This window comes from Grampus griseus (genome assembly GCF_964374135.1).
Source record: "Grampus griseus genome assembly, chromosome: X".
Taxonomy (NCBI): domain Eukaryota; kingdom Metazoa; phylum Chordata; class Mammalia; order Artiodactyla; family Delphinidae; genus Grampus; species Grampus griseus.
In genome coordinates, this window is record NC_138999.1 from 130,675,040 (window position 1) to 130,746,729 (window position 71,690).

The following is a 71,690-nucleotide window of genomic DNA, read 5'->3' on the forward strand; positions in this document are numbered from 1 at the left end:
CAAGACCTCTAAAAACACCTCTCTCTCTTTTTTGAGGCTGAACTTTGTTTCTCTTTTGAAGGAGCAAAAGTAAAGTTCAGTTTTTGTTTTCAGATTTGAGTGATTTGATTGTATTTTAACATGTATATTTGAGTACATATAGTAATGGAACATTTTAAATTCTGTAGAAAGATTTGTGATTATCCTTTAAGAATGGTTTACTTTACCCTTTAATGGACAGCAACAAGAACTTTTGGTCAGTCAAATTTCTTAGTAAAATTGTTTTAATGATTTAGATGTAAATATTTCTAAGGAACAGTTTGAGACTGTGACTGTATGTCATTTGTAACTTCAGCCATCTGTTGAGCTTGCACACATGATGCATTCCAGCGAAAGATATTGATACTTTCCATATCATTTAAGATCGCAGTGGTTGTGCCATGGGAATTAAAAGGCAAAATGAAAATATGAAGCCCTTTAGAATACACAGTGAGCAGATAGTTTGGATTAACTAGATACAGAAAATATAGCATTCTTTTCCATAAGAAAGTTGGATAGAGGAAACCATATTTTCCATATTCTTATTTCCGAAAGATTTTCTAATATGATAACAAGTGAAAAGAGAGGTTTTTCTACTGAAAGAGCTGTCCTAACTCTTTTGCTTAGCCACACTTGCATAGGTATTTTCAATTTCTTTGTCTTCAGGACACGTGTGGGTAAATTCTTCACGGGCATAGGCATTGTGGAGATAGCGCCAGACTCCTGAGAATTCTCCTGGAATGTCGAAATCACGGTATTTCTTTGCAGCAACCTAAGGTTTTGGAAAAAAAGAGGAAAAAGCAATTGGTAGGGGCATCAGTAAAATGCCTAGTGTGTAAAAACATATGTCAAAAATTAGGATCATTGAGGACGTGTTACCTACACAAAAAGTACTACAAAATAAACTTAAAGAATCTTGGATTTACTATTTTAATGTTTTGTCTACAAATGTAGACAAAACTCCATGCTTGTAATCATTTTTATTATATTTATGGTGTATTTAATTATGAATGTTTAGAAGAAGGAAGCACAGAAAAAGAGCACAGATCTTTTCACTGTTTAGGGTTCGACAGTGTCTTACTTCTTTATGTATTCTTTGTGTCTGGCATAGGACCTGAGATAAAATAAGGTCTGTTCAATAAAAACTTGTTAAATGAACAATTAGTTAATAATAATATTAATAGCTCACTTTATTATCACTTGTTATGATCCAGACACTTTTCTAATATTCCATATGCCTTAATTTAATTTTCTCAACAGTTCTGTGAAATGGGTACTATTACCCTTGTTTTATAGACAAGACAGTGGAAAACACCTTCTGATTTAGGAAGAAAGAAACAAGAAGTTTTTATGCTTCCCAGAGAAGATCATTATGGATTTTTCCTCTGAGGAGAAAAAGGAGACATACCCTATGCATAATGATGATGACAAAGCCCTCATATAAAAACTCACACTGAATGGTCACTGTGCTTCCTGTTGGCAACTCCCAAACTCCTCTGAATCATTCAGCCTGCCCTAGGAAGACTTACTTTAATAATGTTCAGTTTGGGTAACAAACTGCAGTCAGCCAGTGTCAGCTGATCCCCATCCAAGAACAATCTTCTGGAAACTGTGAGTTCCTCAGCACTGTCTGGATCAATTTCATCTAGAAGTGGGGTGTTCAAGTAGTCATCCAGACGCTTAAATTCTTTGAGCAGAGATTTTTCGAAATCTGAGGCAATGAAGTCAAAGGGTTGCTTATATATAAACGTGCAGTCTCCCAATATGCTTCTCACACATTAACTAGAATGCTCAGCTACCACTGATAAGACAGAATCAGATGTTTAATCAAATGGTGAGTAGACATATTTTTGGACTCTTCTTGAGGAGGTAAATTGGGAGGAGAGTCAAAGAAAAAGAAAGGTAATATATATTATCACTCAAGAAGAGTCAGAAAGTGGAATCAGAGACTAATAGCTCTCATGATTCAGAGAATAGTAAACCTATTCGAGAGTGTTTGTGAGAAATGGTAGGTGCTATGGTTTAAGAAACCTTAAAGGTACACAAGACTGGGAAAGTTGGGGGGGGTTAAGAAATACAGTTCAGCAGTTAGTTCACCCCTGGCATGTCAATGTTCTAATAGAGCTAAGTTGGTGATTCCTATATTGAATATTAGATTCTAAATCCAATAAAACTTCATGCAAGGAATTTCAGAAGAGAGAACAGAGAGTGAGATGAAGAGTATTCCCCAATATATACTATATATTCAGGAAAGTCCTATTTTAGTTGAGTCAGAATATGAGAGTGAGCATGTGAGTGAGAAAAACGAAAAGACTTAAAGAAAGGTATCTTACTCTTATTTGCCTCCTTTTGTGCGTTCTTAATGTATGCAGAAAACTTGGCAAAGAGGTTACAGCCCACATCAAAAGACTCCTTGTTCTTGGGACTCAGGTGAGGATACCTTAAAAAGAAACATCACTGCACATAACATTCACCCATAACAAGACGTAGACCTGGTGTCTTTGTTGCACTCTACAGAGAGAAGTTTTGGAAAATTGTGCTGGAAACTGAAGGTGCTGAGAAACCTTTCACTGGAAATATGTTTTTTTCCCACTCTGAAAATACTTTAGCTTCTAAAGTTCACAGGGAAACCACCTATTTGGAATTCAAAGCTCATTTATCTATAGAAACAATGTTTCAAATGGCTGTTGGGTCCCCATACTTGCTCCTAAAAGCCTGTTTGGCAGAAGATATGGTGGTAATACATTTTCAAAGATAAGTAGTAGGAAAAAACATGGCTTCAAATAACAAAATACATAAAAGAATAAAGAGGATGGAGAGGATGGGGGAAAAGTAGCCAAGATGTCCTCCTCTTAGTAATACAAAGTTAATTTAGCATAATAAATTAAAGTAATGTAATAATGTAATTTACCACATTAACAAATTAAATAAGGAAAATCGTATGGTCATGAATAGATGCCCCAAAAGTGTTCAGTGAAAATCAATTCCTGTTCATAAAACCCCACACTAGCAACTAGAAATGGTTGAGCCAAACACTTAGCCATCTTCTTTGATCCCTCTTTCTCTCCATGCCCACATTTGATCCATTAGCAACTCCAGCCAGACTACCTTTCAAAATGTATCCAGAATCTGTCCACTACTCACCACCTCCACTGCTCCCTGCCTGGTCCAAAGCCTATATTACTGCAACACTTTTTGATTATCCCCCCTCTTCCATGCTTATCCCTCACACTCCCAGGATATTCTCCACCTGCTGCCAGAGCAGTCATGTTAAAACTTAAGTCATATCATTTCTCTTTCCTACTCATTACCTTGCAATGTCTCCATATCATTCACTCAGAGCCCAAGTCTTCACAGTGGTCTACAAGGGCCAGTGTGATCTGACCCAAGCTTACCTTCTGCTCTCATCTCTTCTTGCTCTCTTCCTTACTTCACTTCACACTGACCTCCTTGCTCTTCTTCAAATAGGCCTGACAAGCTCCCACCCCAGGTCCTTTTCACTTGGTCTGCCCCTAAATAAAGTGCTTTCCCTCATTTATGCACATGGCCCTCTCCCCCTCTTCTTTCAGGTATTTTAATCTGATATATCCTCCTAAGTGAGGACTTTCTCTGGCCACCTTATCGGACATTGCAACCTCTCCCCTGGCCCTAACACTCACTACTTCCCTCCCTTGCTTTACTTTTTCTTAGTATTTATCATCATCTAAAATAGTTTATATTTTGCTTTTTATCTTGCTTATTTGCTGTCTTCCTTAACTAAAATGTAAGCTCAGCTAGGGCAGAGAGCTTTTGCCCATTTTATTCACTGATGTGTCCCAAGTGCCTAGAATAGTACCTGACACTTATTAAGTATTCAGTAAATACTTGTTAAATGAATTTATTAATTTCTTTAACTTGGTCAAAAGTATCCATCAAAAATTTTCAGCAAGCATCATTTTAAATGGTGAAATGTTAGCACTATTTCCTTTAAAATCAGTAAATGATGAAGATAATCATGATCACTACTGCACTTCAACATTGTGCTGAATGTACTGATCAGTAAGACAAGAAAAAACATCATTCTAAATGGTGACTCTACAGTTTTTACATTAAGTTTAGGAACAAGACAGAAATGCCTACAATTACTATTATAGTTGACATTTTTTTGAGGATTTAGCAAGTGGAGGAAGACAACAACATAAAGCAATCAGTATAATTATTGTAAGAGAAGTAACAATATAATTGTATACTTAGAAAAACCAAGAAAGTATAGAAAAACAATTACTAGAATTAATGAGCTATTTTGGTAAGATGGCTAAATACAAATCAAACATTAAAGAAATAGCTTTTCTATGTTAGCAATAACCAGAACAAAATGGATATTAGTAGCATATTCCACTTACAATAGTGACAAAAGTATAAAATATTTAGAAATAATTTAATGCAAAAGGTATAGAATCAATATAAAAAAAACACTACAAAATCTCATCAAAGAACATAAAACAGACATTTAGGTTCATAACCTAAGTGTCCATCAGTGGATGAATAGATAAAGAAGATGTGGTTTTACACACACACACACACACACACACACACACACAAAATGGAACATTAGCCATGAGAAAGAAGGAAATCCTGCCATTTGTGCCAACATGAATGGATCTTGAGAGCACTATAGTAAGTGAAGTCGGACAGAGAAAGACAAATACTGTATGAATCACTTATATGTACACTCTAAAAAAGCCAAACTCATAAATATAGAGAGTAGAATGCTGGGGGCTGGAGGAATTGGGGAGATGTTATTTAAGAGTAAAAACTTTCAACTAGTAAATAAATCCAAGAAGTCGAATCCACTGCATAGTGATTATAGTCAACAATACTATATTATAAACTTCAAAGTTGCTAATAGACTAGATCTTAACCATTATCATGACTAAAAATAAATGATAATTATGTGATGGAATAGAGGTGTTAGCTGATGCTATGGTGGTGATCATTTTGCACTATATAAATGTATCGAATCAATTTGTTGTATACCTTAAACTTACACAATGTTATATGACAGTTATACCTCAATTTTTTTTTTTTTTTTGGTACGCGGGCCTCTCACTGATGTGGCCTCTCCCTTCACGGAGCACAGGCTCCGGACGCGCAGGCTCAGCAGCCATGGCTCACGGGCCCAGCCACTCCGTGGCACGTGGGATCTTCCTGGACCGGGGCGCGAACCCGTGTCCCCTGCATCGGCAGGTGGACTCTCAACCACTGTGCCACCAGGGAAGCCCTATACCTCGATTTTTAAAAAAGAACATAAGATGATACCCAAACAAATACTCAAATCATGTCCTCTGATGGGAAGAAGTCACATCATAAAAATGAAATTTGTATAAATAGTAATACAAATTAAATGTGATTTCAATTAAAACCCAATAGTATTTTGTAAATTGAGGTAAAATTCACATAATATGAAACTCACCATTTAAACCATTTTAAAGTGTACAATTCATTGAGATTTTTAGTACATTCACAGTGTTGTGCACCCATCACCCCTATCTAGTTCCAGAACATTTTCATCACTCAAAAAGGAAGCTGTGTTCCCATTAAGCAGTTACTCCCCATTCACTCCTAGAATCACTAATCTTTCTGTCTCTATGGACTTGTTTATACTGGACATTTCATGTAAATGGAATCATAAAATGCATGGCCTTTTGTGTTTGGCTTCTTTCACTTAGTATAATGCTTCAAGGCTCATCCTTATTCTAGTATGTATCAGCACTTCATTCCTTTTTATGGATGAATAATATTTCATTGTATGGATATACCACATTTTGTTTATCTGGTAATCAGTTGATGGACATTTGTGTTGTTTTCAGCTTTTATCTAGTGTAAATACTGTTGCTATGAACATTTGTGCACGTGTTTCTGTTTGAATATGTATTAGAACTAAGAAATGAATACACTAAAGTTGCAGGATACATGATTAATATACAGAAATCTGTTGCTTTTCTATACTCTAATAAAGAACTATTAGAAAGAGAAATTAAGGAAACAATCCAACTTACAAGTATGTCAAAAAGAATAAAATACCTCAGAAAAAATTAACCAAGGAGGTGAAACACCTATACTCTAAAAACTATAAACATTGATGAGGGAATTTGAAAATGATACAAAGAAATGGAAAAACATCTTGTGTTCTTGGATTGGAAGAATTACTATTGTTAAAATGTCCACACTACCCAAGCAATCTACAGTTTTAATGCAATCCCTATCAAAATACCCTGACATTTTCCACAGAACTAAGAACAAATAATCCTAAAATTTACATGGAACCACAAAAGACCCCCAAATGCCAAAATAATCTTGAGAAAGAAAAGAACAAAGCTGGAGGTATCACAGTCTCTGACATCAGACTATACTACAAAGCTACAGTAAACAAAACAGTGTGGTACTGGAACAAAAACAGACATAAATCAGCGGAATAGAATAGAGAACCAAGAAATAAACCCACACACATATGGTCAAATAATCTACAACAAAGGAGACAAAAATATACAATAGAGAAAAGACAGTGTCTTCAATAAGTGGTCACAAAGAAAGAAAACTACAGGCCAATGTCACTGATGAACATAGATGCAAAAATCCTCAATAAAATACTAGCAAACAGAATCCAACAGCACATTAAAAGGCTCATACACCATGATCAAGTGGGGTTTATCCCAGGAATGCAAGGATTCTTCAATACACACAAATCAATCAATGTGATACACCATATTAACAAATTGAAGAAGAAAAACCATATGCTCACCTCAATAGATGCAGAGAAAGCTTTTGACAAAATTCAATACCCATTTATGATAAAAAACCCTCCAGAAAGTAGACATAGAAGGAAATTATCTCAACATGATAAAGGCCATATATGACAAACTTACAGCTAACATCATCCTCAATGGTGAAAAACTGAAACCATTTCCACTAAGATCAGGAACAAGACAAGGTTGCCCACTCTCACCACTATTATTCAACATAGTTTTGGAAGTCTTAGCCACAGCAATCAGAGAAGAAAAAGAAATAAAAGGAATCCAAATCAGAAAAGAAGAAGTAAAGCTGTCACTGTTTGCAGATGACAAGATACTATACATAGAGAATCCTAAAGATGCTACCAGAAAACTACTAGAGCTAATCAACAAATTTGGTAAAGTAGCAGGATACAAAATTAATGCACAGAAATCTCTGGCATTCCTATTCACTAATGTTGAAAAATCTGAAAGTGAAATCAAGAAAACACTCCCATTTACCATTGCAACAAAAAGAATAAAATACCTAGGAATAAACCTACCTAAGGAGACAAAAGACCTGTATGCAGAAAATTATAAGACACTGATGAAAGAAATTAAAGATGATACAAATAGATGCAGAGATATACCATGTTCTTGGATTGGAAGAATCAATATTGTGAAAATGACTATACTACCCAAAGCAATCTACAGATTCAATGCAATCCCTATCAAATTACCAATGGCATTTTTTTACAGCACTAGAACAAATCATCTTAAAATTTGTATGGAGACACAAAAGACTCCGAAAAGCCAAAGCAGTCTTAAGGGAAAAAAACGGAGCTGGAGTAATCAGACTCCCTGACTTCAGACTATACTACAAAGCTACAGTAATCAAGCAATATGGTACTGGCATAAAAACAGAAACATAGATAATGGAACAAGATAGAAAGCCCAGAGGTAAACCCACGCACCTATGGTCAACTAATCTATGACAAAGGATGCAAAGATACACAATGGAGAAAAGACAGTCTCTTCAATAAGTGGTGCTGGGAAACCGGACAGCTATATGTAAAAGAATGAAATTAGAACACTCCCTGAGAGCATACACAACAATAAACTCAAAATGGATTAGAGACCTAAATGTAAGACCAGACACTATAAAACTCTTAGAGGAAAATATAGGAAGAACACTCTTCGACATAAATCACAGCAAGATCTTTTTGGATCCACCTCCTAGAGTAATGGAAATAAAAACAAAAATAAACAAATGGGACCTAAGGAAACTTCAAAGCTTTTGCACAGCAAATGAAACCATAAACAAGACGAAAAGACAACCCTCAGAATGGGAGAAAATATTTGCAAATGGATCAATGGACAAAGGATTAATCTCCAAAATATATAAACAGCTCATGCAGCTCAATATTAAAGAAACAAACAACCCAATCCAAAAATGGGCAGAAGATCTAAATAGACATTTCTCCAAAGAAGACATACAGATGGCCAAGAAGCACATGAAAAGCTGCTCAACATCACTAATTATTAGAGAAATGCAAATCAAAACTACAATGAGGTATCACCTCACACCAGTTAGAATGGGCATCATCAGAAAATCTAGAAACAACAAATGCTGGAGAGGGTGTGGACAAAAGGGAACCCTCTTGCACTTGTTGGTTGGGATGTAAATTGATACAGCCACTATGGAGAACAGTATGGAGCTTCCTTAAAAAACTAAAAATAGATTTACCATATGATCCAGCAATCCAACTACTGGGCATCTACCCAGAGAAAACCATAATTCCAAAAGATACATGCACCCCAATGTTCATTGCAGCACTACTTACAATAGCCAGGTCATGGAAGCAACCTAAATGCCCATCAACAGATGAATGGATAAAGAAGTTGTGGTACATATATACAATGGAATATTAGCCATAAAAAGGAACAAAACTGAGTCATCTGTTGAGACGTGGATGGATCTAGAGACTGTCATACAGAGTGAAGTAAGTCAGAAAGAGAAAAAGAAATATCGTATAGTAATGCATGTATGTGGAACCTAGAAAAATGGTACAGATGAACCAGTTTGCAGGGCAGAAGTTGAGACACAGATGTAGAGAACAAACATATGGACACCAAGGGGGGAAAACCGCGGTGGGGTGGGGATGGTGGTGTGCTGAATTGGGCAATTGGGATTGACATGTATACACTGATGTGTATAAAATTGATGGCTGATAAGAACCTGCAGTACAAAAAATAACGAACAAACAAACAAAACAACTAATACTAAACTTCCTTTGGGTTATTTGTATGGAAATATGTTAATATAAATATTTTAGACATTTCATGAAATTTCTAAAAATCTTATATGTTCTGGTATAATGTTATAAGTCATAATTCTAGTTATGACTTTAAAATGTATATCTCAGAAATAATTAAATGTCCTTGTCAATTGAATTATTGTGAACTTTCATCAAATCTTTTTTTTTTTTTTTTTGTGGTATGTGGGCCTCTCACTGTTGTGGCCTCTCCCGTTGCGGAGCACAGGCTCTGGATGTGCAGGCTCAGCGGCCATGGCTCATGGGCCCAGCCGCTCCGTGGCATGTGGGATCTTTCCAGACCGGTGCACGAACCCGTGTCCCCTGCATCAGGAGGCAGACTCTCAACCACTGCGCCACCAGGGAAGTCCATCATCAAATCTTTAACTGTGGTCATTTTTAAGTCTTTTGTCATTTGCAGACAGTTCTGGGTGTACTCTCTGTAAATGCAGAAATGTTCCTATAAAAGGGTTTCATCTTCAAGGCATTCATGGAAAAGACTCTGACAAGTACAGATTTCTGGTAACTGACTATACTGCTGAACTGAATGAATAAGCATTTTCAGAACTCTAATGGAAAACTAATGAATTCATAAAAGTGCTAACAAAAGATCAAGATGAAAAAAAATTAATTACATGGGACTGAGTGAACTGATGAGGATGATTATAATTTTTGTGACTTTCTGTTTGAATTTAAAAAAATCCCACAAGGGCTCAGAGGCAAAAAATATAACAATCAATTTTCACTGCAAAGTAAAGGAGTTGTTACAGTGGAGGATTACTGGACTGAATGTCAATATTATGACATAGTATGAGTGTGTTTTGTGTTTGGTAATTGCAATCATTGCTGTGGTCATCCATTTACAATGCTTGGTGTCAGTTTATTTATCTCTTGTAAAAATAAAATACAGTGTGTGTGTGAAAAAATGGGCATTGTGGTTTTGATTTTCATTTCTATAATGACTAATGACATTAAGTATCTTTGCAAGTACTTATTAGCCACTTGTATATATTCTCTGGAGAATTGTCTACTCAAATCCTCTTTCCATTTTAAAATTAGGTTGTTTGCTTTCTGTTAGTGAGTTGTAAGCGTTCTTTTATATATTTTGGATACTAGTCACATACAAGGGAACTGCCATAAGGCTATCAGCTTATTTTTCTGCAGAAACTTTGCAGGCCAGAAGGGAGTGACATGATATATTTAAAGTTCTGAAAGGGAAAACCTACAACCTAGGATACTCTACCCAGCAAAGTTATCATTCAGAATTGAAGGAGAGGTAAAGAACTTCTCAGACAAGAAAAAACTAAAAAAGCTCATCAATACTAAACCAACCCTAAAAGAAGTGTTAAAGCGTCTTCTCTAAGTGGAAAAAAAATATTCTTTTTCTCTTGCTGCCTTTAGAATTCTCTCTTTATCTTTAAATTTTGTCATTTTAACTATGATATGTGTTGGTGTGGGTCTCTTTGGGTTTATCTTGTTTGGGAGTCTCTGTGCTTCCTGTACCTGGAAATCTTTTTCCTTCATCAGCTTTAGGAAATTTTCAGCCATGATTTCATCAAATACCTTTCTATCCCTTTCTCTCTTTTCTCCTTTGGGGATCCCTATAATGTGAATATTAGTACACTTGATGTTGTCTCAGAGGTCTCTTAAACGTTCCTCATTAAAAAAAAATTTCTTTCTACTGTTCTGATTGGGTTATTTCCATTATTCTATCTTCCAGATCATCTAACTTTTCTATTTTCTATTTTCTTCTTTTGCTGTATGTGCTTTTGGTGTTATATCTAAGAATCCATTGCCGAATACAAGGTCTTGAAGAGTTACCTCTATATTTTCTTCTAAATGTTTTATAGTTTTAATCCACACATTAGGTCTGATATATTTTAAGTTGATTTTGGTATATGATGTGAGGTAAGGGTATAACTTTATTCTTTGGCATGCCAATGTGAATATCTAGCTGTCCCAGCACCACTTGTTGGAGAGACTATTCTTTCACCCTGGAATGGTTTTGGCACTCTTGAAAATCAATTGACCACCGATGTATGGGTTTATTTTTGGACTTTCAATTCTATTCCAATGGTATATTATTATGCAAGTACTGATTGTTTTGATTACTGTAGCTGTGTAGTAAGTTTTGAAATCAGGAAGCATGAGTCCTCCAATTTTTTGTCTTTATCAAAGACTATTTTAGCTATTTGTGATCTCTTGCAATTCCATATGGATTTGAGGATTGGCTTTTTCATTTCTGTAAAAACACCATTGGAATTTTGGTTGGTATTGCATTGAATTAATAGATCACTTTGGGGAATATTTCTACATTAATATATTAGGTCTTCTAATCCATGAACATGGGATATTTGTATAGGTTGAATTGTGTCCCCCCAAAAAGGTATGTTGAAGTCATAAACTCCAATACTTCATAATGTAACCTTATTTTGAAATAGGATTGTTACAGCTGTAATAGTTAAGATGAGGCCATATGGAGTAAGGTGGGCCCATTAATCCAATATGACTGGTGTCCTTAAAAAAGAACACTTTATGAAGAGACAGAGACACAGGGAGAATGCTATGTGAAGATGGAAGGTTGGAGTTATGTATATATAAGGTAATGATTGCTGGAAAACCATGAGAAGCTAGGATGTTATTTTAGCAATTGTTTGTAGTCTTCATGTACAAGTCTTTCTCTTCCTTGGTTAAATTTATTTCTAAGTAGTTTATTATTTTTGATGCTACTGAAAATGGAATTGTTTTCCTAATTTACTTTTTGGATGATTCATTGACAGTATATAGAAATAAAATTATTTATTGTATTTTGATCTGTATCTTGCAACTGTGCTGAATTTTTATTAGTTCTAATAGTATTTCAGTGGACTTTAAAGGATTTTCTACATAAAAGATCATATCTGCCAATATCATTTTACTTTTTCCTTTCCAATTTGGATGACTTTTATTTCTTTTTCTTGCATAATTGCTCTGGCTAGAACTTTCAGTACAATGTTGAATAGAAGTGGCAAAAATGGCATATTTGTCTTGTTTCTGACCTTAGGGAGAAAGTTTTCAATCCTTCACTTTTAAGTATGATATTATCCATGGGTTTTTCATAGATTCCCTTTATCAGGTTAAGGACGCTCCCTTTTAGTACTAGTTTGTTGAGTATTATCATAACATGGTATTGGATTTTGTCAAATGCTTTTTCTGTGTCAACTGAGATGATCATGTGTGTTATTTTTCCTTTACTGGTGCTCTTTTATTTCTTATATGACTTTGAATTACTTTCTAATGGCCTCTCATTTCTGCCTGAAGGACTTCTGATAGCATTTCTTGCAGAGCAGGCCTACTAGCAACAAAATCCCTCAGTTTTCGTTCATGTGGAATGTCTTAAGTTCTCTTTCATTTTTGAAGGATATTTTTGCCAGATATTGAATTCTTGGTTGATATTTTCTCTCTCAGCACTTTAAATATATCATCTCTCTGCCTTCTGGCCTCTATGATTTCTGATGAAACTTATCTGTTAATCTTATTGAGAATCCCCTCTACATGATGAGTCATTTATTTCTTGATGCTTTCAAGATTATGTCTTTGGCTTTGGCTTTAGATAATTTTATAATAATGTATCTTGGTGTTGATCTCTTTGAGTTTATTCCACTTGGAGTTTGTTGACCTTCTTGGATTAATAGGTTTGTATCTTTCATTAAACTTGGGAAGTCTTCAGCCATTGTTTCCTCAGATATTCTTTCTGCCTCTTTCTCTCTGCCATCTCTTCCCTATCATGTGTATCTTTGTACATTTTATGGTATCCAACAGGTCTGTTAAGCTCTGTTAATTTTCTTCCTTTTCCTTAGACTGGATACTCTCAATTAACTTATGCTCAGTTTTGCAGATTCTTTCTTCTGTCTGTTCAAATCTGATGTTGAACCCTCTAGTGAATTGTTCATTTTAGTTATTGTACTTTTCAACTCCAGAATGTCTATTTGATTCCTTTTTATTATTTATATTTTTTATTGATATTCTCTCTTTATTGAGACATTGTTTTCTTGATTTCCTTTAATTCTTTGTCCATGGTTTTCTTTAGCTATCTAAACATATTTAAGACAATTGATTTAAAGTCTTTGTCTATTAAATCAGGGTCTGGGTTTCCTCAGGGACAATTTCTATTAATTACTTTTTTTCTGTGAATGGGCCACACATTCTTGTTTTTTTTTTTTAAGAAGATGTTGGGGGTAGGAGTTTATCAATTAATTAATTTATTTTTGCTGTGTTGGGTCTTCGTTTCTGTGCGAGGGCTATCTCTAGTTGTGGCAAGCGGGGGCCACTCTTCATCGTGGTGTGTGGGCCTCTCACTATCACGGCCTCTCTTGTTGCAGAGCACAGGCTCCAGACGCACAGGCTCTGTAGTTGTGGCTCATGGGCCTAGTTGATCCGCGGCATGTAGGATCCTCCCAGACCAGGGCTCGAACCCGTGTCCCCTGAATTAGCAGGCAGATTCTCAACCACTGTGCCCCCAGGGAAGCCCCTTGTTTTTTTTTGACATACCTTATATATATATTTTGAAAATAGGACACTTTAATATTATAATGTGGAAACTCTGGAAAACAGATTCTTCCCTTCCCTTCCAACAAATAGGGTTTGTTGTTGCTTTTTTTGGGTGTTGTTGTTTATTTGTTTAGTGAATTTTCTGAAGTATTTTTGTAAAGTCTATTCTTTCTTGTGTGTGGCCACTGAAATCTTTTTCTCATTATCTTTGGTCAGTTATTGATTTGACAGAAATTTCCTTAAACTCCTGGAAGCAAAACAAACAAAGATACAAACACACAAACAACAAACCAAGGGATAAAAAGCTCTCCTGGTGTTTGTGAGCTGGCTCTGTGTTTGGGTACTCCTTCAATGCTTAGGTATGCAGTTTATAATTCTGCCTTAGCCTTCACTTTCTACTTGTGTGGTGCCTGAATTTAGCCAGAAGTGAAAGCTTAAAGTCTTCTCAGGTTGTTTTTTCTGCGCATAGGTCGAGACTTGGGCATGTGCTTGGACTTCTAGATTCCCTGGAATACATTAATTTAAAGCCCTTATTCCACTATCTCCCAAGTGTCTCAGCCTCTTTATTTTTTAAAAAATAAATTTATTTATTTATTTTTGGCTGCGTTGGGTCTTCATTTCTGCACGCAGGCTTTCTCTAGTTGCAGCGAGCGGGGGCTACTCTTCATTGCGGTGCATGGGGTTCTCATTGTAGTGGCTTCTCTTGTTGCGGAGCATGGGCTCTAGGTGCGTGGACTTCAGTAGTTGTGGCTCGCGAGCTCAGTAGTTTTGGCACGTGGGCTCAGTAGTTGTGGCACATGGGCTTAGTTGCTCCATGGCATGTGGGATCTTCCTGGACCAGGGCTTGAACCTGTGGCCCCTACATTGGCAGGCAGATTCTTAACCACTGCACCACCAGGGAAGTCCCATCTCAGCCTCTTTTATTTGCAGACTTTTCAGTTTGTCTATTGCTTTCTCCAAGTTTTATTCCTTGTCCCATGTGGCAGTGGCTAATACATTTGCTTCTAAACGCCTTGCATGAGTGCCAACAGGGAAGCTGCCTCAGCCCTGAGGAAGCTCCAAAGTAGGTGAAAAAAAAGGCAAACCCTTGAGTCAATCCCTCGAGGTGCCACCAGGTCAAACCACACAACCACAGTTATTTGAGAATAAGGTCCATATCCTGTCCTCTGGTACGAGCAACCTGTTTCTGCAATGTGGACTGCTCTCTTTAAGGCTTCTAAAGAACTGAGTAGTTGAGGATGGTAACAGGGTAAGCTAAAATGCCACAGGGCTCTCTTACTGAAATTTTGCTTCTTTATTCTTCATTAAGAAACCCCAGGCTGCTTGTAAACTTTTGGTTAGATTCCAGAGTTCTGGCAAAGTTGATTCTGACAGCTTTTGCTGGGCTATTAATTGTTATTATGGAGGGATGACATTTTGGAGTTCCCTACTCCACCATTTTCATTGATGTGGGTATCTAACAGGTTTTAAAATTTTAGATGAAACAAAGATTATATGGAAGAGCTCTGGTATTCAGCAATGTGGCAGACTAAATAACCACTCTGGAGGACCTTGTCAAAAGAAAGTTCATTTTAGCATTGTTTGTAACACCAAAACTTGGAATATATCTTCCAGCTGTTTTCTCCAACAATGGTAACTATTATGAACCAGGGATGTGTTATCCTATATTTCCTTTTAAAAATGGAAAATTTTATTCCAGTTATACAATTCCTGCTCCACCACTGACTATTGCATGTGTCAAGCAGAAGGTGGAAAGAACTTGTCTTTTAATTTATTTGACTGTTCGACCATTAATATCTAAGAGAGATGTTGCGCATCACTCAAAGATCCTGGACTTTGAACTGGATGCAGTAACTGTAGGGGACTTGGGAGTTATCTCTCTTGGGAGTAAGTGTGTTCCATGTATGGGAATAAGGATACACACATTTATTTGGATGGTCAGAGGGGCAGAATATGGAAGATAACACAGTTATGTACCACTTTCTCCCTCTCTCTCTCTCCCTCTCTCTCTGTCTCTCATTAACTGAATCTTATTTTATTAGGGATGGCAATAAACATGGATGAAAACTATGTTTCCTAGCTTCCCTTTGTATTTAGGTATGACTATGTGAATTACTTCTGAATAATGAGATGTTAATGGAAATTGTTGAATGTGGCTTCTGTGAAAGCTCCTTAAAGCTGACTTGCATCTTTTGCCCTTTGCCCTTCTCCTTCTTCCTGTGTGGGAGTTAGATCTGTTGCCTGGAATTCCAGCAGACATATTGTCACCGTGAATTAAACTTAAGACTGGAAAACTCACCTGAAGAATGGCAGAAAAGAAATATTAGATAGAGCCTGGGTCGCCAGTGAAATTATGGAGCTGTCATTCTACCCCTACAATGCCTCATTCTTGGTGTCTTATTATGTAAGAAAAATAAAACCCATATTTATCTAAACCACTACTTTTTGGGCCTCTAGTTAGAGTTGAATGCAATCCCTAAATGATACATAAGCTAAGAGAAAATCAGAAGAATTTGACAAGGTAATTCACAGAACAAAACCAAATGCTCAACCAACATGTGTAAAGATGTTCTAATTCACCTATTATTCAGGGAAATGCAAACTAAAGTATCAGTGAGATATCACTACACCCGTCAGGTTGCCATGAATTTTAAAAGAGTGATAACGCATAGTACTACAGATATGTGGGAAAAGTGTATACTTATACACTGATGGATAAAGCAGTAAAAATTTTAAAAGATATGTACCATTTGAATTTTACTCCTGGAAATCTATTCCACGGGAATAAATACACCAGTACATAAGGACATATGAGCAAGGATGTTATTTATAGCACTGTTTGTAGTGGTAAAAAACTGGAAGGAAAGGGAATTTGTTATTGTGCTTATATGAACATAAAAACGGGTATGGAAAGATAACACAATAGATTTTTTCACTAGTTAACCTTTGGGAGCAAGAAAAGTTTGGAGAGATAGTTTGAGGGGAGGCAGTAGTAGAGGAGGATGGATGAGGAGAAAAGAACAAAATAAGACTCAACACTTGGAGCCGGTGCTTAAAATATAAGAAGCCACCAATAATGGATGAAAGAGACATAGTATAGGTACACAGAAAAGAATCTAAAATAGTATCCCTAATTTCTTAGGTAGGAAGAATTTTGGACCGATAGAACCTTTTATTTATCATATGTATGTGTAATGATTAAGACATTATTTTTTAGAGCAGTTTTAAGTTTACAGCCAGACTTCTGACCAGTGAAAACTGTGGGATAATAAGTGAGTGACGTTTTAAGATACTGAGTTTGTTGCACAGAAATAAAAAATGAATACAGTAGGCTTATTGTTTCCAGATACTATCCTGGGTGGGCAGAGACATACAGCTGTCATTCAAGTGTAGACAGTGGAGTTATGGCCTCTGGCTAACTGTGAGAGACCTGTTTCTTGGTTTTCTTGTGTTGGGTATGTTCTATCTTCATGCCATCAGTGGTATAATGGACTAGTCCTGACCAGTCCTCATGGACTATACAGTGCTATTACCCCATGCCCTCGCTCCTAACCCACCATAGGTTTCTTCTCTATTTCTAGACTACAGAGAATTTACTTTCTTATTTTAAGCAAGCTATGCATTTTAAAAATAATTTGAAATATTATATTGACTGTCTTTGTGTATTTGAAGTTGAAGGGGGGAAGTTTATGTGTGATAGACATAATATTTCTCAACCTGTAGAGCTAAGAGATCAGACTGAATTAAAGGCTATTTCAAAATTGTAGATCTTCTGAGGGCTCTACAATAAAATAAGTCTGACTTCTGTCAGTATAAATGTCCCCAAACTTCATTATGGATCAGATAACATGGATAAAATTAAATGTGGCCTAAATGTACTTGTCCTCCCTCAATTTCCAAGTCTATCCTTTGCCCATTCCTAATATACTACTTGCATCACATAAAGTTTTAATAGCTTTACATATGTTAAATAAATAATTATGTAGTAAAGTTTTCTAATCATACATGGAGTGATCGGGGGATCTTTGCAAACTTTTCTAGAAAGATAGCAAAAGAGAAGTCTGAAATTGAAAAAGAGTTAGATGTTTAGAAGAATCCTCAATCTGCAATAAATAAGCCAATAAAATAGATTATCTCAAGAACAATAATATCCTGTAAAAATGTTGTACCTTGGAGGAGCCAGTGTGTGCTCTAGGAACTCCTCAATTTTAATGAAGTCTGTTTTCAACTCCTTGTTATATATCAGGAAGGGAGGATTTGTGCCTGGGGCTAAGTCCTTCAGCTCTTCAGGCTTTCTATGATTATTGAAAATAAGCAGAGTTAGGCCTCTAGATAAAGTACACATTATGCAAACACCAACATTGTATTGGTGTCTACTGATTTTAATCCCCAGAATGAAACATGTCCTGATTTGTCTTACCTGGTCATGTCAACGGTAGTCACATTGAATTTAACTCCTTTAAGCCAGAGGATCATAAAAAGGCGTTGGCAAAAGGGACAGTTTCCAATACTCTCCCCATCACTTCCAGCCTATTAAGATAAAGAAAGGCTTCATTCATTCATTTGCTCAATAAGTATGTATTGAGTGCCTGCTGGGAAATAAGCTAGTTGCTAGAGACAAAGTTGGTAGTCCTTAATCTCATGAATTCTACCATCTGTGGGCAGAGAGAGATAATGAAGCAAATAATTTCATTGTATGTAAAATTACCAGAGTGATGAGTACATAACAACAGAATGCTGACTAAAGACTATGTTCATTTTCCATTTTCATAGATCCTGCCAAATTTCCTTCTTGAAAGGTATATTCAGTATTTTCATTGGAACTTTGATTTCCTTATTCTGTGACTTGTTTGTTCATGACAATTTTATATTTATCTATTAAGGTGATGACCTTTTCCTTATTACTTTGGAAAAATTACTTGTATACTAAAGACACTAACTCTTTTTGATAAAGTTACATGTAATTTTTAAACAATGCCTTATGTAAAATTAAAATTTTACATAAAATCTTATATTGTTTTCCTTTATGAAATCTGGTTTTCCTGATCTGCTTACACAGCTGTTATGTACATCAAGATTGCAAAGAAAAAAATTACTTTCTTATTTTGTTTTACTATAAAGATGTTCCCTCATGTTTTCTTCTAGTAACTTTACGGTTTCATTTTTGCATTTGTTTCACCTATTTAGAATTTATTTTGGCATAAGGAATGTATTGGGACTCCAGATTTATTATTTTTATTTTATTATTTTACAAATAGTTAATAGTTGTCTTAACACCACTCATTTAAAAATTCATCTTTTGCTCAACATAGCAAATTATTAGAGAAAGGCAAATCAAAACTACAATGAGGTACCACCTCATACTGGTCAGAATGGCCATCATTAAAAGTCTACAAATAATAAATGCTGGAGAGGGTGTGGAGAAAAGGGAACCCTCCTACACTGCTGGTGGGAACATAAATTGGTGCAGTCACTATGGAGAACAGTACGGAGGTTCCTTAAAAAATTTAAACAGAGTTACCATATGATACAGCAATCCTACTCCTGGGCATGTATCCAGACAAAACTATAATTTGAAAATGCACCTGTATGCTCATAGCAGCACTATTTAGAATAGCCAAGACATGGAAGCAACTTAAGTGTCCATTGACAGATGAATGGATTAAGAAGATATGATATATATATATCCATTATATATATAATGGAATGGTATATATAATATACATATATAATGGAATGGTATATATATAATATATACCATATATATATATATGATGGAACACTACTCAGCCATAAAAAATGAAATAATGCCATTTGCAGCAACATGGATGTACCTAGAGATTATCATACTGAGGGAAATAAACCACACAGAGAAAGACAAATATAGATGTGGCTTATATGTGGAATCTAAAATATGACACAAATGAACTTATCTATGAAATAGAAACAGACTCATAGACATTGAGAGCAGACTGTGGTTGCCAAGAGGGGCAGGGGATGGGAGAGGCATGGATTGGGAGTTTGGGATTAGTAGATGAAAACTATTATATATAGAATGGATAAACAACAAGGTCCTACTGTATAGCACAGGAAACTATATTCAATATCCTGTGATAAACCATAATGGAAAAGAATATGAAAAAGGATGTGTGTATATATATATGTAATTGAATCACTTTGCTGTACAGCAGAAATTAACACCACATTGTAAATCAGAGACACTTCAGTGAAAAATGAGCACATCTTACTTTATGTAAATTATACCTCAATAAAGTGTATTAAAATGGAAAATTTCAAAAAGAAGAACAAAAAACCCCTCAAATAAATGATATTATGCAGCGATTGCAGACGTTGCAATGACAAAGGTAAGGGTATAACCATGGAAGGGAGTGCCTGAGAGATTATGAAGAACAAGGTCACTGGACGACAGAAAGCCAAGGATGTGAGAGGACAGAGTGTTGGAAGGGTCATTTGTGTAGATATTAAAATCACCAAGAATTATGATAGGCATAGTGTTGAAGAGTGTGACAATGATCCAGGAAATAAAATCCTTAAGAAGTAAGGGAAAGTGACCTGGGATTGGGAAGACTACTATAACAAGGAGGGGTAGTGGTTGGTTTAGTCTGATTTTATGAGACAACCGAGATATTTCTCTGGATGGGAGAGATAGAATGGTCTGGAAACAAGAATGAGGAGCAAGGACATCTAAAGACATCTACCTCATCGCCACCCTCAGTGGTAATAGAAATGAGGAAGAAAGGGGAGCCTCTCCTTGAGAAGGCTATAGCTGATGTTGTCTCCTGAGGGGAGATCCAAGTTATAGACACCTCAATCTCAACATGTCCCAAAGTGAATTCTTTCCCTTTTCTTTACTCCACACACTTACCTACTCTTTAGAGTTCCTAATCCTGTGAAGTGCACTGCTATCTACTTTGGATTTGTGAATTGTGTTCCCCCCAAATTAAAATGTTGAATCCCTGTCCCCCAACGTGATGGTAGTTGGAGGTGAGGTGTTTGGGAAGTGATTGGTTTAGATGAGGTCATGAGGGTAGAACCCTTACGATGGGATTAATGCCCTTATAAGAAGAAACCAGAGCTCTCTCTCTCTCTTTTTCTTTCTCTCTTTCTTCATCTCCCCCAACAACTATGCATATAAGGTCATAGCAAGAAGGCACCTATCTATAATAAACCAGGAAGAGAGTTCTCACCAGAAACTGACCATACTGACACCTTGATCTTGGACATAATTCTTATTTTTTGGTAAATTTTCCTTTTCCTGGCAGTGAGTACAACAGAGGAAATAATGTTTATTGTTGCTCTTTTGTGGCGTCAGGGAGTGAAGAGGTATGGGAAGAGGCAACCACCTTGGCAGCTGAATTTCTTTTGTAACAGAAGTCAGGCTAAAGATCCAATCATAACTGGGGTTAGTGAATGGAAACTTGATTAGGCAGGAAGAAGAATGAAGTCTGATAATAGATACAGCAGGAAGGGTGGGTTGCCTTTGGCAAAAGGAAAGGCAAAACAGTGAGGTGTGGGGGAAATGTAGCACAATTTTACAGGAAAACTGAATTTTTTTCTGTTTATAATAATGCTGATTTAAAGTGCAACTACACAAAATGTATGAATATACAATGGAAAAAAGACAGGCTCTTCCATAAGTGGTGCTGGGAAAACTGGACAGCTACACGTAAAAGAATGAAATTAGAGCACTCCCTAACACCATACACAAAAATAAACTCAAAATGGATTAAAGACTTAAATGTAAGGCCAGACACTATAAAACTCTTAGAGGAAAACATAGGCAGAACACTCTATGACAAAAATCACAGCAAGATCTTTTTGACCCACCTCCTGGAGAAATGGATGTGAAAACTACCACGATGTGGTCATTCACCAAAACAACTTTTTCTCTTTGCGTTTGTGATCTATGTTTCTCAACATGAAAAATAGTAATGGCTGGAACATCTGACATTTATTGAATGTTTGCTATGTTAACAACTACTGTGTCTTAAAAATTTATTTTATTTAATGCTTGTAATGAAGATGATCCTGTGAGGTAGGTTCTGTCATTACTCTTGTTTTACAGATGAGGAAATTGAAGTTCAGAGAAGCTGACTTGCTCAAGTACACTCAGCTAGACAAGAGTTGATGACCCATACACTCTTCTCATGTAGCTAATCCAGGACTGTCTACTCCACAATCCACACTCCTTAAACACTGCTTTATCCCATCTAATAGTTTTATTGGATTTTTTATTAATCAGTCTTTATAATAGTCTTTATGATAGTTCTAAGATAATTTGAAAATAGTCTGAACATTCAGAGAAGAGTATCATCTCTTTTTCTATTTTACATTTATCAATAAAGACAAAAATATTACATTCAGGATTTTGGCCCAAATGTTAGAGTCTATAATGTTATGTACAAATCTATGAAAACTTAATTTTAGACTGGTAGAGAACACAAAAACTCCATCTATCAATGAACAACAAACCAATAAGATAAACTCTGCATTTAGAGAAAACAAAATGTGTTCTTTTAGAAAATCCTTTGTTCTTAGTTCCTGGATATAAATCTTGCCGAAATCATTCAGAGTTGAAAGGCAATGTTTTCACTCACTCCATGGAACACATGGGCGGGTGTGATATAAGTTCTTAATTGTGTCAGGAAAGGACTTACTTTCTTGTAGGGATCCCATCAGTGGCATTGGGAAATTGTGGTAGGGTCCCCAGACATAGCTGGGGAAATTACAGACTCATTTAATCTTTAGAAAGATACCACATTATAAGGGAGATACAACTGGTAAACAGTAGTGCTTTTTAAATTTTCTCATTAACATTTTCACCCCTCTCAGCCCCTATTCCCCCTCTTCTATGAAACTTCTAGAGATCTTTGGAATCCATCTCAAAGCAAAGCAAAACAAAAACCCAGATCAGATGATACTAAAGGTTCTTCCAGAAAATCTGTGGCTTGTATCAATGTCATTAGATAAGCTAACATCTAGAGGATTTCATCTAATGAAATTCTGGGAAATGTTACTAAAAAGTGTGCCAAGTTGAAAACAATGAATCAAAATTATGCACAGCTATTTTAAGGGACTGGAATCTTGACCCTGCCATTTACTAGCTATGTGACCTTATGCAAAGCTACTTAGCTACTTTTTGCTTTAGTTTCTGTAACCATAAAATAGGGTTAATAATAAACCACTTAGCACAGCCCCTGCCATAAGTACTCAATAAATGATTAGGTTTTTAACCTGAAAGTTATTATTTAATTTAACATTTGCTCATCCAACGTGTGATTTCCTAACTTCCCCTGTCTCGATTACCATCCAAATTACGGGAAGTCTATGAAGATAAACACACAGATCAATGCCAACAACTGGTTAGAGGAGTTTGATTGGATTGAATAAGCAAGTTTAGACAAAAGAAACTAGTTACCCTATGAAGAGACTTATTACCTCTGGTTTGGAATTGGTAGTTATAAGAAGTCAGTTAGGAAGTTAAGGCTTACTTATGTTGCGTCTGAGCAGTGACATGTTTTGCTGGAATCCAGAGATAGGAGAAGTAGCTCTTATGCCCCACAGTCAAGCAAACACTTACTTGGATTGTTTTGCTATGCAGGAATTCAAGAGTCTCCTATAATTTTGTAAAGGCTGGTTAATTATGTCCTTGATGTATATATGTGACCAGTTGTCAAATATTTTAAAATTATTGTAAAAGTATTACTTTGGCCAACAGATGTTTAACCTAAAATTTGGTAAGCACACCTTATTTTATGCCTTTGTAGGCCATCAAGAGGCGATGTAGTTTTAGAGGCAAGTTGCTTAAACCTTATTTCCTTAGCTTACTTACCTAGAAATCATGAGGACAATATTACTAAAGTTTTGAGTAACCTATCTTCTAAGTTGTTAGGACTAAATGAGATAATATACATAAAGTGTTACAAAAGGGTTAAGCATGATATAAGAGTTTGTTTTTATTATTACCATCCTCAATACTTCCAATAGTCAATGAAAATATAGAGAAAAATAGTTAATATAAGCAAGGATTTAGGAAACTATGTAATTTCTACTTGGAATAACCCGTGCAAAATTTTTCTTTTTCTTGATGAGCTAATTTAGAAACACATGTTCCTTTCTCCTGCTTTAGGGGTTTTCCAAAGGGCTTTTCTGAAATGTTAAGACATTAAAAAAAAAAAAGCCAAGGCAAAAAACCTCCTACTCATATAACAGGCACACAGACTCCTGGCTTTTTTCTCCTCTAGTGTCCGTTTGACCCTGCTGTGATGTTCATCCATTGTGGGAGAATTTTTGAAAGCTCTATTTGGACCATGTGTGGGAATGAGGCTCTCAGGCCATTCTTGGCCCTCTCCTCCCCACATTCAGGCCTTCCAAAACATATCTCATAAAACACAGATTATGAGAACTGGAAAGCCCTTAAGGATCATTTTGTCAGGCTCCTTTATTGTACAGATGGAAAAACAAAGAAGGAGGGAGGGATTTGTCCAAGGTTACATAGGAAGTCACTAATAATACAATTAACTTGTTCTAACTACCAGCCAGTCTAGTTGTCTTTCTACCATATCTTCTTGCTTTTTTCAGATGGGGTGTTTTTCTATTGTTATATAAGAGCAGCCAAACACCCAGGTATTCTTCTAGGACTCAGAGTAGGTATAAAATTACAAAATTATTTCCTATCTCTAGCTGAAATGTTGACTTAAAAAAAAAAAGCTGAGGTCCAGTGTCAAGGAATAATACATTCTGTATGCTCTCATTATAGCTAGAAAACTTACCTTCACAAAAAGCTCAATTTCAGGGTCTGTTTGACTGCTGGGCCTCGGGTCTGCCATCTTTCTGTTTTTATTGCCAGTTTTCAGCCCCCTGCCTTCTGTGCAGTCCACAGTACTCACAGATTCTTTTCTTCCAGTTTTATCCAAAGGCTTAAATGAAGGTTGTGCTTTAAGAGGAAAGTCCAGCTTGTAATAGTCAGAGCTGGGCTAGTCTCTCTTCAAGAGGTGCAGAAAATTCTAGATGCTTGAGAGTAACTCTTGAATTTGTTCTCTTTCTTCCTCTTGACCTAACATTTGAATCAAGGAGGAGCCGATGGCGTGTGTATAAACTGGCTGGCTAGAAGGGTGGGGGAGTTTCCAAAGACGCTTCAATGCTATGAGTCAGCAGAGAGAAACACATACACACAAACACACACATGCAGTTTCGATATATCAAGCAGACCAGATGTTCTCTAGAGCTTCCCTTTGAATCCTGGGCTCCATGCCCAGAAAATGGCCTCTTATGCTGTTCTTGTAACCTGACAGCAGCAAAAATCTCTTCCAGGGAAAGGCCACAAGTGACTCGGGTTTTAGCATTGAAAAGGATGTTTATTTAATGACACTGTCTAAACGTTGGTTTAAAAAGAAGTGGGCTTCCCTGGTGGCACAGTGGTTAAGAATCCGCCTGCAAATGCAGAGTGAGACACGGGTTCAAGCCCTGGTCCGGGTCCGGGAAGATCCCACATGCCACGGAGCAACTAAGCCCGTGCACCACAACTACTGAGCCACTTTGAAGCCCAACCCATAGGATGGCAGAAACATTTGCAAATCATATATCTGAGAAAGGTCTATTTTCCAGAATGCATAAAGAAACCTTACAAGTCAACAACAAAAAGATAAGCAACCCAGTTAAACAATGGGCAAAGGACTTGAATAGGCATTCCTCCAAAACAGATGTACAAATGCCGAAGAGGCACAGGAAAGGATGCTCAACGTATTTAGTCATTAGAGAAATGCAAATCAAAATCACCATGAGATGCCACTTCACACCCACTAGGATAGCTAATACAAGCAAAACGAAGCAAAACTAAACCCAGAAAATAACAAGTTTTGGAGAAGATGTGGAGAAATTGGGACACACATACACTGCTTGTTGGGAATGAAAAAATGGTAGAGCTGCTGTGGAAATCAGTAGGGTGGTGGTTCCTCAATAAGTTAAACATAGAATTACCATATGACACTGCAATTCCACTCTTAGATATACGAAAAATTACAGACCAATAGCTTTTATGAATATCGATGCAAAAATCCTCGGAAGAATTCTAGCAAGCTGAATCCAGCAGCATATTATAAATATTACATTCCATGTCCAAATAGGAATTATCCCAGGAATGCAAGGATGGCTCAACATAAGAAAACTGATTAATCAAAACCACATTGATAAAATGAAGGGGGAAAACACCCTCATGATCATCTTAGTTGATGCAGAAAAAGCATTCAACAAAATCTAACAACTTTCATGATTAAAAAACAAACAAAAAACACCCAGCAAACTAAGAATAGAAGGGAAATTCCTCAACAAAATAAAAGGCTTTTATGAAATACCCTAGCTAATGTCATACTCAATGGTGGAAGACTGGAAGCATTTTCCCTAACATCAAGAACAAGAGAAGAATCCTTGCTTTCAGTGCTTCTACTCAAGACTGTAACGGAAGTCCTAGTCAGAGCAATGAGGCAAGAAAAAGAAATGAAAAGCATCGAAGTTGGAAAGGAAGTAAACTACTTCTATTCTCAGATGACATGCTCTTCTGTACAGGAAACCCTAAAGAATCCACAAAACACATTAGAGTTAACAAACGAATTCAACCAAGTTGCAGTATACAAGATCAACACACAAAAATCTGCTGTGTTTCCATATCCTAGCAATGAAAAAATAATCCAAAATGAAATCGACAACAGTTCTATTTCACACAACATCAAAAGGAATAAAACACACAGAGATAAATTTAGCCAAGGAGGTGCAAGGCTTGTGCACTGAAAACTACAAAGCACTGCTGAAAGAAATGAATGATGACCTTAAAAAGAAAAGGGGAAAGACAGCAGATTTTGTGGACGGGAAGACTTAATACTTTTAAGATGGCAATCCCACCCAAAGTTGTCTAGAGATTTAATGAAATCCCCGTGGAAATCGCAATGCTCTGTTTTACAGAAATGTAAAAGCCAATCCTAAATGCATACGGAATTTCAAGTGACCTTGAATAGCCAAAATAATCTTGGAAAAGAAGAAAAAAGTTGGAGGACTCACACTTCCCTATTTCAAAACTTAGTCCAAAGCTACAGTTATCAAAACTATGTGGTACTAGCATAAGGATAGACACATAGATCAGTGGAGTCCATAAATAAACCCATAGATCTATCCCATGGGTTGTAAACCCAAATGAGTTGAAAACAGGTGTTCAAACAGAACCCTGCACAGGAATGTTCACCAGAGCACTATGCCCGACGGGCACAAGGTGGAAGTCACCCAAATGTACATCAGCTGCTGAGCGGATACACATGTGTGGTCTAGCCATGCATTGCAATGTTATTCAGCCTGCTGAATATTATTCAGCCAGGAATATTATTCATTTGGAAGCAGATATATAGTCGTGATGGTGGCCCAGCACCGCCAGTGTATACTTGGTGCCCCTGGATGGTCCGCCATTAGCTGCCTTCTCTGTACAAAGTTCCCATCTGGTGGACAGTGAGAGTTCCACCAAAGAGAGGGTCCAGCGAACACAGTGAGCAGGATCCTGCCAGCGCCATTTCTTTGCAGGCCCAGGACCCCGGCGGAGGGGGTGGGGGCGGGGTGAGGTGGGGTGGAGGAGGGGTTATGGGAAAGCAGTGACCTCACAGGGTGCTCCCCGACCAATGAGGGCCCGGCCTATGGTCGCTAGGATACGGAGGAGGGGCCTGAGAACACCGGTTGTCTAGAGATGTTGGGACCAGCAGGCACAACCGACCGACCCTCATTCCGCCGCACCTCATCCCAGCGCACCGCAGAGCGAGGCCGTCGCAGAAAGCGCGCCCAATGGCCAGCATGTCGGGGAAGAGGGGCCGTCGAGGGTCACCCGGTCGCCGCTCCCACACCGCCGGAGCCGAGCTGTCCTTCTCCGTGAGCCACATGGAGCGCCTCCTGCGGGAGGGCCACTACGCCCAGCGCCTGAGCTCGTCCGCACCCGTCTACCTAGTGGCCATCATCCAGTACCTGGCGGCCAGGGTCCTGGAGCTGGCGCGCCATGAGGCCCAGAACAGCAGCAGGAGGCACCTCACTCCGGAGCCGGTGGACGTGGCGGCCCGCAGCAACGCGCTGCTCAGCGACTTGTTCAGGACTATAGCACCATCTCCCAGGTGGCCCTGGCCCAGCCCTAGCTGCCCAACGACACCTGGGTTCCCGGCCCCCGGGGGGCGCGGCCGTCAGGCGCCAGGTCCTCTCACCGACCAACCGCACAGCCCGGGCGGCCCCGGCCTGCCTGCTGCCTTGGGCACAGTCACTGCGAGTCAATAAAGTGTTTCAAGAGACCCCCTGCGCATGCTTCACTCACTTGGAGTGGGAGGTGGTGGTGGTGGGACACCCCTCGTCGGAGGGATGGGGGCGGGGGTCTGGCCGGAGTTGGGGGGTGGGGGGCGTGGAGTCGGGGGTCACAGACAGAGAGGAGCGGTCTCCCACGGTGACAGTGCATGGGGTGGCCCTGGGTGGGAGAGGCTGGCTGCGGCGGGGCTGGGGGCGGACTGGGGCCTGGGGTGAGGCCGGACAAAAGAAGGCTCCCCCGCTGGCTCTGAGCAAGTCGGAGCCAGGCCAAAGTCCCCAGAGGGACGGGGTTCCTTGCGGCGCTCGACACCGCGAGGGCGGTGTCGTGACAGGGTGAGGGTGCCAAGGCGACCGACCGCCCTGGGTGCGGGAGGCAGGGGTGGGTGGACAGAGCGCTTGGCATGGACTCCCATGGGGCAGGGGCTTTGACGGGAAGATTGAGGCTTGATCGGGATTGGGGTGGGCGGGACACAATCAACACATAGGCAAAGTCAGAATTAGGGTCACGTGGGGTCAAGAGTTTTTGGTTGTGTTCCCCTAGAGATGCCAAGAGATGCCCTGCTTGGCAACCTGCGTGAACAAGCTGTAACCTAGCAACAGTGGGCGGGCGCCCGGCCAGGCCCCACCCCAGCACCCCTGGTTTGCATACGAAGCTTGCACCAGGCACAGCCCCTACCCTCAAGATTCCTGCATATGAATCTTGACACTGGAAAGGCTTTTCTCCCAAACCCTCAATTTGCATATGTGACTTTCGCTGGACCGGGCTCTGCCTCCGATCACTCAATTTGCATGTCACCGTGGAAATGGCGGTTTAGCATAGAAAGCTAGAGTAGTAACCACGTGTGAGACACACGTTTTAAAATTAATTCTATATGTTTATGCCTTACGTGTTTTTGATTAGTGAGAAACTTTATGCCTACTGCTTCCCTGATAGGGTACTAGCCTTTTAATGAAATTTAATTTCTTCATTTTTAATAATGAGAGTGTAATACCTGCCCACCATTTCAGAATAGTGGTTAGAAGAGTTAGAGAGAAATTACATATATTCGATATATAAACCTGATATATAATATATAACATAAAATATATTTTTAAAATATATAAAAATATAATTGTGCTAAAAGAAGAATTTACCAAGTAGTGGGGATAGTACTGCATGCAGTCCATGGCACTCTGTTATTTCTTTTTTTTAATATTATGCAATAAAATCACCCTCTTTTGGAGCCCAGTTCTACGAATTTAGCACATGTACATATGTGTGTATCCACCACCACATTCAGGATATGGAACAGCTCCAGCAACCCAGGAAAGTCCCTGGTCTGCTGGCCCCGTTTAAGTGCTTGATTTTTGCTAAAATAACGTTTGTTACATAGAGTCCTGGGTGGGGAGTTGGATGGTGAGCCAAGATTCAACAAAGACCACAAGGGAAAGTGAAGTAGAGAAGTTTATTACTGTACTCACAGGTCCTGGATGAGGTACACAGCACACCTGGAGGGCCACACAGGAGGTCAAGGCAGGGTACAGGCAGAGGGCAAGCAGCAGGACCTGCAGCTTATGCCTTTATTAGGGTCCATAGGTGATGTGTTTCTGAGGTTCCCTGGATAAGGCCAGATTGGCAATTCAAAACCATAAAAAGAGCAGGGTTTTCGTAAGCTCTGTTGGAGTCCTATCTAAGGGACCCACAAGGGGAAGGAGCTGGGAGGCGGAAGAGACTGTTTTATCACCAGGGGCTTTGGGGAACTCATATCAGTTACACTTTCTTGTGACTTAGCTGGCTGCCATCCAGGGCATGCCCTTGAGGTTAGGTTTCAGTCCACCCAAGGCCCCTGCAGGCCCCTTAGCCACACAAAAAGAATGCAGAGGCTGCGATATTATGGAGTAGTTTAAACTCTCAACAGTTGTCAAACTCTTTCTTCAGACCTAACCCTTGACAACCACTGCTCTGTTCTCCATCTCTAAAAACTGCCTTTCCCATATGTCTTGCAAGTGGATTCATAAAGTGTGTCAGCTATTGAGGTTGGCTCCTATCACTAAACATACTGCTTTCGAGGTTCATCTAGATTGTTACGTGTATCAGTAGTTATGTTCTATTGTTGAGTAGTATTCCATTGTGTGCATGTACCACAGTTTGTTTACCCGTTGGCCTATTGTAGGACATTTTGGTTGTTTCCAGGTTTTGCAAATTTTTAATAAAGCTGATATGAACACTCATGGATAAGTTTTTGTATGAACTTAAATTTTCATTTCTCTTAGGTAAATACCCAGGAGCTGGACTGCTGGGTCATATGAAAAGGCTCCTCAGATCTCTTCCCAATTAGCCTCATCCTCATCCCCTAGGGGCAACCACTGTTCTTATTTTTTTCACCACATATTGCTTTTGCCTGTTTTAGAACTTCAAATAATGGAATCATACATGTAAATACTTTCAATGAAGCCTCTTTTGAGATCCACTTACGTTGGACGTGTGCATCAATGATTCATTCCTTTTTATCACCTAGTGTTATTTAGCTATATCGGTAAACTACACATGATTTATGCGTTCGACAGTTGATGGACATCTGGCCTGTTTTCAGTTCTTTATTATTATGAAAGAAGCTGCTATAAGCATCTGTGTTCATGTTACTGTGTACACTTATCTTTTCATTTTCCTGGGTAATTCCTAAAAGTGAAAGTGTTTGTGTAATAGGTTAGGTGTATATCTAGCTTTATGAAAAACTGATAAAGATACTAGAGGGGAAGATGGCGGAAGAGTAAGACACGGAGATCACCTTCCTCCCCACAGATACACCAGAAATACATCTACACGTGGAACAACTCCTACAGAACACCTACTGAAGGCTGGCAGAAGACCTCAGACCTCCCAAAAGGCAAGAAACCCCCCACGTACCTGGGTAGGGCAAAATAAAAAAGAATAAACAGAGACAAAAGAATAGGGACGGCACCTGCGCCACTGGGAGGGAGCCGTGGAGGAAAGGTTTCCTAGAAGCCCCTTCGCGGGCGGAGGCTGCGGGTGGCGGGGAGGGAAGCTTCAGAGCCACGGAGGTGAGCGCAGCCACAGGGGTGTGGAGGGCAAAGCGGAGAGATTCCCGCACAGAGGATCAGTGCCGACCGGCACTCACCAGCGCGAGAGGCTTGTCTGCTCACCCGCCGGGGCGGGCGGGGCTGCGAGCTGAGGCTCGGGCTTCGGTCGGAGCGCCGGGAGAGGACTGGGGTTGGCGGCGTGAACACAGCCTGCAGGGGGTTAGTGCGCCACGGCAGGGAGTCCGGGGAAAAGTCAGGAGCTGCCGAAGAGGCAAGAGACTTTTTCTTCCCTCTCTGTTTCCTGGTGCGCGAGGAGAGGGGATTCAGAGCGCTGCTTAAAGGAGCTCCAGAGACGGGCGCGAGCCGCGGCTAAAAGCGCGGACCCCAGAGACGGGCGGGAAACACTAAGGCTGCTGCTGCCGCCACCAAGGGGCCTGTGTGCGAGCACAGGCCACTCTCCACACCCCCCTTCCGGGGAGCCTGTGCAGCCCGCCACTGCCAGGGTCCCAGGATCCAGGGACAACTCCCCCGGGAGAACGCACAGAGCGGCTCAGGCTGATGCAACGTCACGCCGGCCTCTGCAGCCGCAGGCCCGCCCCGCACTCCGTGATCCTCACTCCCCCCGGCCTGAGTGAGCCAGAGCCCCCGAGTCAGCGGCTCCCTTAACCCCGTCCTGTCTGAGCAAAGAACAGACGCCCTCCGGCGACCTACGCGCAGAGGCGGGGCCAAATCCAAAGCTGAGCCCCGGGAGCTGTGCGAACAAAGAAGAGAACGGGAAATCTCTCCCAGCAGCCCCAGGAGCAGCGGATTAAAGCTCCACAATCAACTTGATGTACCTGCATCTGTGGAATACCTGAATAGACAACGAATCATCCCAAATTGAGGAGGTGGACTTTGAGAGCAAGATTTATGATTTTTCCCCCTTTTCCTCTTTTTGTGAGTGTGTACGTGTATGCTTCTGCGTGAGATTTTGTCTGTATAGCTTTGCTTTCCCCATTTGTCCTAGGGTTCTATCCATCCGTTTTCTGTTTTTGCTTTTCTTTAAAAAATTTTTTTTCTTAATAATCATTTTTTATTTTAATAACTTTAATTTATTTTATCTTACTTTATTTTATTTTATCTTCTTTCTTTCCTTCTTTCTTTCTTTCTTTCCTTCCTACCCTCCTTCCTTCCTTCCTTCCTCCACCCTCCCCCTCCCTCCCTCCCTTCTTTCTTTCTTTCTTTCTTTTTCCTTTCTTTCTTTCTTTCTTTCTTTCTTTCTTTCTTTCTTTCTTTCTTTCTTTCTTTCTTTCTTTCTTTCTTTCTTCCTTCCTTCCTTCCTTCCTTTTTTTCCTTCTTTTTCCTTCCTTCCTTCCGTCCTTTCTTTCTATCTTTCTTTCTGCTTTTTCTCCCTTTTATTCTGAGCCATGTGGATGAAAGGCTCTTGGTGCTGCAGCCAGGAGTCAGTGCTCTGCCTCTGAAGTGGGAGAGCCAACTTCAGGACACTGGTCCACAAGAGACCTCCCAGCTCCACATAATATCAAATGGCAAAAATCTCCCAGAGATCTCCATCTCAACACCAGCAAACAGCTTCACTCAACGACCAGCAAGCTACAGTGCTGGACACACTATGCCAAACAACTAGCAAGACAGGAACACAACCCCACCCATTAGCAGAGAGGCTGCCTAAAATCATAATAAGGCCACAGACATGCCAAAACACACCACCAGACGTGGACCTGCCCACCAGAAAGACAAGATCCAGCCTCATCCACCAGCACACAGGCACTAGTCCCCTCCACCAGGAAGCCTACACAGCCCACTGAACCAACTTTAGCCACTGGGGACAGACACCAAAAACAACGGGAACTACAAACCTGCAGCCTGCAAAAAGGAGACCCCAAACACAGTAAGATAAGCAAAATGAGAAGACAGAAAAACACACAGCAGATGAAGGAGCAAGATAAAAACCCACCAGACCTAACAAATGAAGAGGAAATAGGCAGTCTACCTGAAAAAGAATTCAGAATAATGATAGTAAAGATGATCCAAAATCTTGGAAGTAGAATAGACAAAATGCAAGAAACGTTTAACAAGGACCTAGAATAACTAAAGATGAAACAAGCAACGATGAACAACACAATAAATGAAATTAAAAATACTCTAGATGGGATCAATAGCAGAATAACTGAGGCAGAAGAACAGATAAGTGACCTGGAAGATAAAATAGTGGGAATAACTACTGCAGAGCAGAATACAGAAAAAAGAATGAAAAGAACTGAGAACAGTCTCAGAGACCTCTGGGACAACATTAAACACACCAACATTCGAATTATAGGGGTTCCAGAAGAAGAAGAGAAAAAGAAAGGGGCTGAGAAAATATTTGAAGAGATTATAGTTGAAAACTTCCCTAATATGGGAAAGGAAATAGTTAATCAAGTCCAGGAAGCACAGAGAGTCCCATACAGGATAAGTCCTAGGAGAAATATGCCAAGACATATATTAATCAAACTGTCAAAATGAAATACAAAGAAAACATATTAAAAGCAGCAAGGGAAAACCAACAAATAATACACAAGGGAATCCCCATAAGGTTAACAGCTGATCTTTCAGCAGAAACTCTGCAAACCAGAAGGGAGTAGCAGGACATATTTAAAGTGATGAAGGAGAAAAACCTGCAACCAAGATTACTCTACCCAGTAAGGATCTCATTCAGATTTGATGGAGAAATTAAAACCTTTACAGACAAGCAAAAGCTGAGAGAGTTCAGCAACACCAAACCACCTTTACAACAAATGCTAAAGGAACATCTCTAAGCAAGAAACACAAGAGAAGGAAAAGACCTATAATAACAAACCCAAAACAATTAAGAAAATGGGAATAGGAACATACATATCGATAATTACCTTAAATGTAAATGGACTAAATGCTCCCACCAAAAGACGCAGATTGGCCGAATGGATACAAAAACAAGACCCATATATTTGCTGTCTACAAGAGACCCACTTCAGACCTAGAGACACATACAGACTGAAAGTAAGGGGATGGGAAAAGATATTCCATGCAAATGGAAACCAAAAGAAAGCTGGAGTAGCAATTCTCATATCAGACAAAATAGACTTTAAAATAAAGACTATTAGAAGAGACAAAGAAGGACACTACATAATGATCAAGGGATCGATCCAAGAAGAGGATATAACAATTGTAAATATTTATGCACCCAACATAGGAGCACTTCAATACATAAGGCAAATACTAACAGCCATAAAAGGGGAAATCGACAGTAACACATTCATAGTAGGGGAATTTAACACCCCACTTTCACCAATGGACAGATCATCCAAAATGAAAATAAATAAGGAAACACAAGCTTTAAATGATACATTAAACAAAATAGACTTAATTGATATTTATAGGACATTCCATCTGAAAACAACAATAGACATTTTTCTCAAGTGCTCGTGGAACATTCTCTAGGATAGATCATATCTTGGGTCGAAAATCAAGCCTTGGTAAATTTAAGAAAATTGAAATTGTTTCAAGTATCTTTTCCGACCACAACGCTATGAGACTAGATATCAATTACAGGAAAAGATCTGTAAAAATTACAAACACATGGAGACTAAACAATACACTACTTAATAACGAAGTGATCACTGAAGAAATCAAAGAGGAAATCAAAAAATACCTAGAAACAAATGACAATGGACACACGACAACCCAAAACCTATGGGATGCAGCAAAAGCAGTTCTAAGAGGGAAGTTTATAGCAATACAATCCTACCTTAAGAAACAGGAAACATCTCGAATAAACAACCTAACCTTGCACCTAAAGCAATTAGAGAAAGAAGAACAAAAAACCCCAAAGTTAGCAGAAGGAAAGAAATCATAAAAATCAGATCAGAAATAAATGAAAAAGAAATGAAGGAAACGATAGCAAAGATCAATAAAACTAAAAGCTGGTTCTTTGAGAAGATAAACAAAATTGATAAACCATTAGCCAGATTCATCAAGAAAAAAAGGGAGAAGACTCAAATCAATAGAACTAGAAATGAAAAAGGAGAAGTAACAACTGACACTGCAGAAATACAAAAGATCATGAGAAATTACTACAAGCAACTCTATGCCAATAAAATGGACAACCTGGAAGAAATGGACAAATTCTTAGAAATGCACAGCCTGCCAAGACTGAATCAGGAAGAAATAGAAAATATGAACAGACCAATCACAAGCACTGAAATTGAAACTGTGATTAAAAAATCTTCCAACAAACAAAAGCCCAGGACCAGATGGCTTCACAGGCGAATTCTATCAAACGTTTAGAGAAGAGCTAACACCTATACTTCTCAAACTCTTCCAAAATATAGCAGAGGGAGGAACACTTCCAAACTCATTCTACGAGGCCACAACCACTCTGATACCAAAACCAGACAAAGATGTCACAAAGAAAGAAAACAACAGGCCAATATCACTGATGAACATAGATGCAAAAATCCTCAATAAAATACTAGCAAACAGAATCCAACAGCACATTAAAAGGATCATACACCATGATCAAGTGGGGTTTATTCCAGGAATGCAAGGATTCTTCAATATACGCAAATCAATCAATGTGATACACCATATTAACAAACTGAAGGAGGAAAACCATATGATCATCTCAATAGATGCAGAGAAAGCTTTCGACAAAATTCAACACCCATTTATGATAAAAACCCTCCAGAAAGTAGGCATAGAGGGAACTTTCCTCAACACAATAAAGGCCATATATGACAAACCCACAGCCAACATCGTCCTCAATACTGAAAAACTGAAAGCATTTCCACTAAGATAAGGAACAAGACAAGGTTGCCCACTCTCACCACTCTTATTCAACATAGTTTTGGAAGTTTTAGCCACAGCAATCAGAGAAGAAAAGGAAATAAAAGGAATCTAAATCAGAAAAGAAGAAGTAAAGCTGTCACTGTTTGCAGATGACATGACACTATACATAGAGAATCCTAAAGATGCTACCAGAAAACGACTAGAGCTAATCAATGAATTTGGTAAAGTAGCAGGATACAAAATTAATGCACAGAAATCTCTGGCATTCCTATACACTAATGATGAAAAATTTGAAATTGAAATCAAGAAAACACTCTCATTTACCACTGCAACAAAAAGAATAATATATCTAGGAATAAACCTACCTAAGGAGACAAAAGACCTGTATGCAGAAAATTATCACACTGATGAAAGAAATTAAAGATGATACAAATAGATGGAGGGAAATACCATGTTCTTGGATTGGAAGAATCAACATTGTGAAAATGACTCTACTACCCAAAGCAATCTACAGATTCAATGCAATCCCTATGAAACTACCAATGGCATTTTTCATAGAACTAGAACAAAAAATTTCACAATTTGTATGGAAACACAAAAGACCCTGAATAGCCAAAGCAATCTTGAGAACGAAAAATGAAGCTGGAGGAATCAGGCTCCCTGACTTCAGACTATACTACAAAGATACAGTAATCAAGACAGTATGGTACTGGCACAAAAATAGAAATATAGATCAATGGAAGAGGATAGAAAGCCCAGAGATAAATCCATGCACATATGGTCACCTTATCTTTGATAAAGGAGGCAGGAATGTACACTGGAGAAAGGACAGCCTCTTCAATAAGTAGTGCTGGGAAAACTGGACAGGTACATGTAAAAGTATGAGATTAGATCACTTCCTAACACCACACATAAAAATAAGCTCAAAATGGATTAAAGATCTAAATGTAAGGCCAGAAACGATCAAACTCTTAGAGTAAAACATAGGCAGAACACTCTATGATATAAATCAGCAAGATCCTTTTTGACCCACCCCCCAGAGAATTGGAAATAAAAACAAAAATAAACAAATGGGACCTAATGAAACTTCAAGCTTTTGCACAGCAAAGGAAACCATAAACAAGACCAAAAGACAACCCTCAGAATTGGAGAAAATGTTTTCAAATGAAGCAACTGACAAAGGATTAATCTACAAAATTTACAAGCAGCTCATGCAGCTCAATAACAAAAAAACAAGCAACCCAATCCAAAAATGGGTAGAAGACCTAAATAGACATTTCTCCAAAGAAGATATACAGATTGCCAACAAACACATGAAAGAATGCTCGACATCATTAATCATTAGAGAAATGCAAATCAAAACTACAATGAGGTATCATCTCACACCAGTCAGAATGGCCATCATCAAAAAATCTAGAAACAATAAATGCTGGAGAGGGTGTGGAGAAAAGGGAACCCTCTTGCACTGCTGGTGGGAATGTGAATTGGTACGGCCACTATGGAGAACAGTATGGAGGTTCCTTAAAAAACTACAAATAGAACTACCATATGACCCAGCAATCCCACTACTGGGCATATACCCTGAGAAAACCATAATTCAAAAAGAGTCATGTACCAAAATGTTCATTGCAGCTCTATTTACAATAGCCCAGAGGTGGAAACAACCTAAGTGTCCATCATCGGATGAATGGATAAAGAAGATGTGGCACATATATACAATGGAATATTACTCAGCCATAAAAAGAAACGAAATTGAGCTATTTGTAATGAGGTTAATGGACCTAGAGTCTGTCATACAGAGTGAAGTAAGTCAGAAAGAGAAAGACAAGTACCATATGCTAACACATATATATGGAATTTAAGGGAAAAAATGTCATGAAGAACCTAGGGGCAAGACGGGAATAAAAACACAGACCTACTAGAGAACGGACTTGAGGATATGGGGAGGGGGAAGGGGAAGCTGTGACAAAGCGAGAGAGTGGCATGGACATATATACACTATCAAACGTAAAACAGATAGCTAGTGGGAAGCAGCCGCATAGCATAGGGAGATCAGCTCGGTGCTTTGTGACCAGCTAGAAGGGTGGGATAGGGAGGGTGGGAGGGAGGGAGACGCGAGAGGGAAGAGATATGGGAACATATGTATAGCTGATTCACTTTGTTATAGAGCAGAAACTAACACACCATTGTAAAGCAATTATACTCCAATAAAGATGTAAAAAAAAAGCCTGATAAGCTATTTTCCAAAGTGTTTGTACCATTTTACACTCTCACTATGTATGAGGGTTCTGGTCATTCATTTATTCTTGCCAAAATTTGATGTTGTCAGCTGGTTAGTTTCAGCCATTCTGGTGGATGTACAGTGATATCTCATGGTGGCTTTAATTTGCAATTACCTAACGACTAACGATGTTGAGCATATTTTCAATTTGCCAATAGAGAGATATTAAAATCTCCAACATAATTGTAATTTTTCTCATATCTAAATAACCATCCCAGTTTTCTTAGGCCTTCTGTTTGTATGGTACATATTTATACTTTTACTTTCAGTCTTTCTTTGTCCTCATATTTAGAAAGCGTCTCTTTTTAAATTTTTATTTTATTGTGATAACCCTTAAAATGAGATCTATCCTCAATACATTTTTACTGTACAATATATTATCATTGATTATAGATACAATGTTATACAGCAGATCTTGAACTAATTCATCTTGCTTATCTGAAACAATGCCCATTGATTAGTAACTCTCCATATCCCCCTCCCCTTAGTACTTGGCAACTACCATTGCACTCTGATTCTACAAATTTGACTACGTTAGATACCTTGTATAAGTGTAATCATGCCATATTTGTCTTTCTGACTGTCTTATTTCACTTAGCATAATGTCCTCAAGCTTCATCTGTATTGTTAAGGAGCATTTCTTATAGCCAGCATATAGTCATGTGTTGCTTTTATACACAGTATGATCATCATATTAGTCTGCTATGTTGCCAGAGCTGAAAGTAAGTCCTATCAATATTTTGAAGATGTTGGAACCATGTTTTAGTTGGAATTCAGTTTCAAAATACTCTTTGCTCCTCTTTCCTTGGTGGCCTTTGCATAATAGGTTTCCACATGCTCATATATTGGGAATGAGAACTCAGCATCTAATTCCCCATTCCACTTCTTGCTCCAGATATATTTCTTTTATATGTACAATGATTTATGGAATTTAAAAATCTTAATTAAACTCTTTAATGTTTAAAAAAATTAACAGTGTTTCTCCAGGCCTACCTAGGATTCCAGAGCCAAAGATAGAGATGAGGGTTCTTTGTAAAAGGCCAAGAATTTGCTTCCTTTTTTAGCAACTTTCTCAAGGTTTTCAGACCATCAGAGTGGTACTGTCATATGTAGAGGCTTGGACTATCAGTCTTTCTGCTGAATACTCACTGAGTAGGGTAGATGGTCACATCTTATATTTTCCCATCTCTATCTTCTCTGATCATGTTTACTTAACGTTACAGACTATTTTTACTCAGGGATTTTCCTCAGCCCCTAATTTATATTTAACATTTTTAGTTAATACTTTTCTTTATCATCATTTTAGACATTTTATAATGAGGAACTAATAATCTATACACATACAAACAACTTCCTAGTTTCTATTTTATAAAAAAAGATTTTCACACACAGCAATACAAACTCAAGTAATATTTGTATGGGACCCTTGAACTGGAGGTGAGTTCTTGGATATTCTTTGTGTATATGTTCCCTCTACAGGTAATGGTTTGACTTCATCGGCTGCAGTACTACAACATTAGGCTATAGACAAGAATTTTGCATTACATATCAAACCTCCCTTATAGTACATTAAGTGGATGGGATTAAGGCAGGCAGAGAAGTACATTATTTCTCTTTTTTTGTCACTACAATATTAATTCATTTTTAATATAAATTTATTTATTTTTGGCTGCATTGGGTCTTAGTTGCTGTGTGCGGGCTTTCTCTAGTTGCTGCGAGCGGGGGCTACTCTTCGTTGTGGTGGCCTCTCATTGCGGAGCACAGGCTCTAGGCACATGGGCTTCAGTAGTTGTGGCGTGCGGGCTCAGTAGTTGTGGCTCATGGGCTCTAGAGCACAGGCTCAGTAGTTGTGGCGCATGGGCTTAGTTGCTCCATGGCATGTGGGATCTTCCCGGACCAGGGCTCGAACCCGTGGCCCCTGCATTGGCAGGCGGATTCTTAACCAGTGTGCCACCAGGGAAGTCACTACAATATTCTTAACCGACCTCATTTTTCTAGTGAAAGCCAAAACCATAAACTAGTTCAATGCATAATACCTACTTAGGCTCTGTTGGCCCTTCAGATGATCAGTTAAAATGATGCATTTTGCATAACTGTGAGAAATAGTCTTTCTTTTTCTTCTTATCTTTCCTTTTTTCTCTCTGGGTATGGATCTCTCTCTCTCTCTCTCTGTCTCTCTCTCTCTCTCTCTCTCTCTCTCTCTCTCTCTCACACACACACACACACACACACACACACACACACAAGAGACAAAGAGTGGACTCTGTTTATAGACAATGAGGGTCTTTTAGAAGTTTGAGGCTAGTGATTCTGAATCCCAGTGCCATCGTGAGCTAGATGCAGGCAAGTGAGGAAACACGGCACCAAATGGCTATTCTAGGACAATTTCTGAGATGCACAGGCTTGCATTTTCGATCAGTGCTGAGTTGTCTCTATTTGGCAGTTGTGCTGGAAGCAGTCCCAGAATTTTCAGGTGAGTTGATACTTTCTGATGCTCTCTTTTCTTTTGGTACTAGGACAGTCTCCATCCCTACCCACCACACGTTTAGTTATTACTGTTACTAGTTATTACATTTAGTTATTTTGGTATTACTCATTACTGTTGTGGAATGAGTATAGAAAACATCTGTGAGTTGATACATCCTAATATCATCTGAACAGCACCAGTGAAGAGGAAGGGAGCTGCACTGAGCCAAAGTATTCTTAGAGCACAGAGAATGAAGCTGATTTTGGAGTGAAATGTAAGGGAGAATAAGAAAATTGATGTGAGAAGATAGAAGATGAGATTTTCCTCATTATAAACCCAAGAGATGCACTTGAAAAAAACTCCACTTTCCCAAGCATTTCTTGCTGTTCTGCGGACATGAGAGTCTTGTGTTTATATGCAGAAGGAAATTGTATGCTGTCAGGGAACTGCTAAAGCAAGAAAAGGAAGTCAAGAATAACTGGCCTGTGAAGTCTTCTGAGAGAGATACCAAATACCTCTTTTCTGCAGAGGTCTGAATATTATTTGGCTTTTGTGAATGTTTCAGAATTAGGCTTCTTCCTGTTGATACTGAAACTATCCCCAGAGCCCAGGTTATATAAAAATTACTTCAGAGAAAGAAATGGGTTCAAGATTAAATACTTTCCTGGAGAACAGCAAAATGGAGTCTTCACCAGCAGAGCAAGGTAGATCTTAACACAATTACCTTAATGATTTAGGCCAGATGTCTTGTCAGCGGGAGACAGACTGTATCAGATTTGGAGGATTTTATGCCTATGTTAACAAAATTCACTACAAATATATCTTTCCATTTGGTTTATGTAGCCACAGCTCTTGACAGCCCTTCCCTCTGCTTCCCTCCAGAGGACTCTTGGGGACATTACATAAAGTGACACTGGTGAACATCAGCCCTGGCCTAAGTGTCAGGAAAATGTATGCTTTCCTTGCTATATAGATAGGGAAACTGTGGTTGACTCTGGGGACAAGTAAGTGGAAAAGCCAAATCCACTCTTAAACAATATGCTGATTTGTATTATTCACAGCATCACTAGAGCTTGTGAGATAACGAAATTGTTAACTAAATTGTTAACTAAATTGTTAACTAAATTGTTAACGAAATTGTTAACGAAATTGTTAACTAAACTGTTCTTCAGTTTATTCTGAAGCAAGATGGTGGCTCATGATTTAATGTTGGAAACTTATTGTTACTGTTATTTAGTTGAGTCAAGAGTTTAAATGCCACATTTAATGCTACTATCTTTTTAAATTTGTTTCATTTTTGAGGATTGTATTTTTGTTGTCGTTGAAAGTATAATAAGGTTCTTGTTCCAACTCTAGAAAATACGATCATAACTCAAAGCCACTAGGATCCAGAGCCAAACTCATACTCTTATTATTACCTTTTCGTAGAAGAGTAACTTCAGACAGAGAGAGATTAAGTAATTGAGGGAGAAAGGAAAGAGGAGGTCAGTGCTCAAGATCTAGTACCAAGTAGCAGATGTGAGGAGGGGGCATCAGGGTATAAATAAGAGATGAGTTGAGGGTTCTGCACCTGAGAAGTTCAGAAATTGGTCAAGAGGTAGAGAGCACAAAGGATGGAGGGTACCAGTTCACCAAAGAGGATGTGAGGAATTGAAAGCTTCTGTCTCTTCTGACTGGGGAGTTGTTTACATTTTGCAAGGGCAGGATTGTTAGATTCCATGCCTGTGTGGGATTCCACCTTCTCCCCTCAGGCCCTCCCTGTTGGGTAGGTCATAGATGAACTATTTTCCATATTTTCTCAGTAAAAGGCTACATTGTACTCTGGAACAGATTTTAGGTAGGGTATGAGATTCTGTGAACTTGTATACCTTTCCCATTAAGTCATAGGCTGATACCTTTCCTATTAGATCATATATCAGAATTGACTTTAATGACAAGTGATTCTAAGATCCCTACATTACATGATCTGATCCTCATCAGAGTATATATGTTCTGGTCATTTGAATGGGTATAGGTGTGTAGAGTGTAACAGGAAATTAAAATAAGCTAAATGTACCAATAAAAGTTGAAGATGAGTGGTTGTGCATGAATCCAAGAGCAGAAGGCAACAGTGTAAAGTCAAAAGCCTAGATTTGAGTTCTAGCTCCATAACATATTTTTTTATTTCTTATCAATTTCACCTGTTGATTCTCTCTGTATTCTGAAAGTATTTCTTATACTAGTCCTTCTTGTAATATATGTGATTTTCTGTAATGATGACTTATCTTTGCTGCTTATGTTGGTTTAATCTGTAATCATCTTCTTTCCTTACCTTCTCTCCCTAATCCATTTACTTCTTAGTTTCTTAACTTTCTTATTTGCTCCATTTTTAATTTGTGCATTCTCATGTGCATGTCTTTCATCAGCTCAGGAACGTTTTTCTTCCAGCTTTAAATTTGTTTATTTCTTCTGCTTGTTCAATAGTAGGCTATTCCTCAAAAAACATCAAATATCAACATATTAGCTTACCATTGTCTGCAAAAGATTATCTAGTTCATCTTTATCAACAATTTGATCTTATACACCAATGCATTGTTCTTGAATTATTTAAGACTCATTTTTTTCATCCATAAAGTAGATATTATACCAACCTTATTTTATGAATCTCCTTTCCACCCAACTTTGTTCTCTCCTTGTGATGTCCTACTACTATTGTAAACAGGACTCTTTTGTGGGAAAAAAAAAACTCAGAAAGTTTATTCTGTATTTTTTAGATTATTATTATTATTTTTTTGCGGTATGCGGGCCTCTCACTGCTGTGGCCTCTCCTGCCACGGAGCACAGGCTCCAGATGCGCAGGCCCAGCAGCCACGGCCCACGGGCCCAGCCACTCCGCAGCACGCAGGATCCTCCTGGACCGGGGCACGAACCCGCACTCCCCGCATCGGCAGGCGGACTCTCAACCACTGTGCCACCAGGGAAGCCCGTGTAGATTACTTTGTAAGATATGCTCTTTTTCTGAGTTAACTAGCTGCTCTTCCTTTCTCTTGTTCTTCATTAATTTTTAACTTAAACTTCACATTAGTTGCTTTTTTCTTTGTTCAATTTCAGGAAATATTGAGATTTGTCCTGATTGTCTTTAGCTAGAGTGAGTTAACTACCGTTAGTTCTGCTCTATGTGTGCTTGCATCTTAGTCTACTCTACTTTTGATATCTACAGTGATATTTTAGCTTGACTAGAATTCTAACAGTTTTCAGTTCACATTACTCTACACTACTGATATGACTGCTTTATCCTGGACAAAAGTCCAGGACCGAATGTCTTCACTGGAGAATTCTACCAAACATACAAAGAATTTACACCCATCCTTCTCAAACTATTCCAAAAAAATGGAAGAGTAGGGCACACTCCCAAATTCATTCTATGAAGCCACCATCATCCTGATACCAAAATCAGACAAAGACATTACCAAATAAGAAAATTACAGACAAATATCTTTGATGAATATAGATGCAAAAATCCTCAGCAAAGTATTAGCAAACTGAATCCAAGGAGATATATAAGGATCATACAACATGATCAAGTTGGATTCATTCCATGGTCACAAGGATGGTTCAACATATAGAAATCAAATAGTGTGATACACCACATTAACAAAAGAGAAGACAAAAGCCACACGATCAACTCAATAGACCCAGAAAAAGCATTTGACAAAATTCAACATCCATTCATGATAAAAAAAAACTCTCACCAAAGTGGGTATAGAGGGAACATATCTCAACATAACAAAAGGCATTTATGACAACCCCACATAATACTCCATGGGGAAAAGCTGAAAGCCTTCCTGCTAAATTCAGGAATAAGACAAGGATGCCCACTCTCACCACTTCTATTCAACATAGCATTTGAAGCCTTAGACAAGCAATCAGACAAGAAGAAGAAATTAAAGTTATCCAAATTGGAAGGGAAGAAGTAAAAATGTCATTATTTGCAAATAACATGATACTGCATATAGAGAACCCTAAAGTATCCACACAAAAACTGTTAGAACTAATAAATGAATTCAACAAGGTAGCAGGATACAAGATTAATGTACAAAAATCTCTTGCATTTCTTTAATAATGAAATAGAAATAAAAAGTAAAAAAACAATTTCATTTAAAAACACGTACAGGGCTTCCCTGGTGGCACAGTGGTTGAGTCCGCCTGCCAATGCAGGGGACACGGGTTCGTGCCCCGGTCCGGGAAGATCCCACATGCCGCGGGGTAGCTGGGCCCGTGAGCCATGGCCGCTGAGCCTGCGCGTCCGGAGCCTGTGCTCCGCAACGGGAGAGGCCACAACAGTGAGAGGCCGCGTACCGCAAAAAAAACAAAAACAAAAACAAACAAAACAAAACAAAAAAACACGTACAAGAAAATAAAATACTTAAGAATAAACCTAACCAAGGCGGTGAAAGACCTTTACACTGAGAAAGTATAAAACATTGATAAAGGAAATTGAAGATGATTCAAAGAAATGGAAATATCTCACTTGGGGTTGGGAAAACTGCTGCCACTCACACACAAAAAATGGGGCTTCTGTTAGTAAATAAAGGGAAAAATAAATACTGTGTTTTTCATTAAAAGTGTCTGATGCAGGCTGATAAGACTTGAGACCATGGAATAGTATCCTGGGTTTCAAAATAGAAGAAAAGAGTAACTGCCAGAAACTACATTGTACTCTATTTTGTTCAGACTCATCTGATATTGTTTCCAGCACCTTAAGAAGTTTATTGTCAAACTAGACAGGATTCATAAGAGATTTCCACGTATGGTGAGGAGTTTGAAAACCATTTAGAAAGAAGAAAAGTTGAGAAAATTTGGTTTGTGATCCAAGAAAGTCCAAGGAAATCACTGTGCTTAAACATCTAAGGAAGCATCACGGGAAAGCGGGTTCAGTCCTGTTCTATGTAACTCCACGTAAGAGAAGTAGGATCATTAAATAGAAGTTGCAGCAGGCAGGCCAGGGTTTCAGTCAACATGCGAAAACACTTTAACAGAACTATCCAACAACCATGTTTCAAATTCCCTGTTACTAAAAGGTGTTTAAGCAGATGCCAGAGGACCAATTGCTGGGATTCTGTAAAAGAAATTCAGGGACTGTGTGGCGGGCTAGCCAAGACGAAATTGGAGGTCCTTCACCCTACACAAAATCGTTTGGGAGTTATACAGTATTTTGCTCCATTGTCTATATCTCTAAAGTTCCCTCAGGCTACCTAAAGAAAGTCCTGAAGAACCATACAGCTCATGCCTGTGAAGGAGAGAAACTGGGAATCACTTGCCCACAAAAGACATCTATCAGCATCCTTTCTGCTTTTTATGGTCGTAAAGTTCCTGGTGAAAACTTTTGTCCAACTCTAACTGGTAAGACCAGTGAAAATGCCACCTGTGTGTCAGTCACAGCTAGACAGGTAAGATCCAACTTCTCAGAAAGCAAGGGCCCCAGTAACTTTGCATTCAAAAGGAAACCTATCTAATTTTATTTGAGAAAATAGTAGATTAGATATGTAATTACCAGGGAAATGCGAGTAAAATGGAAAAGAAAGAAATTAATCATAGATGGCTTGACTACACCATTTAGATTAGAAGAGTTTTGATTTTAGTTACATAATCTTAATTTGACCATTTCCCTTCCTCTCTCATATAATAATAGCTGACATTTTTTGAGTACTAACTATGTGCTAGGCATGTTGTTTGGCACAGTACATGAGTTCTCTCCTTTAATACACATAACCACGTGAAGTAGGAAATATCTTTAAATATCATTTTATAGATGAGGAAACAGACGATCAGATAGGTGAACTGATTCTCCCAAGGTTACACAGCTATTCAGTGATAGAGGTTATTGGTGACCTAGATAGAGCTGGATTAAGGTATCTATCATTTAGGAAGCTTCCTAGGAGCGCAGTATCTAATAGAAGCTAAAATATACCTGGAATCAATTGAGAACATTATAGTTCTCCCTAGAGGCTAATATATAAGCAGCTTCCTGACTGACATCATTTAATCCTTATCTGCTTGAGAGAATACACTCTCCATCTTTACTTTCTTGGTAGCAATTCACTTAATCTTATTCCTGCCACCACTAACTCCACTGAAGTCACTATTAATCCTCATGAAGTTACCTTTGATGGATACTTTTATGTTTTAATCTAATGTGACTTCTTGGTGTCACTTGACATAGTCTACCATTCCACCTTTCTTTAAACACTCAGTTCCTTTGGTTCTCATGATACCATGCTCTCTTGTTTTTTTTCTCACCTTTAAGTGCTGCCTCTCTCATTCCCATTTTAACTAACCACAATAATTGTTCGGCTACCTGGTGTTTTTAACCATTTCCAGAACCAGAGAGTATTCAACTTGTCCATATATTAAAAGCTTTCATTTCTGTATAAATTAGATCTGAAAATAGCCTTTTGCTTAACTTGTGCCAGGAATTCGTATCTCTATTTAACATACAAAGAAATACAATTTCACAGAGGCAATTTGTTGATAATCACATAACAAGTAAGTAACAGAGCTGTAATTCAAGGCCTTAGTGTTTATGTCTAATCCATAACTATATATACATTCTCTTCTAAGAGTTCAGTAAATAGAATGTCTAGATGTCAGGGGAAAAAGAAACATTTTATTGGAAAGTTAAAGAATTTAACTTTTTAAAATTTTGTAAAATTCATTAGTGGAAATAACACATTGATGTGAACTTTTATTCAGTAATTTCTCTCTCTTTCCCTTCCTCACAAGAAACTCCTGGATGAGTGCAAGGACCAACGCTGGTGTCAGATATCTGTGAATAGTCAAATGTTTGGACAAGATCCATGTCCTGGCACATACAAGTATCTTGTAGTATCTTATAAATGTAGACCAGGCAAGTTTCACAGCGGTATTTAAAATCAAGAGGGAATTTACCAAAAAGGATGGGACATACATAGTTTGTGGGCTCATTTCTAAGTGCAATTTCTGTTTTCATGCTTAGCAATTTAAAAAGCACTGCATAATACCTTAAGCTGTATAACCCAGAAACACAAAATACTTCTTGGTGACAGAGGCTTACTTCTATTCTATAATTAAAGAAAGATTTGAAATTTACCTAAAAGTAAGAGCTTTAACCCTCCTCTTATTTAAAAATTTTTCATGGAATCCCAAATTTGGGTTGTAATCCTTCTGATAGCCGATTTCTACAAGTTCAGATGACTCTATTATATATTTCTCCTCATTTTAAGGAGGCTTAAACTATCAATGCTTCAAAACAGTTTAAAAATATAAGTGTTGGAATGTAATACTGAATTTGAAAGGGAATCTAAAGTATCAACCTTGTTTCCTAGTGAACTACCGAATAAAGACAGTATGTGAGAATGGAACGCTGAGGCTTCGGTGCAGAAATAAATCTGTCTTGACAATTTTCTCTGCAAATTATGGCAAATTCATGGAAGGAAAACAAGAATGTGATGTAATGAATAAAAATGGACCTGTCATAGGTATGTTGGAAATAGAAGATACACAAATCTACAACAGACTTTTCCAAATTCTCTGTTCAACATTAGTGACTTACTGAACTTTAAATAATGGACTAATATATTCCAGATCACTATGATATCCAACATATAAGCAATGTTATGAGACTAGCATTGAATATATAACATGTACATTCTCAGCTGGTTCAAAACTATATTATGAGCAAGAGTATAATCTTGATCAGCTAGTTCAGGGCCACAGAAATGTTGGTTTTGAAAGCTATGCCTTATATGTTTTGCAGAGACAGTGTGGGTGTAAGACAATGCTTAGTTTTAAAATGTGCAAACTCAGTAGCCTCTGCCTACTCCAATTTATTCTGAAGTGTATGCCATAGAAAAAATTAACATTCTTAAGAATTTAATTGGAAAGCCCAGTTACACTGACATTCTCAGTTAATAATGCAACATTGTATCACATTATTGCTGAAGTGTGCTGAAACTTTAATATCAATAAATAGGCTCTGTGTGCAATTTCCAGTGCCATAATTTCTGTCTTTGGCCTATACTGCTCTCATTTTCAGTGATGCTGCTCTGTGATTATTGTTGCATTGTGTTGCTTCCTGGTATATTCATGGTTCTGTAGAAGGCATGTTTCTTGAATGCTTCAGGTCAAAAAGCTTTGAATAACCTTTGTTGATTTGCATAAACCTTGGCATAGTTCAGGGCAAAATCTTCATAAACCTATTCCCTATTACACAGGATTATGCACAGGATTATTTAGTTTACCTCTGGTCCAGCGATTCTCAATCAGAGGTGATTTTAACCTCTTTCCCAAAGACACTGTGTCTGGAAACATGTTTGGTTCTCACAACTGGGGGCAGTTGTTACTGACATCTAGTGGGTAGAGGTCAAGGATGCTGTTAAACATTGTACAATGCACAAGACAGCCTCCTACAACTAAGAATTATCCAGCCCTAAAAGTCAATAGTCCCAAGGTTGAGAAACTCTGCTCTAGTGATAGAGCATAAGATACCTCTGACCTGGCTCCCTCATCTACACTTCGATTCCTTCTTCCGTAAGAGGCAGAAGAAAATTAATATTTAAAAATGTTAGCCATAAGCATTTTCCAAGTCACTAGTCAGTACTAATATCTTTAATTGCTAAATACATATAGATACTGAAAATCTAAAATAATACACTGCAAACTCTATATTCAGAGCAGTAAAAAGAATTTGAGCTGGTAGGAGCTTGGAGAAAATTAGAATCTTTAAAACCCTTGGCAAACAAAAATTGTATTGCATGTTTTCAAGTACAAAAATCACAAGAGTTTCTTTCATGCATTTCAGAGGAGAGAAAACCTAAGACTAGGCACTATTTGATATTTTCCAAGAACCCGGGAGGTCCTATGGTTTTGCTTCCTAGGGAAGATAAGCCAAGATGCTGGCTTCTCTCTAAGCCAAAAGACAATTCTGGACCTGGTGTTGTGTTAAAGCCTGGCAGTATGATGTGACAGAGAAAAAAAAGCAAGATTACTCTTTCCATCCAAGAATAATGTGCATTTGTTGCTGTTGCTCAGCATCTATTTTCCCGTCCTACCAACATCCTGAATTTCCTATTAGGAAATTATTAACATCGACTATAGTCTAATGGGACAATACTATTCGCTAGCCAAGGAGTGGGCATGCTAGCCAAGTCAGGCCAATCCAGTAGATATTCTTTCCATGATCATTTGTATCTCAAGTAAAGTGACAAAGAGGATAACAGTATCCAGATTCATTTACCCCAGTGGTGATATCCTGAATAGACTGTTTTGACTGCAAGACCATCCTTTTAGTTCTGTTTCCTTGAGACCTCAAAATATTTTGCATTTAAAAAAAAAAAAAACACTCTCAAGCCTGCATTGCAGAAATACCTATTCTTGTTCTCCTATGCATTCTACGTCTTTTTTTCTTCCCAACTCTCAAATTATTTGTTTGTTTGAATCCTAACCAACAGAGTGCTTAGCTCCTGATGCTCTACAAAGAGTCTTGAGACAGTGCCAAAAGAGAGAAAACTGTACACTGTTTGCAGATACAGCTACTTTTGGTGAACCTTGTTTCCCAGGAGTGAAGAAACAGCTGCAAGTTTCCTACATATGTGGTAAGAAAAACAGGGTATCTCTATCACTTAATACATTACTGTGTAATAATAGCTAAAATCTGTATAGCACTTCTCAGTTTAAAATTTTTTTGACATCCATGTTTCTCACTTGATCATTACAATAATCCTGTGAGGTAGGTATGTATTATTCCCATTCTATAGAAAAGCAAACAGAGGTTCAGAAAGAAGAAGTAACATGTTCAAGGTTATACAGTTATTAAGTGACTTTGATTCCATACCTGTGAGATACTCAGGAGAAAATTATAAGTAAGCAGGTATATATATGCATATGGATCTGAGGGTGAGGCCAGTACTGAAGGTATTAGGAGATGTATCTTTTGGGGATGCTTAGGTACAAGCGGTAGAGGTCAACGTAAGCTGACTGAGCAGAAAAAGAGTTTATTAAAAGGGCAGTGGGTGTCTCAAAGCAGTTATTGAGAAGGATGTATAACCTGGTTCAGCTATACACCAAAGAAAAATGCCCCAAACTGTACTTTGGAACTTTCTGGTAAGAAAAATGCTTATTCCACTAAACAGCTGCTGCCACCAAAGAGAGAAAACTTATGTCTCTAGCTTCCAAGTCAATCTGGCATAGACACATCTGATTGGGGGAGCCTAGGTCATGTTACAAATCCCTAGTTGTAAGGGAGATTGGGAAAGTCAGTATCTAGAATTTTCATCTCCTATGACAGGAGGTAGATTTTTCTCTGCACAAAAACCCATAATGTGAGTTAATATTGCAGTCATAGAAAGGGGTTAAGGCTTTGAGTAGCCAAAGCGGTTAACATGGCTATCACTCATATATCTTAAAATATGCTTACATTCTCCTTAAAAGGTTAATGATATTTATCCTACTAATATTTATAGAACGGGGAAATCTCCAAACAATAAGGTGATCTAGCATGATAACTGTTGTGTATAGTTTGAAGAGAAGAGAGGCTAGAAAAAAGTCCAAAGGAATATTAGCCTTAAGATACTTGCAGAGAAAAAGAGATTTCAAAGGGGTCTAAGAAGAGATAAGTGAAGTATGAAGAAGATGAGAAGAATGTGATGTGAAAGCATAAAGGGTGACTGATGGAAAGGAAGAAGTAATCAACTGTGCCTATAATGTTAAGAGGGACAGTGAGATGAAAACTTAGAGATAGCTCTAAGGGGATGTGAGATCAGAGAAATTTTTATTTTTGATTTAAAATATGTCAACATTTTTCTAAACTGAGAGGAAGGAGCCATTCCATACATCAAAACAATGGCCTCATCTTCTTTGGTTTTTGGCAAATCCTCATTTTGAAATTGCTTCAGTCCAAACTCTTCACTACTTTCCAGTTCAAGAGTCCTTAGTACTTAGTGTACACTCCTTACTTCTGTGCTTTGAAATTTCATTAGTACATTTATTTCTTCCTCTGTTCTGTGACAATGCCTAGACTATTACCTGATTCAATGCTTAGAATTTATTCCATGGAAATAAATAGGTATGTTAATGCTGTCATTTAAAATTCAGGTTTAACACTAATTTAGTCTCTCACAATATATTATTTTTTTAATGAATGTCTGCCAAATATAAACTTTCTATCCATCCCCACTATATGAACAGTAGCTGCAATTCCCATGCCAAATTTTCTACTCCTTGATGTTTTGCATTTCAGTGCCTATAAAGTTGCTGCAACAAATGGACCATAGCTCACTGGACCCATTTACACTGTCTGATTATATATATGGTAAGTATCAGAAGACATTCTGCATAGTAGGACTGCCTACAAGTGAATGATTAGAAATGGAATAGCTAAATAGTTTTATTTAATACAAAATTTTCTTTTCTTTATCCTTTCCCCCCTTAAAAAACTTGGATCCAAACTGATCTCTTGCAGAATGGCTTCCTATAAAATATCTCTTCCATTCTGACACAGTCATGGGAATTTAATCTAGTCTAGAGTCTTAAGTGCAAAAATAAAGCCTTGTAAAAATAGAATTTAATATTTGAAATGGTACTTTATTGTCTAACTATTGGAAATCTTGCCTAGAATGTCTGACAGTGGAGAGCTTCTTCCATACAGTAGATCCCTTCCATACAAACAATCTCTGGGACTCAGATGTTATATCATAATTAGATATTTAAATTATAGAGTTAAATTATAGAGTTAATATATAATAGCAGAGTCTAAGGTGATTAGTCCAAACTTCATTAATATTTGACTCATTCTCAAATGGCAAACTTCCTCCAAAAAGTTTTCTTTTATTTCATTTTTTGCAGATTTTTGGAGGTATAATTTACATATCATAAAATTCACCCATATTAAGCATACAGTTAGTGATTTTTAGTATATGCACAGAGTTGTGTAACCATTACCACGGTCGCATTTTAGAACATTTTATTACCCCTAAAAGAAATCCTGTACCCAGTAGCAGCTTATATTGGATTCCCAAGAGACCTATTGACTCAAAAATAGTTAAGAATACTGATATATTAGCAGTCCAATGCAGTTTTCAAATGATGTCAAACGCCATAGACCTTTTTGGTGAAAGTATATGTAGAAGGGTGAATTTTTGAGCAGGTCCCTTATAGATGCTCCTAGATGACTCTGTCACTCCAACATACCCAAAGCTGGCCAACAAATTGGGGAGACAGAATAGGTTACCACTCCCTTGAGACACATTTCCCATAGGGTTGACTCACTTCCTATATGGTCGTCAGGAAAAGAAGTATCCCTGCTCCATCTTATACAAATTACTCTCACAAACATGCATGCATCTTCATTCCTTGAGATCTCTGGCACATGGATGACAATTTTCTTTTCTGTAGTAATGAGTGAAGTGTTCTGTTTGTGACTATTAGATCAATATTATTAATTGTGTTGAGTTTTCACATCCCTCCTTTACTCCTGTAAGTTTTTAAAAAATATTTATTTATTTATTTTTATATTTATTTTTGGCTATGTTGGGTCTTCATTTCTGTGCGAGGGCTTTCTCTAGTTGCGGTGAGCAGGGGCCACTCTTCATTGCGGTGCGCAGGCCTCTCACTATCGCGGCCTCTCTTGTTGTGGAGCACAGGCTCCAGATGCACAGGCTCAGTAGTTGCGGCCCACGGGCCTAGTTGCTCCGTGGCATGTGGGATCTTCCCGGAGCAGGGCTCGAACCCGTGTCCCCTGCATTGGCAGGCAGATCCTCAACCACTGTGCCACCAGGGAAGCCCTGTAAGTTTTTGATTATGGACGTTGAGGCTATGTTATCACTTGCCTAAGATATTACATCATCCTGGTGTATTGACCTTTTATTTGTATGTAGTGACCTTTTAAGTCTTCAGTAAGTTTTATTACCCTAACGTCTATTGTGTTTGATGTTAATATAGTTGCACCAACATTTTTTGGTTTGCATTTTCCTGTTATAGCTTTAAAGTTCCTATTGCTTTCTACATTTCAGGATTGGCATATTTTCATTTTATTCTGATTTTCAAATTTATTTGCATAGAGTTGAGCAAAGTAGACTCACATAGAACTTTTAAACTTTTAATTTTGAAATAACTTCAAACATATAGAAAACTTTTAAGAATAGTACAAAGAACTCACCTAGGTTCTCCATTTAAAAATATTTTTTGTACATCATGCAGGGACTTCCCTGACAGTCCAGTGGTTAAGACTCTGGGCTTCCACTGCAGGGGGCATGAGTTCAATCCCTGGTCAGGGGACTAAGATCCCACATGCTGTGTGGCAAAAATTTTTTTTATCACATTTGCTTTGTTATTATATCACCTAACCACCTATCTCTGGGTATATATCCATGATACTATTTTTCTGAACACATTGAGGATATGTTGTAGATTTGATGTCCCAGTATTCTAAAGTAGCTCAGTGTATATCTTTAAAACTACAAGCATCTCTCATTCATAAGCATTAATCCATACAAAGACATACATGCAAACAACTGTACATCCATGAAACCCTTGAAATCTGGGAATTGACACTGACAAAAACCACCATTTAATCCAGATACCCTTTTCAAAACTTTCCAGTTGTTTCAATAATGCTCTTTATAACTATATATTTTTTTCTGATCTAGGATTCAATACATGATCATATGTTGCATTTACGTTTCATGTTTTTAGTTTCAGTGTAGTCTCTTACAATCTGTAACAGTTCCTTGGTCTTTTCTCTCATGATCTTGACATTTTTGAAGAGGCATAGACCCACTGTTTTGTAGAATGTCCATAAGTTCAGATTTGTCTAGTGTTTCCTCATGATTAGATTCATGTTATGCACTTTTGGCAGAAATACCGTAGAAGTGATGTATTTGTCCCATTACTGATCTTTGAAAACTTGGTTAAGGTCATGGGTCCCAGTTTTCTTTACTGTAAATAAATTTTCCCTTTGTAAGTAGTACATATCTTGTAGGGGGATGCTTTATATGAATGTCTTGTTCCTCAACAAACTTTCACTCACTATCAGTGATTTTTGCCTGGAAGAATTATTATTTTGGTTGCAAAATAGTGATTTTCCAATTCTCATTTCTTCTACATTTATTAGTTGTAATTCTTTTTTTTTTGCGGTATGCGGGCCTCTCACTGTTGTGGCTCTCCCGTTGCGGAGCACAGGCTCCGGACGCGCAGGCTCAGCGGCCATGGCTCACGGGCCCAGCCGCTCCGCGGCATGTGGGATCTTCCCGGACCGGGGTACGAACCCACGTCCCCTGCATCGGCAGGCGAACTCTCAACCACTGCGCCACCAGGGAAGCCCAGTTGTAATTCATTTTTAAAAAGAGGTTTCCTTTCTCCTCATTTATTAAGATACTTTCATTGGTTTTTAAATGCAGTGTCTAGATGTGGATTTCTTTTTATTCACCCTGATTGGCATTCATTGGAATTACTGAATCTGTGGATTTCATCAGTTCTAGAAAATGTAAGCCTTTATTACTTTATAACTTTATATATATATATATAACTATATATATAATATATATATAATTATATATTATATATAATATATATAAATATATATAATATATATATTTAAATATATAATATATAATTTATATATAATATATATAATATAATATATATATAATATAATATATAACTTATATATATAATATATAATATATATGATATATATGATATATATGATATATATTATATATATATAAATTATATATTATATATATAATATATAATTTATATATATAATATATATATAACTTTATAACTTTATAAGGTTATAACTTTATAACTTTATAACTATAATAACTATATATTACCTCTGCTCAGTTTTCCTCTCCTCTCCCTCTAAGCCTCTGATTAATCATATAGTAAAGTTTCATACTCTATCCTTCATGTTTTTATCTCTTGTATTTATTTTTTATCTCTCTGCTGCATTCCAAATAATTTCTTCTGGTCTATCTTCCAGTGCTCTAAATTCAGCTGTATCTGATCTGCCATTAAACCTATCAGATTAATTTTAATTAAAATTATTATATTTTTATTTACAGAATTCCTTTTGGTTCTTCTTCAAATCTACTGGGTCATTTTTATGGTTTTTGCTTTATATGCATATTTTCAATCTCTTATTTACATAAAATATATTAAACAATGTTATTTTATATAGTGTTCCTGATAATTCCTTATGCTCCAAATCACTATACTGCTTCTGGATCCTTCAGGAATTAGGAGTAGGTTGGAGTATGAGAGAGAAGTAAGGAGACAAAATGGTTTTAACTGAATAGTGCTGTTGTAATATGGTATTAGTGCCCTGTAGGTGGCAGGTGCCCTAATGTTGGTTGTTTCCCTTTGGGGATCCTTTTGGGATGTTCAATACTGCACTCTTTCTGAACATAAAGATGTACTCTTTGTCTTACCTCTCATGAACCTACACAGCTTTTAAGTTTCATTAGGTCCCATTTGTTTATTTTTTTTTATTCTTATTACTGTAGGAGTTGGGTCAACAAAGATTTTGCTGTGATTTATGTCAAAGAGTGTTCTGCCTATGTTTTCCTCTAAGAGTTTTATAGTGTCTGGCCTTACATTTAGGTCTTTAATCCATTCTGAGTTTATTTTTGTGTATGGTGTTAGGGATCGTTCTAATTTCATTCTTTTACATGTAGCTGTCCAGTTTTCCCAGCGCCACTTATGGAAGAGCCTGTCTTTTTTCCATTGTATATCCTTGCCTCCTTTGTCATAGATTAGGTGATCATACGTGTGTGCGTTTATCTTTGGGATTTCTATCTTGTTCCATTGATCTATAGTTCTGTTTCTGTGCCAGTACCATACTGTTTTGATTACTGTGCTTTGTAGTATAGTCTGAAGTCAGGGAGCCTGATTCCTCCAGCTCCATTTTTCTTTCTCAATATTGCTTTGGTTATTTGGGGTCATTTGTATTTCCATACAACTTGTAAAATTTTTGTTCTAGTTCTGTGAAAAATGCCATTGGTAATTTGATAAAGATTGCATTGAATCTGTAGATTGCCTTGGGTAGTATAGTCATTTTCACAATATTGATTCTTCCAATCCAAGAACATGGTATACCTCTCCATCTGTTTATGTCCTAGTCACATTCTCTGATGTCCACTCTGGCCCAACGGAAGCAATACACTTTATCTTTCAACCAAAACTTGGGCAGTGAAGGCTGCTCATCACCAAGTGTATCTCTGCTTTGTTATTTCAAACAACTCCAGCTAGCCTCTTGTTTCTGGACTTCTTTTTAAAAAGAGCCCATTACCAATTTCTGTGTCCTTCAAACTCCAGGGGATACAGATAAAGCTTGCTCCAAAATTCTCTTAAATGTTTTACTTCAGTAGTAGTACAAGGTAGGCCTGTAAACTTTTTATCTCAGCACATCCAGCAGGGATGATGTGGGGTTTGAGGTGACACATCCATACTTTATGAGGGTAAAAATTTCCTCATGTGAAAAAGGATAGTGTATGAAAAGCACTTAACCAGGGAGGGGAAACAGCACTCCACACACTTTCACCTGATGGAAGATGCTTCAAAGAAATTTGTGCTACCAGCCTCTTTCCACAAGCACTCTCTCATTCTTTTATATAGCCTGGAGATGGATGATTACGAGCTAGAAGTCACAAAACTGTTTCGGAGTCAGCCCTTTAGAAGTCCTGCTCAGATAAATGGTCAACTACCTCTCTTTAATGTGGAGGTACTTGGACCTATTGTTCTCAACAGCAATTCTGTGGCAGGAAAATTCCTATTCTAGTATCCGTTTTTATAGTGTATTTTCTGAGTTTTATCATAATATATCTCATGTTTATAATAAAAAAAAGACAAAGATAAAAAGTTAATCCAACTCTCGGTGGGAAAGAAAGGCTATCTGGTCATTTCATAAAAGATCATAATATTGTGAACATAAAACTGCTCTAAAAAATAAAGTCCTTTAAAAAAAAACAAAAGAAAAAAGATAATACTGTATATTTAATGTTATCTGCTTTTTTCCAAGTAAACTCTCAGTAGCAGTTTCCCGTCATAATAAATAAATTTTAGATATCCAAAAAGACAGCTAATTATAGGTAAAGGTCATAAAGAGATAAATTCTTTCTGAGTTGATAGCAAGGGGAGAAATATGTGTCTCTGGTGCACTGCGTTGCATTTAATATGGAACTGGTGTGAAATAAGCACCTTCTTTGAAGGTAGGAATAGGAAGTGTACCATTTTATTCTCTGTACTTTGAACTTTGACAAATGAAAACTGCGTATCCAACTACTATCTTTTGTTTGAGACATTAGGAGAAAACCCCACTAAACCATGCTTGGGCTCCACATTTATAAAGATTAAATAAACACGAAGGCCCAGTCCAATTCTTATTCAATGTCTTAGTCTGCTCAGGCTTCCATAAGAAAATACCATAGACTAGTTGGTTTAAACAACAGAAATTAATTTTCTCACAGATCTGGAGACTAGAAGTTTCAGATCAAGGTGCCAGCATGGTCAGTTTCTGGTAGGAACTCTCTTCCTATACTGTAGACATCTGCCTTCTCACTAGATGTCCTTAAATGGGAAAGAGAGACAGAGACAGAGAGGGAGGGACAGAGAGAGACAAAGAGACAGAGACAGACACAGAGAGAGAGATCCTTATGTTGTCTCTTGTTATAAGGGCACTAATCCCATCATGAGGGCCCTACCATCATAACCTTATCTAAGCTAATTTTCCAAAGGTTTCATCTCCAAATACCATCACATTGAGGTTAGGGCTTCAAAACATGAATCTGGAGGTAGCTACACAATTTAATCTATAGCATTCAGGAATACAAAACCATCAAGAGACTAAAGAACTGGTTTGTCATTTATTCTTTGTTTGTTTTAGTATTTCTCATATCTGCCCCATTATAGAGTATTCTCAGAAGGATCTACCTTGGCTAAGTGATGAGATCAATAAATACTTGTCTCCTTGAACAACGCCCATGATCCTTATGCGTCACTGGTTTATTGTTTTCCTCACAGGCATCCCTGAGAAAATGGGCCTGTATTTCCTGTGCGGTGTCTCCGGAGGTCTTATCTTTCTATTATGCATCTTTACTCCCAAAGTGACCTTTATCCAGGACTTGAAAGAAGTTTTCTGGTGTATAAATTCCAAGTTGGGCAAGAGAAAGCTACAGGACCAAGAGGAAGAAGAAGATAACCACAACGATGACAGTTCTTCTGGCTCCTCTTTCCATCATTTTACTCACACCTATCCAGCCTCAAATAGCCTGTTTTGCCCTGAACTGACTGCAGTTTTAGAGCGTGCAGCTAAGGAAAGAAACCAAGAAAGAGATGAAATCTGGATAGCCAAAGAACCTAGTCCCTATGCCATTTACAAAGTAAAATCCGCCACAAAATAAAATGACCCAGAATGTGCTATTTACCTGAGTACCAAGTGTAAAGACAGATGATCGTAGGTTTTAAATACAGAAATGCCACAAAATACTGGGTAATAGGGATGGAAAAGTATTATTGTTAATACATCAATTTTCAAAGGTCTGATTGAGACCATGAGCTTTCAGTTTACAGCAAGGCCCCATAAGCTATATGACCATACTAAATTTTTTAGAAAGGTCTACAAAAAGGAAAATAGAAATGAGGTCGTTAGTGTGAAAGTTTGTTAATAAGCAGGGGAGTAAGCCCTGGAATTTTTGGTAGATAGGGAAAGAAATGACAACATATAAGCCTAGGATACTACCTATATCAGTGAGTTCACCTGATGAAAAGATACTTTTAAGCATATATTTAGGATTTTATAAAGGCTCAGAGATGAGGTGGAACAAGCGCTTGACAAGTAGTAACAGGACACATGAACTTCAGGAGGCCACTCAGTTTCTCCATTTTATAATCTATAAAATATACTTACAATTATGATTGTTTAGAAAATCAAATGGATTATTGTACGTAAAGGTGTTATATAAAATGTAATTTAGGGTGGCAGGTGTTACTATGTTCCAATTGTTGGCACTTTAGAATCTATCTATATTCAAAGGCAAACCAGCAAAAATACTAACCTTATGTGGTACAGTGGATTATTCATTTGTGGATTGTCAGGTGTTAAATACTGCCCATTAAATTGTCCTTTTTAAACAATTCATTCAACATCTCCAAATGCTGGGTATTGGTGATATAAAAATGAATAAGACAGCCCCTGCTCTCAAGGAGTTCACAAATTAGTCAGGGGAAACTGGCTCTTAAACAGAATACGGGGGAAGCATAAGGTGCTAATGTGCAAAGGGCTGAGGTCAGGGAGAAGGCAAAATAATAAAGAATATTAATAACTAAAACACACAGGGTAAAAAGAGGTGAGGCTACGACTGAATCTTGTAGGATGACTAAAAGTTTGCTAGGCACACTAGATGGTGGGAACATGGCATTCAAGGAAAAGGAAAAAGCATGTGAAAAGGCACAGAGGCAGGGGCAGGCATGGCACGTTGGGGGAACTGCAAATAATTATATATAAGATAATGTGTAGAATAGTGTGCAGTTTTTAAGGGCCACTCTGGGTTCAGTATGGAGATTCAATTAGGAACAAGGACAAGAGTGAAGGCAGGAACATGTTAGAAAGAATATTTTTAAACCTTTTAGAAATGTTTAGCTAAAATATATATAAATATATTTTAATCTGTAAACTTGTATTGATATTGACAAATTACCCACAAAAGTTACTCCCATAAGATAGACACACACCAGTGTATGAATGCTCACTTCTCCACATCTTAACAATGCATACTAAAAAACTAAGGGAATCTACCCCAAATATGCTTCTCACCTTCCCTCCTATAAGCCTGAATTCTTTCTATATCTTTATTTATTGTCTTTTTCACTCATGCCTGAAAGTGTGAAGCACAATTTCTTTTTAAGTCCAGCTCACAATAATTGCAAGAAGTGTGTGTTTATTTCTGCATGTTTTCTTTTTAAAAAATATTTCAGAAATACAAGAGTGTAGATGATAATATAACAAATAACAATCTACTTACCACCAAGTTTTAGCTCTAAAGCTTCACAACAATAGTTGAAGCCCCTGTGTATTCTTCCTTGATCTCATTGCCCTTTATTCCTCCAGTCCTTATTCCCCAGAGGTCATCATCACCTGAATTTGTAATTTATCATCCACATACAGATTTTTATTCTTTTGTTACATATTCATGGATTGCATAATAATATCAGAGTGCTGTTCTGCCTTTAAAAAAACTTCATATAGGGCTTCCCTGGTGGCGCAGTGGTTGAGAGTCCGCCTGCCGATGCAGGGGACGTGGGTTCGTGCCCCGGTCCGGGAAGATCCCACATGCCGCAGAGCGGCTGGGCCCGTGAGCCATGGCCGCTGAGCCTGCACATCCAGAGCCTGTGCTCCAAAACGGGAGAGGCCACAACAGTGAGAGGCCCGCGTACCGCAAAAACAAACAAACAAACAAAAGAAACCTTCATATAATTGGTAATATGTTGTACATATCTTTGTGCAGGTTGCAGTTTTCACTTAATCTTATGTTTGGGGAATATGTCCACTTGGGTGATAATGATGATGCAAATTGTTATCAGTTGTGGCAGGATTTACTACCTGTGCAGTGATTAGAAAGATGGTGAGGTCACTAGGCTCATTATGTGTCTAGAGATGTGCTGTCAAATAGGGTAGCTATTTGGCCACATGTGGCTTTTCACATTTAAATGCAAATTGAATGAAATTGAAAATCAGGTTTTCAGTTCCACTAGCCACCTTTCAAGTGTTCAAAGCCACATGTGACTAAGGGCTACCATATAGGACAGCACAAATAAGAAACCTCTCCATCATCACAGAAAGTTTCTATTATATACCAAATGGTGGGATTTCTATTATATCCCAACGTAACTCATTTGTTTCACTCCTACAAAAGACAGATGGGTCATGGAAAATGACAGCAGATCATCACAGATTTAATTCGGTGGCAATATCAATTGCAGCTGAGATTTCAGATGTGTTGTGAATTCTGGGGCAAATCGACAACCCACAAAGTTTCTTTTCTCCAGTTCCCCACGATAAGTAAAATCAGAATAAGTGTGCATTTATAAGGAGTATTAATTTTACTGTCCATCCCTCAGGGCAATGCCAGATCCCTTGTTTTTTGTTGTGAGTTGTGATATATATATATATATATGTATATATATATATACATATATATATATATATATAAAAAATGTCTGCCATAAGGAGGGAGATTAAACTCTGTGGAAATTCTATGGAAAGTCAGGATATTACTTCTTAAGTGAGAGCAAGTTGTTGCACCTCACACTACTTATGATTAAGAAAGAGGCACAATAATTGGCGTGTCTCTTTGGATTTTGAAGACTGTGTACATTGATTTGTCTCCTGCTACTTTACCAAATTCATTGATTAGCTCTAGTGGTTTTCTGGTGGCATCTTTAGGATTCTCTATGTACAGTATCATGTCATCTGCAAACAGTGACACTTTTAGTTCTTCTTTTCCGATTTGGATTAATTTCTTTTTCCAGAATCCTCTAATCTCTCCCTCTTTTCTGACTAGCTCCTTTCCTTTCAGTAAGAAACATGCTCAGGTCCACTGTCCCCTTCTGAAAATCAGTATCCTCGACTGCACGGGTCTCCTCCTCCTCATCTGCCTCACAGTGTCAAACTGTGTGCTTCCCTGTAGACTAATCCAGCTGGGCCCTTTCTGGGGACACTTCAGTATCAATATCCTTAGATATTTTTCTCTTTCATTGGTCAGATGGCCCACAGAATACTCCTCCAGCTGCCGGAATTTTAGGGTCAGAGTTGGAGAGGACTGGGGGTTTATAGCTTTCAGCGTGCACACCTCCACTTGAGCCCTCTGTTTTCAATATGAGACTCCAGCTGTTGTTCCAGCTGTTGGGAACTCCCAGTCCAGATTGTCTCTGCTTTACCCTCTGCAGAGAATATAACACTTCAGACTTCTGTCAGGGCAGGGAAGGGCCAGACACTCAGTGCAGGCAGGCATCAACTACAGAAAGGGATTTTGAAAAGAATCTACTTCTTACTTTTCAAAAACCCTCATTAGTTTGGTACCCACTCCCCCTTCGCCTCCCCTTTCAGAGTTACCTGTTGCAACCTTTGAAGATTCTTGTGAGGAGCAAAGGGGAGTTAGTAAATCAGGTTGTTTTCTGGCTTTTCCCGTGAAGGGCTTACAATTCCTAGTTTGTGGACTTCTCAGTTGTCTCTTTTCCTGCTCTTCTGATCTCTTCAAATATCGTTTTATAGTAGTTTCCGTGGGGTTTTGGAAGGTGAAGTTAGATGTGGAAGTATCACTGCAGGCGTGGATGTCTCCTTGCCTGCCTCGTTCACCCCACACATCTTTGTTATCAAGCCACTCTCCCTAAAACACTCCAGACTCAGCTTTTCTCATCAGGCTCTCTGATCTCTTCTATGACCTTTCTGCTCTTTCAGCTCTCAGCCCCCGGACCACCTACCCAAAACCAACTTCCTATCCATAAAGGCCATGCTTGAGGTTCAGGTGCCTTGCCAGTAGTTCTGCAATTCACGACCTGTCTACTCTCTCTGACCCTTAGCATTCCACATACTTTTCCAGCTCTGACTCCCATAACTTTGCTCTTTCTCTCTAAGTAGAATGCTGATTTCTATCAAACACAGAGGCTAACCCTGGTCTCTGCTATTTGTTCAAATACTGATATTGGTGACAATGATAAACTACCAAGTACTGAGTGTTTATTATGTGCTGCTCACTATGGGAGACACTTTATACATATGACCTCATTTCATTCTTTACCACAGGTTTATCAGATAGATGTCATTTTTTACCCCATTTTGCAGGTTAAGAAACAGAGGCTCAAGGAGAGAAAGTGGCTTCCCAAAATTTGCCAGGCTAGTAAGAGACAGAGGCTGAATTCAAGCCAAGGTTGGTTCAAGTCCATGCTCTTCCTACAACACTATGCTGCCTCAGTCAAGGTATCAGAGAGGGAGCTAGAAAGCAGAAGGTGAGAGGACACTGAGGACCTGAATTGGAGGGAGTTAACCACCATCAATGGGGCAAAGGGTAGACCATAGATAATGATGGGGCTAATACAGAAAAGCCTTCACTGACTTCAAAGATGTGCATAGCATTGACCCTTGTGATCTTCACTTGTGCACACGATAAATTACCATGCTTATCCACCCACATAGAAAAAGTTAGAACACCACTATTAATCAATATAATACACACACACGGCTTAAGACAATGTATCACAATTGTAAGAGATGTTTGATTAGTTTTTTCGAGAAAGGAAGCTTGGATTCTGTTAATCAAGCTAAGACTTCATACTGTTTCATAGTCTGGCACAAAAACAGACACGACAGCGATGAGCCTGATCCATCAAGAAAGTGTGCAGTCATAGTCTGCAAACTCAGTTTAGGGAATCAGGGAAGAATAATAGCAATATGGAAAAGATCTCCATTCAAGATATTACAGTAGGTTCATGCTGTGGCTAGCCTTGTGCTCCAAACACACAGCAATGACGGCAAAATATCAAAAGGTAAAATAAAAAAGGAATGGTCAACATACACACAAAAAGGATAACTGTCTCTGTGCTGAAGCAGCAGGCTTTTGCTGCACTGGAAGCAAACAGTGGTGTCTAAAAGAACTATGAGCAAGATGGAAGCTCACTGCTTAAAGCCAAGAAGCAGGATGAAATTACCCACCAACCCCTGAATGTAAATCAGGAAAAAAAGAGCTACTACCAAATCTCCCAGCATCTTTGGCTCTGGTGAGCTGCAACCTTGAAGAGGTGAGGACACAGACACAGGCTGACCTCACAACTAGGAGCTGAGCCGAGCCATCAGCTGGCTCTGTGAGTGGATCTTCAATATGCCCAAGAGCTTCCTGGGGCAGTGATGTGAATAGGTCCTGTAAGGTCCTTTTTTTTTTTTTTTTGCGGTACGCGGGCCTCTCACTGCTGTGGCCTCTCCCGTTGCGGAGCACAGGCTCCGGACGCGCAGGCTCAGCGGCCACGGCTCACGGGCCCAGCCGCTCCGCGGCACGTGGGATCTTCCCGGACCGGGGCACGAACCCGTGTCCCCTGCATCGGCAGGCGGACTCTCAACCACTGCGCCACCAGGGAAGCCCTGTAAGGTGCTTTTGATCTTAACAACTGACTGGTATTTTGCAAGATTGTGGTAAGAAGGAAACATGCTGAATAGGTTGATTGATTTCCTTCTAACATCAAGGTTCCACCTTTGAAAGAGGTAAAATTAGAGAAAGTGAAGAAAAGTTTTTAGAAAGTTGTGGGGGGGTGTTTGTGGATGTTTGCAGAGTATTTGCAAAACAAATGTAGATATTCTCATGGTTCTTTTAAGATTTTTTGGGAAACACTGTAACAGTGGAGATGATTATTATCTATGATTGGTCAGCTAGACTGTGTAAGTATGGGAAAGGGGGGTAGGAATTAACATTTATTGAGCAATATGGCAAATTACTTTAAAGCATCTCTGTGGCCAGACTGTGAAGGTTCTAATCCAAACTCTGACACTTATTTAGCTATGTGATCTTGGGTAAGCCACTTAATCTCTCATTGCCTGTATTTGTTTATTTCTAAAATGGGGATAGGGTTGCTGTGGGTATTAAAAGCACTTAGAACTGTGTCTGGCACATAGCAAGCACTATGTAAGAGTTAGCTATTAGTATTGGTCATTATTATGTGCCACAAACATCTTAGTTAATAATCAGAAATTTGTCACAAAACCCTGGAGGGTAGGTATTTTCCTTACTGCACCCATATAAGAAAACTTAAGCGATGAGAGGCCAAACAAAATTACAGAATGGCACAGCCCTTAGATGCTACTTAGTCCAAGGCCTTCATTTTAAACTGAAGAAGAGAAAACTGAAGAGCAAAATGCAGCTAGCAGCAAGAAGGAAGGACCAACAGTCAGGATCTGTGTGGGACTTTCCCAGTTTTAAAACTATAAGCTCTGCAGCCCAGGAAACCCCTCTCAGTTTGCGCACACTTGAATGCTTGGTCTCTCTAGATGAAGGTGAACAAAATTCAGCACCAGTTAACTGCCAAACACAAAAAGACATACAGAGAATGTGATATTTTCTGGTGAGTTTGTTTGAAAAGAATTCATTAATTTATTTTCATTACAACAAATCCATATTATGAAATGATTATGTTAGGTGCTATAACACCATATTAGGTGCTGTGCTCTTGACTCTCTACTGATCCCATCCCACTATAGCAAAAGGTAAAAGTGACCCTACAGTGAGCTTGGTTGACACACACCCATGCTTACATTTTCAGGGACACCAGAAAGAGATGTGAAAAAGAAATCTCTCACATAGAAAGTTGTCAGTGACCATCATCAACACTCAAATAATTCCTTTTCCTCTTTCTTCCTCTGAGGAGAGTACACTGTAGAAAAGTATTGATTGAAAATTTAGGAACATGAGGATGAAATAATTAATGAATCAAGGTCCCAGAGAAGAGACAAGGTAAAGGGAGTCCTTCAGTAAGGGATAACATTGATCTGTGTCCTTATCTCTCCAGGGCCATGAATATGTTCTTTCTTTGTCATAAAGCAATGCTGACCTCAGTTATAGTGTAATTTTCAAGGCTAATTTAGGTAAAACTTCTAGAAAGGTAAATATCCTGATGAAGACTAATGAATGGTAACATATTTTAAGCGTACATAATAGTACAGAGAAAAGACGGTATGTTAAAATGTTGTTACTTTTTGTTGTTACTTTTCTATTCTAATCGCTAAAGGGTATACTCTTTAAGACGTGAACTTAATTATCAATCCTTTGACCTAAGAGGAAAACACACTTCATGGAAGACCCCTAAAGATTCCTATATAGTACAATTAAAATGCAGAAATATTTGAGAACATATTTTGGAGCACTGGATGGGTCAATAAAATAATGTATAAACTATTAAATGTGAAGTAGGAACTTCCCGAAAACATCAGATTACGCTCTATTCTCTGTCAGAATACTGACTTTTCTTTGATTTGTGACTCCTAGCCTCACTAATAATGCTTTTTTCCTCTCGTGCACATCCTAGCCTGGACTGTCTTTCATCATTTTATAGCAGTCAACGTGGTTATTGTACAGCTTCGCTTTCAACGAAAGCCAAGGGAAAATAAACCTCACACCTATCTCTCTGTCTCTCTCTATCTCTGTCTCCCTTTCCCTTTCTCTCTCTCCACATATAAAGGAAAGCCATTAAAAAAATCAAAGAAACAAGGTATTATACTTAACCCAGTCAAATCTTGGCAATTAACATGTATAATATTTTAAGATAGGGGGAAAAAAAGGAAAAAAACGATTAACAGAAATGGAGGAAAACAGATTGTATCCTAAATTCCATCAAAAGCCAAAATGCAAGTTTGGATAGTAATCTCCAGTTCTTTGGAGGCACGTCATCGATTGTGATGAATTCCCTGAACAATCTTAGAGACTAACCCTCTGTACCCTCTGTTGTGTTTTGTGTGTATGCACACACGCATGTGCATGTGTGTGTGAATTACTATATGGAACCTCAGAAACGTCCAAAAACTTTCTGCAATTATCCCTCACGGAATTACAAAACTGATGGGTTTGTTTCACAGGAGCTATTGTGACTTCTTAGTTTTACTCCTCAAGAGATGACTTAGATAGAGATAACCCTTCTCACAAGATAAAACACTCTGTATTCAGTTCCCACCTTATCACCGAGCTTGTAACATGAAGCAATTCCTACAATATCTGTAGCTCTAGGAGACCACAGAGAAAAATTCAGGGTTCCAGTTAAACTCTTTAATCCATAGGCCTATGTAAAGGACTGTCCCAAGGTATCCTCTAGCACACTGGTTCTCAAAGTGTGGTCTAAAGACACCTTTAGAGCAGTCCATGAGATCCATTTAGTGGGTCTGTGTATTAAAAACAATTTTTAATAACAACATTAAGATGATATTGCCTTTTTCACTCGAATTATCTGATGAATGTACAGAAGACTTTTCCAGAAGCTACATGACATGCGATGATGTCATCTCTCTGACAGCTGATGGATGTGTGCCTTTTTGTCCGTAAATTTTAAACATTTCTAAGTTTTAATATCTAATACAATTAGTAGCAATAGATACGACCCACATCCAAGCACTCTTTGGGGCCCTCAATAACTTTTAAGAGTGATTAGGTGTCTTAAGACCAAAAATGTTGCAAATCTCTGCCCTATTAAGGCTTTGTTATTTCTAGAATGCATTTCTTTTTAACAGATCCTGTTGAAACAAATTTTTACCTAGTGACTATTATTGTTTCTCTATCAATGTGGTGATTATATTTCTGAGGCAGATTGACCACAATTACATCAAAGGGTCCAAAAACCAAATGAGTCCATGTTATAGCTTGGGGAAGAAAGCTACCATACTAGATGGCTGACATTGGCTATCTCAGAAGCCTCTCTCCAAGGTTTTCCCTGTTAGAGAAAGGGGAGGCTTTTGTTTTGTGTGATGAGGTAAGGAGACAATTTGAAGTCGGTACTGACACAATATTATTCTGCTGATATGAATTCTGGTAGCCAGGTTGTCAGGTGTGTTCATAATACCAATGCTGTCAATTTTAAGCCTGAAGACCCAAGAGACGAGCAGTGTTTAATACATCATCCCTTGTTAAATAGCAGCCACAGAGTTGGCGGTAGCCAGTGAAGGATTCCCTGCCATGTAGGACGCGCCAGTTGTCTATAAATAGGACCTGTGAGTGGGAAAAAAAGAGAGAAAAAACACTCAGAACAAGGGCAGACCAAAGGAACCCTAAATCAGAAGAGATCATTTAAAATAAAAGCTTTAGGTTGTTCTCTGGTTACATTCAATGAGGTGTTTTTCTTTTGAGATTAAACAAACATTTGGAAACTAGGATGTACATAGCTCTGTAGTAGGCTAAATGGAAGTAACAAAGGTAACAGCAGGTTACAGGCCCTGAACTTTGAGGAGCTTTTATTTCTTGATTAATTATTCTCTTATCAAAGCAAACCAGATCATTGGTTTCTTTTTTTTTCTTTCTCTTTAATTGTTATTATATATGTTCTCAAAGAGTTAAACTATTTCATTATGTCTTATGCTAAGCTAGAGATATTCTTTATCCAGAGGAAATATCAAGAGCAAAAAAAAAAAAAAAAAAGGAATCATAAAGCCAGAAGGACCCTTAGCCCATAGGGACATGAGGATGAAATAATTAATGAATCAAGGTCCCAGGGAAGAGAGAAGGTAAAGGGAGTCCTTCAACCCCCTCATCATACAAATAGAGTCACTGAGTCAGTGGGGAGAGCCTGCTTCTAGGTCATTTAGTGAGTGAGTGGTAGGACCAGGGCCAACACCCAGGACTCTTTTCTCTTTTTCCTTTGCAACATTTTGACTCACGTATTCAATAAGTACTCATTCTTCACTGCTTCAGTATAACGAGCTTACTTGACATCTTTCGAGTTTGGCACCCACCCTGCCAGGCTTTAGTTTGACCCAAAACTCATTCTCAGGTTTCCTCAACTCTATTGTTAGAGTCCGGTGTGCTGTATACCAACGATGGACAACATCATAAGGTACGGTATTGATGACAGCCCGGTCATAGTTGTTGTACCTAAGGTGAAATTGTGAGAAAGAAAGATCTCCTCAAACACATGTTAAAGAAATCTGTTGCTTATTAAGCAATTTTACATAAGCTTTCCCTATACTTATTACTTGTCCCATGATGAGGTAACAATAATAATGTTCTCTCATGACTACAGGATTTTAGAGAAGAGCTCCACTGCCTGTTGACCATATTTTGTTTTCTTTTGGAAAATCTGAGGATAGGGGATAAAAGAAAGTTTTAGCTGGTTTCTACCATCTTAGAATATTATGTTTTATCTAAAGAACATTCCCTTGGCCAAATTTCATAGAAACACTGGGGAAAGATCTGAGCTTTCTCCTCACCAAGCTGAGGTTGGCAAGAGTTTGTACTAACAAAGCTTTCTTTTTAATAGGATGACTTACAACTTTTCAGGTGTTTTCCTTCGTGGGAGAAATCCTAGCTACAGCCTAGTAGAGAGTTTACCCAGGAATCTTCACTGATTCATTCATTCAACCCTAACATTTACATGAGTACTCGCTATGTGCTAGGTGGTGTGTCAGGCATTAAAGATATAATGGTGAACACAGCAGACATGATCCCAGACTTTGGGGATTTTACATTCTATTGAGAAAGATAGATGATGAACAAGTAACAAATACATAACTAGTTACAGATGTTATGTAGAAAAAAATAGTGTTAAATGATAAAAAAAATATTGGGAAGTCTATTTCAGAAGGATTGTTGAGAGAAGGACTTTTTTTTTTTTTAAAGAAGTGACATTTGAGCTGGTACTTGTAGGATAAGAAACCAGCAATGTGACAAGCTGAGAGAAGAGTGTTCCAGGCAGAGAACAGCAAGTACAAAGTCTTAGGGTGGAAAGTAGTTTTATGTTTGCAGACAAGTGAGAAGGCCATGTGGCTGGAGCTGAGTAACCAAGGGGAATAATGGTAAGAAGTGAAGTGGAGGAGGGTAGCCATGGGCCAGATCATGTATAGCTCTGTAGGCTATGGTAAGGGCTTTGGATTTTATTCTAAGTACTGTGGGAAGCCACTGAAAAAGGTTTCCTAAGATATTGGATTTCTCTTTTACCTAAGGCAAATTAATTTTTGTTTACTGAAGTACACTATATATACAGAAAAGTACACAGATCATAAGCTTGATGAATTTTCATGATGTGAACACATCCATTTCACTAGCACCCAGGTCAATATATAGATAATTACCTGAACCCCAGAACATTCCCTGTCCCCCTTTCCCATATTGTCTCTCCCCTCACCCAAGGATAACTACCATCATGACTTCTGTCAGCAAAGATTAGTTTTGCTTATTTATAAAACTTTATATAAATGGAATACTGCAGTATGTACTCTCTTGTGCCTGGCTTCTTTCATTTAACATTATATTTAGGAGATTTATCATCATTGTGCTATATGGCAATAGTTCATTCATCCTTCATGTTGAATAGAATTCTATTGTGGGACTATACCACCACAATTTATTCATCCATTCTGTTGATGGACATTTGAGTCATTTCTGGTTTGTAACTATTACAAATAGTGCTGGAGGTTCTGGTCCATGATGGAAATATAGGAGGCTCCTGAACTCACCTCCTCCCACGGACACAGCAAATCTACAGTTACACGGGGAACAATTCTCTATGAAGAAATCTAGAAACTAACTGAGCAACTCCTACACATTGGGTGAATGAGAATGTATAAGAAGGGCTGAGACAATCTTGTCATGGCCCTACCCCTGATTCAGTGACATATAATCATGTAGAAACTCACAACTCCCAGCTTCTCCTGAGGATTGAAGGGTTTGAACCCAACATCTAGTGTCCCAACTTTTAAGACTTCCACCTGAGGGATGGGTCCCCAAACACACAGCTTTGAAAGAAAATGGGGCTTGCAATCATGAGACCCAACAGACTATACCGAACAAAGAAACACTTCTTAATAGGTCTGTGAGGACTTATTGTGGCCATCGCCCCCAGGCCTACCACAGAGACAGACATAAACACTCATATCCCAAACTTTCCCTAAAAGAGGTCTATTTGCGTACCTTAAGAGCTGCTGCCTGAGGGTCAGGCTTCTAACTTAGCACACAGCTATGGACAGACTGTGATCCTCCCTGGAGATGGGAGAGGCCAGTGGGCACCATCTTCACATTCTTCCTCTGGCCCACTCCAGGTCACCAGTGTCTCCCTGGAATGAGCTTGTATACATGTTTGGTAACCTGGTTTTTGTGACTGCTGCACAGGGGACACCCTCCTTGATAACATGGCTCTGGCAGCCAGTGGTGGGGTTTGAGTTACAGAATCCACAGGACTGTAGCAAACAAAGAAACACTTCTTAACTGGCTATCTCTTCATGGCTTAGTGCAAAGAGGCCAAGCAGAAGCCCTCAGCTCCCAGTCTTTCCCTGAAAGAGGTCTACTTGTATACTTTAAAAACTGCTGTCTGAGGCTTCCAATCAGCCTGCATCTGTGCTGACTGAGATCCTTCCCTTTGGAACACTGACAGGTCTTGACATACCCTCGACTACTAGGAGCCACTCAAAACAAAGA

At 38.4% G+C, this 71,690-nt stretch overlaps 3 protein-coding genes across 4 annotated transcripts in view; 1 reads left to right on the forward strand and 2 right to left on the reverse strand.

Moving 5' to 3' along the window:
• Positions 1-245: 245 nt before the first annotated feature.
• Positions 246-24,683, reverse strand: CLIC2 (chloride intracellular channel 2). The gene is made up of 6 exons (XM_082680845.1): positions 24,406-24,683; positions 18,033-18,142; positions 17,782-17,907; positions 2,352-2,458; positions 1,548-1,729; positions 246-790 (listed from the first exon to the last, which is right to left on the reverse strand). Exons 1-6 carry the CDS (start codon positions 24,460-24,462, stop codon positions 629-631), a joined length of 744 nt encoding a protein of 247 aa, XP_082536971.1. The 5' UTR covers positions 24,463-24,683; the 3' UTR covers positions 246-628.
• A 20,913-nt stretch (positions 24,684-45,596) lies between these two features.
• Positions 45,597-58,943, forward strand: LOC309817674 (protein eva-1 homolog C-like; the record flags this gene model as incomplete). Its single annotated transcript, XM_082646937.1, has 5 exons — positions 45,597-45,953; positions 47,287-47,410; positions 47,868-48,020; positions 49,992-50,135; positions 58,564-58,943. The coding sequence occupies 5 exons, from the start codon at positions 45,597-45,599 to the stop codon at positions 58,941-58,943; spliced, it is 1,158 nt and encodes a 385-aa protein (XP_082503063.1).
• A 9,020-nt stretch (positions 58,944-67,963) lies between these two features.
• Positions 67,964-71,690, reverse strand: part of TMLHE (trimethyllysine hydroxylase, epsilon) — a 65,897-nt gene continuing 62,170 nt past the window's right edge. For both annotated transcript variants that reach the window (XM_082680630.1, XM_082680629.1), the window contains 2 exons: positions 69,014-69,152; positions 67,964-68,273 (listed from right to left, as the gene is read on the reverse strand). In XM_082680630.1, coding sequence (XP_082536756.1) covers positions 68,142-68,273; positions 69,014-69,152 — 271 coding nt within the window. In that variant the 3' untranslated portion in view covers positions 67,964-68,141. The remainder of the gene's footprint in view (positions 68,274-69,013; positions 69,153-71,690) is intronic.

Bases quoted from the DNA above. Each gene is read 5' to 3' on its own strand.
- CLIC2 (XM_082680845.1), bottom strand. From the start codon at position 24,462: ATGGCAGACCCGAGGCCCAGCAGTCAAACAGACCCTGAAATTGAGCTT. The intron at 17,908-18,032 runs GTAAGACAAATC...CAATAATCATAG, and splicing joins ACTACCGTTGACATGACCAG to AAAGCCTGAAGAGCTGAAGG. The intron at 2,459-17,781 runs GTACAACATTTT...TTTCTTTTTAAG, and splicing joins CACACACTGGCTCCTCCAAG to GTATCCTCACCTGAGTCCCA.